At 53.1% G+C, this 61,132-nt stretch overlaps 3 protein-coding genes across 7 annotated transcripts; all 3 read right to left on the bottom strand.

Annotated features, from left to right (window-relative positions):
* Positions 1-681: 681 nt before the first annotated feature.
* Positions 682-4,077, bottom strand: SC5D (sterol-C5-desaturase). Of its 3 annotated transcripts, none has more exons than XM_074851075.1 (5): positions 3,966-4,077; positions 3,110-3,327; positions 2,704-2,836; positions 2,185-2,285; positions 682-1,930 (listed from the first exon to the last, which is right to left on the bottom strand). In XM_074851075.1, the coding sequence occupies exons 2-5, from the start codon at positions 3,317-3,319 to the stop codon at positions 1,505-1,507; spliced, it is 870 nt and encodes a 289-aa protein (XP_074707176.1). In that variant the 5' UTR covers positions 3,320-3,327; positions 3,966-4,077; the 3' UTR covers positions 682-1,504. The 3 variants fall into 3 exon arrangements, with proteins under 3 accessions (XP_074707176.1, XP_074707177.1, XP_074707178.1); XM_074851076.1 differs by having other exon boundaries at positions 3,962-3,982; XM_074851077.1 differs by having other exon boundaries at positions 3,954-3,970.
* A 2,395-nt stretch (positions 4,078-6,472) lies between these two features.
* Positions 6,473-33,131, bottom strand: TECTA (tectorin alpha). Its single transcript, XM_074894769.1, has 23 exons — positions 33,068-33,131; positions 29,961-30,094; positions 28,538-28,825; positions 24,865-25,002; positions 24,162-24,327; positions 21,300-21,712; positions 20,432-21,002; positions 19,265-19,857; positions 18,201-18,774; positions 16,449-17,059; positions 15,565-16,126; positions 14,174-14,373; positions 12,245-12,628; positions 11,294-11,580; positions 10,922-11,202; positions 10,652-10,762; positions 10,100-10,302; positions 9,212-9,375; positions 8,807-9,055; positions 8,512-8,674; positions 8,203-8,290; positions 7,513-7,629; positions 6,473-7,322 (listed from the first exon to the last, which is right to left on the bottom strand). Exons 1-23 carry the CDS (start codon positions 33,129-33,131, stop codon positions 7,222-7,224), a joined length of 6,462 nt encoding a protein of 2,153 aa, XP_074750870.1. The 3' UTR covers positions 6,473-7,221.
* Positions 33,132-37,688: 4,557 nt separating this feature from the next.
* TBCEL (tubulin folding cofactor E like) lies at positions 37,689-60,701 on the bottom strand. Of its 3 annotated transcripts, none has more exons than XM_074894771.1 (8): positions 60,601-60,701; positions 56,617-56,766; positions 54,744-54,883; positions 51,418-51,599; positions 50,096-50,352; positions 47,275-47,401; positions 46,704-46,820; positions 37,689-42,143 (listed from the first exon to the last, which is right to left on the bottom strand). In XM_074894771.1, exons 2-8 carry the CDS (start codon positions 56,747-56,749, stop codon positions 41,825-41,827), a joined length of 1,275 nt encoding a protein of 424 aa, XP_074750872.1. In that variant the 5' UTR covers positions 56,750-56,766; positions 60,601-60,701; the 3' UTR covers positions 37,689-41,824. The 3 variants fall into 3 exon arrangements, with proteins under 3 accessions (XP_074750872.1, XP_074750874.1, XP_074750873.1); XM_074894773.1 differs by lacking the exon at positions 60,601-60,701 and adding an exon at positions 60,197-60,482; XM_074894772.1 differs by lacking the exon at positions 60,601-60,701 and adding an exon at positions 57,482-60,177.
* Between the last annotated feature and the right edge of the window lie 431 nt (positions 60,702-61,132).

The raw sequence follows: 61,132 nt of genomic DNA, 5'->3' as shown, positions 1-61,132 counted from the left end.
GGTCTAAGGGGTTTTGTGTCACTATAAACCCGGAGGGGGCTCACCAGGCGTGGGACCTGGCTGTACCGTACCTGGGAAACACACTATATACCCTGACACTGTCCACGTGTGAACAGCCCCTGGTGAAGCTCCAGCCCATCCTCACAGCTTTGTGGGTCTGGATATATCTGTAGGGGATGAGGAGAGAAGAGGGGGGCGAGGGCCAAGGCTGCTGACGCAGACCAACGGGAATGGCGTGGTGAGTCCCCGGGGCAACGTCGGCACCGCTTACGCGTAAGGAGGTTGGGGGGAGTGGAGGCAGCTCCAGCTACTCTGACCGTGAACAGCGGCACCGAGCGTGTTACCTGCTGTGTGCCACATGGTTCCCCTCTGAGCCACGCAGGGCGGGAAGAGACAGGGGTGTCGGCGGGGCCTCTGAGGGTCTGGGCATCCATACCCCTGTGCATGAAGGGGTTGAGTTCTCGCAGCTGACCCGTGGGAGGAGAAGTCTCAGGGGCTGGCAGTCAGTGATATTTCCCCCGTCCCCTTTGCTGTTTCAGTGAGAGAGGAGGGGGTAATGCGCATATTTGCTGCTGGAACAGTGCAGGGTAAGCCTCTTGTAGGGATTGTAGGGGAGAGAGAGGGCACCCTGTCAGGCTTTGCACAGCATCAGGAGCGAGGGTGAAGGGACCAAACGGCAGCCAAGTTGGCAAGTGAGATTTATTGAACACAGGTCAGACCCAAAGGCAGGGCGACGGGGTTTCAGCAGGAAGCACGCCAGGCGTTAAGGGGGAGAGCCGGCCACGAACCCTCGAGCGAGGAGAAGCCCCTGCCCCTCACCTCTGGGCGCCTGTTCCTCCTCTTCCCCCCCTCAATATTCTCAGGGAGCTCAAGGGACCCACGGGTCTCAAAGTGCATCTTTGTCCTACAGGCCTGCCGTTGTCAGATGTTCCATCAGCACCCCACGGGATGTCCCCAGGTGAGAGGAATGAGGAGAGCGCGTCCAGCGCCAAGGAGTCCCGCCGCATCTCGAGGCTGAGCCCTTGCCGGACCCACACTGTCTCCAAAAGGTAGGCGTTTGCGGCTTTTTTTTTTTCGAAACACAGCTCAGAAAAAAAATGTAATGTCGTCAACATCTCGACTCGATTTGACTCGACTCGTCCGGATGGGCTCCATGGCAGCGAATCAAAGGTGTGCAGCACGGACAGACGGAGACCCTGCCGCGAGCCACATCATTGTTCTATTTGTGCCACGTTATTGTTCATTTTGTAAAGCAGCAGCACGGTATGAAAGCAGCGTAGGGACCACAGCAGAGATCCAAAGGCAGGCGGGAAGGGGAGCGATAGGGGCAGCAGAGCGAGGCTGGAGAATGCTGTTTTGGGAGCAGGGGTGGGCCAGAGCGCTCGCCGAGAACCGCCCCACGTCGGGGGCTCTTTGTCCGTGGGAAAGTAGTCTCAAGAGGCCAGGGAGGAACAGGAAGAGATCCGGCCCAGGAATCTCATCCTGGAGAGGGGCTGGGGGAAGTCTACTCAGTCTTGGCAGCTGGGGGGCCACTGGGCACCCCCAGGCCTTTCTCTCGGAGCTTGCGCAAGTAGTCGTGGGGGCCTTGGCCCTCGAAGGCTGTGGGGCTCTTGTAGGAGCCGCCGATCTTGTCCCAGAGGGTGAAGTACTGCCCATAGTTGTAGTCAAAGTACAAGTGGTGGTCGGTGTGGTGGGCTGAGCCGTTGATGACGTGCCGCAGGAGGCGGGGGACGCGGTAGTCGCCGTCGTGAATGGAGATGGTCCAGACGTTGACGAAGATGTAGAGGCCCAAGTAGGTGACTTTGTGCAGAGGGAAGAGGAAGGGGTAGATGTGGTAGGGCAGGCTCTGCATGAAGCCATCAACAGGGTGGAAGGCATGGCTGGCAAAGGGCGTCGCAATCTTCCAGAGGTGGTGGGGCTTGTGGAAGCGCTGCGGGGAGAGGACGCACCGTCAATTCCCAAGCCAGGGACTGACTTGCCACCCAGAGGCTGAAAGGAAGGAGGGGGACGCGTGCCCTAATGGGCTCTTGGCTCCCACCATGTTGTGGACTGAGGCAAGGCCTCGTTCGACTGGGCTGAGCCCGCTGCTCCTCCCGGACACGTGTTCCTTGGGAGGAACAGCTTGGCCACAACCCCGGCGCGGGGTGAGGGCTTTCACCCCGAGCCCCCCGTCCGGTCTCGTACCTTATAGAGCAGTTTGTGGTGGAGAGCGCGGTGTATCCAGTAGATACCCATGTCGGTGAAGAAGAGGAAGGACAGCATGCTGAGGAAGACACCCGACCAGCCTAGGGGAACAGGGGTGTTAGGGGCAGCACCCGTGGGTGCCGTGGGGGCTAGGGGGGCACGATGGCCTTTGCGTCGGGGTCCGTCCCATCGAGGAGACATGCCGTGAGGGTCGGATGGTCTCCTGTGACTCAGGGAAAGCAAGTTGGGCACCAGTTTGTCAGGAGCTGCGCCCGGGGAGGCGAAGGCCTTCTTTTGTGGAGGGGGCGTACGTTGAGCGGGCCATTGCACCCCGTCCCCAAGCCAGGGCAGGTGGACACCTCATGTCTGCCTAAAGGGAACTTGGGGTTATGACTAATAGATGGGACCAGCTCAAGGCAGGAGGTACCCAGGTGGATTTTTTGGGGCTCGTCAGCGGGAGAAATGGGGGCGCACCGCCTGCCCGGGGGGGGCCGACCCGAGCGGCGGGGAGCGGCTCACCATACGGGGAGTCCTCGATGTTGTCGTAGAGCTTGCTGTAGCCCCGCACCTCGGCGAAGAACAGGGCGACGGTGGGCACGCTGATCCAGGGGAGGGAGCGCAGCGCGTAGGCGATCTCCCGACGCACCTGGTTCTGCGGGATGGAGAGAGGGGTGAGGGGGACGGGGCATACCGGGAGCTGTGGGGCGCGGCGTGCTCGGGACAGGGCTGGGCACTGGGCAAGAGGGACTCGCTTCTGGTCACGGATGACCCAGGGCCCCGCACCGGGAGGTTGAGAGGGGTGGTTGCTGCTGGTGGTTGGGCAGCCGTTGATTTGCAAAAGGCGGGGGTAGGTATGCGGGAGAAAAGCACCCCTGGAGGTGCGAGAGCAGACGGGAGTCAGATAGTGGGGACGCGGCACACCCACCTCTAGGAACTGGGGATGTTTCTTGAGTTCGTGGTCAAAGATGAAGTAGTAGCTGAGAGTGCCGAAGAGCAGGTAGAGGACGAGTGCCCCCAGGTTGGTGATGACGAAGAGGCTGAGGAGCTGGCGGCAGGGCTCGGCCTCGCCCCAGCCGGCCGGGTACACGTAGGGCGTGAGGAGGTGCCGGTCGGCGGCGTCCAGGACTAGATCCATGGTGGCTCCTGCGGGGCAGAGAGAGAGGGTCGACGTGAGGGGCGCTGACGATGTCCCCTGGCCAGCGGCGCAGAACAGCGGGTGGGGCACCCACCGGGGCGCGGGCGGTGGGGTGCTGGCCATCTGTGGGGGTCGCCTCGGTTGGTTGCTGGGTACGAAGCACGGACAAAGGCGCAGAAGCGGGGGGCTGCCCTGCTGCTGGGTCCCCTCGCCGTGGGAGAGGGGGTGTATGACAGGGGCAGGCGGGATGGAGGTTTTGGGGAGCAAAGTCGCCTTTTCGGGCAGTACGGGGGGGGGGGGGGGCGGGTCGGGGACCGCGGCCGTGGCCGTCTCGGCGGTCCATGACCCTCGGGCCCCCCTCCCGGTTTCGGGAGCCGTGGGGCGGTTCCAGCGGCGCTCCTCGGGGGTCCCGGTGCCGGCGCGGAAAGCCCCTCGTCCCCGCCGGGGCTGTGGGGGGGCAGCGCCGGTGCAAGTGGCGGGGTGCGGGGGGTGTCAGCGTGTTTTGGAGACGCAGGCGACCCACCAAGCTCCCCCCCGCGCCGCCGCGGAGGGGCTGGCGGCGGAACCGGGGCGTCTCGCGTGTCCGCGCCCCGCTGACGGCTCCGCGGTGCGCTCCCCCCCCCGCACCCCGTACCCCGGTACCTGCCTGCGGGTCCCGGCGCGGCGGTGGGCGGGGAGGGGCGGGGCCGCCGCCCGGTAGCGCCACGCGACGTCACCGCCGGAGCGTCTCGCGCCACCGGGGGCGGGGACGGGGCGGTGCCGCCTTCGCCGCGCGTGTCGCGGGGGACCGGGGCGTGCGCGGGGCCTGGAGGGGGCGGCCGGGGCTTTGGGCCCCTTCGCCGATGTCCCCTCCGCGGGTGGCCAGCCCCGGTGGCGGGATGTGTGTGTGTGTGTCCCCGGGACAGACGGGCGGTGGGACGCGAGGGCGGCGATGCCGTGAGCGTGGGGCGGGCGGAGGATGGAGCGCGGGTATGCGGGGAGCGCTGCCCGGCGGCTTATTAGGGCAAGTGACTTAATTAATGAGGCTTGTGGGATCGAGGGGGGGGTCAGCAGTCGAGCTCTCCGCAGCCGGGCCAGCGAAGCGTTCCTGAGCCCCTGTCCCTCCTCCTCCCTCGACCTGGCCCTACGTAGTGGGATGGCGCCGGCCCGATAGCCCCTGGCACGTGAGCTTTGGATTAGCCTTGGGGCCAGTAGTGGCCCTTCCTCTCAGTCGTGATATTCGGGGCCGGGAAGAGGGGCTGTGTGCCGAGGGGGATGTCTCTCTGTGAGGGCTGGCATCGGGGCGATCCCTGGGACGAAGGACGAGCAGGTGGTGGAATGGGGGGTACGTGCGGTCAGCGCCTCTTGCAGCAGGACAAGGGCCTGCGGCTGTGGAATGTAGAGCGCACAGAGGTAGGTACGACACACAAACAGGATCACAGAATTGTCTAGGTTGGAAAAGACCTTGAAGATCATCCAGTCCAACCATCAACCCAACATGAACAGTTCCCAACTACACCATGTCCCTCAGCGCTATGTCGACCCTACTCTTTAACCGCTCCAGGGATGGGGACTCCACCACCTCCCTGGGCAGCCCATTCCAACGCCCAACAACCCCTTCTGGAAAGAAATACTTCCTAAGAGCCAGTCTGACCCTGCCCTGGCACAGCTTGAGGCCATTCCCTCTTGTCCAGGCGCTTGTTCCTTGGTTCAAGAGACTCATCCCCAGCTCTCTGCACCCTCCTTTCAGGGAGTTGTAGAGGGCCATGAGGTCTCCCCTCAGCCTCCTCTTCTCCAGACTAAACCCCCCCAGTTCCCTCAGCCGCTCCCCATCAGACCTGTGCTCCAGACCCTGCACCAGCTCCGTTGCCCTTCTCTGGACACGCTCGAGTCATTCAATGGCCTTTTTGGAGTGAGGGGCCCAAAACTGAGCCCAGTCATCAAGGGGTGGCCTCCCCAGTGCCGAGCACAGGGGTAAGATCACTTCCACCATCGGCCAGAGGCCAAGGCTCTGGGAGTGACGTGAAGGAGGCTGCCACAGGGGCAGCAGCCGGTCCCCGGCAGCGTTTCCCAGGGCCTGGCAGTGGGGCCGTGTCTGCGAGGCAGCCATGGGGCGTCTTGGTCGGTCTGTAAGGAAGTGCAGAGCCTGTAAGGAAGACAGCAAGTCAGTCAGAAAGAAAATCAGTAAGCCTGGGGGTGGCAGTGTGGCAGGAGGAGCCACAGAGCCCGTGGAAGGCGGTCGGGCCATCTGGAGGGATCCCCGGTGACAGAGCAGGGTGCTGGGTGACCCCCGGCCATACGGAAGGCACTTCCAGGATGGGGGAAATCTTCATTACCAGCCCTCGCAGTATCATTCCTGATGAGTTGTCCGACTGTGGGACTGGGGTGGAGGGCTGCCCGAATGGCAGGGCCGTGTCTGGGTGCTAGGGGTGCGCCTCGGGGCTCAGTGTAGGGCCAGTGGTGTTTACTGGAGAGCTGGGAAGGGGAGTTGAAGGTTCCTTTTGTATTGACTGTAGTGAGTTAGTAAGTGTGTAAGTAAAGTCAGCTGAGGATCCTGAACAGGGGGGTTGGCGTCGACTCTGTCGAGGGAGCCCAGTAGATGGACAGGGATACAGAATTTCCAAGACCTGCTCATCATGGCAGTATGATATTCCCAGCTGATATCTGGGAAGTTGAAATCTTCCATAAGGACAAGGGCTACTGATCCAGACACTTCTAATTGCCTAATTCTATAGAATAACTCATCAGTGCTTACATCCCAGCTGGACGATCGGTAGTAGATGCCCACTACAACATCTCCTTCGCTTTCCATCCCCCTAATCCTCACCCAGAGGCTCTCAACCACATCCTCACTGTACAATCAAACCTCTCCCTTATCTACAGTGTGGCACCTCCACCTATATACCTGCCCTGCTTATCCCTCCTACACAGCCTGTTTACCTCCATCCCAGTGCTCCAGCCATGGGACTTCTTCCACCAATACCAGTGACAGCATAGCTCTGGCAGCAGAGCAACACTTCCCAGTTCATCCAGAGCTCACGCAGGACCACACCGCTTACGAAGGATTACAACACTTTTTATTCCCACGCAGCCATTTCACAGAGTACAAACACAAGACAAGACACCAACACAGACAGCCCCCCCACACCCACTGGCCCCCCCAAGGCTGCTCTCGACTCTCCCACCTGGCACCCCAACGCTGCCCTGTGCCTGTGGGCCCCAACCTTGCTCTTTCCCTCAAAAAAACTCCCGTATCACAGCACCAAACACAGGAGGGAACTCCATCCCTCACTTCTCTGGCTCCGGCTCCTGCCCACCAGAAAGCACCTCTTTACAAACACTGGGACTGGCTTGTCACCACCGCAGTGCGCTAACAGGCTTCCCAGAACCCCAGGGATGAACTTGGCCATCTGCTGCACGCCTCAACGACCTCTGCTCTGGAGAGCCAGAGGGTGACACGCTCCTGAGGCATCACGACATCTGACGATGATGATGTGCCACTCCAGCCCACGACCCGTGCTGCAACACCTACCTCTGACCGAGTCTGTGCGCTCACAAGACACGGAGAGTGGCTCCCGAGGTCACCTACAGTGCATGCTACAAGGGAAAGCCTGGGAAAAAGCTGCAAAAAAACACCTCAAGTCCCACATCGATGCCAGAAACCTGCAAAAAAACCCTCCCAAGTCCCACACTGATGCCGGCAAACATCCATCTCTGCCTCGCCGTCACTGGTGCTGCACCTGCCTCATGCCACCTTCACATCCAGGTCTGTGTCTGATCTCTCTTCAGGTCAAGTCCCTCTCTTGCCTCCACGCAGCAGGACGGGGCGGCAGCAGCTTGGCCACTGTGGGGGTGCTGTCTCCTACCCTACAAAGACTCAGGCTGACGTGAGAACAGTACTTGGCTGGGCGGCGGAGCCGCGCCTACGAGGTCGGGTCCCGCAGAGCTGAGCGCAGCCACAGCCACAGCTGGGCCACCACCAGAACGGTCGCTTGGGCACGGTGCTCCCCTGAAGAGCTGGAGGCTGCCAACACAACAAGATCCACGTGAGCTGGGGCCCCGGCACACACGCAACGGGCAACTCCCTCCTACCTGCGACATGCCGCACATTCCGGCCCCCTTCCCCACACCGCTCACCTCTACAGCCCCTCGGCTCAGGTGTGGAAACCCCCCACTACGCTCGCCCCGACTCTTGTGCTGCCCCCGGTACTTGCCCCTGCAGCTCTTGCCATCCCCTTGCAGCGTCCCCGTCACGCAGCTGCACAGGGGTCCATCCGCCCGGCTCGTGCAGATCTGCTCGCAGCCCCCGTTGTCCTCACACCAGTCCGATCCTGGGCACAAAGAGCAAAGGAAGACACCTGAGAGATGCTCCCAGACCCAAGCTCCCATCCGTGGCTGCTTAAGACCCACATTCCCACAGTCCCTGCTACAACCCATGAGAGCACACCCATCACCTGCCAGGCATGCCCTCACCTCACATGCAGTGTGGGGACGATGCTAGGACCCAGCTAGACCCCAAAGCAGCACCTAGTCTGATGCTCACAACCCTCCAGGGACCTCTCGGGAGCACCCACAGCACAGGGCCACATGGCCAGAAGCGGAGCGCCCCACGCCACCCCACCATCTCCTATGTGACCACCCACAGAGCCCTAGGAACACACATCCCTGAGCAAGGCAGACCCCCAACGTGGCCCACATGCGCACCCATCCAACTAGCACCCACGCACCCTCTGCCCTCACCTTCCGGCAGCAAAATCCCCCCTGCTTGTCCCGATTCCCACCCAAAGGAACAGCCTCTCCCCACAGGACACACGCACACACACTCCCTCGCCCCAGTGCCCCAGGATCTCACCACACCCAGGCACTGCCCCACGGCAGCCTTCCTTGGGGTTGTACACACTTACGCTTCCTCCGAATAGGCCCCACCGAGATGATCTGCTCCTTGGACTCCGCAGCGAATGCACTGGCCATCCTCGTGTGCTGAGGGCAGTTCTATGTGGGGATAAAAGCCCCCTCTGTCACTCTTGGGCCCCTTCTGCACCCCTCTGTCCAGCCCTGCTCTCCCAGTGCCTAGAGGGACACGCAACCCTCCCGGCCTCGCCCCCGGGGCTACATCTCCAGCCACCTCTCTGCACCAGGTTGACTGGACTTGCCGCGCTCTGTTGGAGCCCTGCAAAGCGAGCAACCTGCCCCTCGGCACTTGCCCCACTTACTATTTTGCAGGAATATTTCTCCGAATCGCAGAGCGAGACAGCACAGTGGAGGTGAACTTCGTCATAATCCCCGATGAACTTGAAGACGGTGACATGGAAGCGACATGTCAGTGACACCCCGTTCTCCTCTATGCCAATGGTGTTGTCCTTCATGTTTTGGCACCTGCACGAAGCATTGATGCTCGCCCCAGTCCTCCCGTGACCAGGACTCGCCCCTGTCCCTGTAAGGCCCCTCGCCCTGGGTCCCACGGCAGCACGCTTCGATCCCGCCGTGCCACATCCCGTGGTCACTCACCCTCCCTCGATGATGAAGTAGCGCAGCTTGTCATTGCTGTCCCGCGAGGGGGTCGCGTAGCACTTGTTCAGCATCAGGATCAAGTGGTTGGAATCAGCCCCAACGACAAAGACCCCCACGTAGAGCACGTCCCGGGTGGTGAGCACCACCTCGCCCTGCCTGTATGGGTGCTTGTAGGACGAGTTCTTGTACAGGGCCATCTTGGTCGTGAAGCTCCCTTCCTGCGTTGGCACCGTCAGGTTAATCACGCTAATGATGACAAAAAAAAATACTGTCTTGGATGGAGGAAAGGCTACAAACCCCCAACATGGCACTTTGCTTTGGACCCTCGCCGCCTTGCCCTCCGCCTGGGCGCTCCCACACCTGTGCAACAGGAGCGGCTGTGCAGCCCACCCCGTCTCCTACCTGAGCATCGGCCGCACGACCGAATCCAGGGAGATCTTGATGTCCAGCTCGTAGGCGCAGGAAAACTCCACGTTGATGGTCCGGTCCCGGGTGATGATGTTGCCCGTGTTGTTCGCGCTCTCGATCCACACTGTGTTCTTGTACACTATGTGCGTGCTGTTCGACTGCAGAAGGAACGCAGGGCGTCGCTCGAGACCAGCCGTCTCCGCTCCCCTGCTCCTAAGGAGCACCTCAGCCCCTGAACAAGCCATGTGACACCGAGGGCCCCGCTGGCCTCTGCCACCTCTGGCCAGAAAAGGTACGGTACAGTGGGGCGAGGAACCACTGGGCAGCATCCTTACTCTGCAGGACCTGCCTCTGTTTTCTCCAACACCCACCCAATAGAAGCGCCTCTGAGCATTGTTCAACTGACACGTGCCCCCACCCCACCACCAGTGTTGAGCTGGGCTGCCACAGATGACTGCCCGTCTGGCGTGAAGCCATGCTGCCTCGATGCCCCCCATGCCACCAAGTTCCTCACATACATAACAGCTCAGAATACAGAGATGCTCTCCTCAGCCTCCCAACTACTCCTCTGTCTCCTCCTGCATCCTCTGGATGAGGACACCAGTCAGTGAGGCGACAGCAACCCTGTGCCAAAAGATTGTGCACTACAAAGTCTGCCCGCAACCTACTTCCCAAGCGCCAGCTGCCCTGATCGACAGTCAGAGCTATGTGTGTGTCCCAGGAACCAGCTGACTCTTGTTTCTCTTTTGCTCCATCAAGCCACCTCCGAAAGGCACGCCCCCCCCGCCTCCTCTGCCCTCACATTCGCACGAATGAGAAGACACCCAAGATGAACTGCCTGGCCTCTGCTCCCAGCCGCGCGTGGTCCGTGCCCTGGCTCACCTGCACCAAGTTGCCACAGTTGCCTTTGGTGTTGTTGATCTGGAAGGAGATGAAGTCCTCCCCTTCGATACCAGGGCAGTGGCGGTCGTTGACCCGCACCCCCTCGCGCTCAAAGCCCAGCTGGAACAGCTTGCACTTTGAAATGGACACTTCCATTTGGGCGGCTTTGCAGGTCACCTCCGCATCAATGATGTCATGGGTGGCTAGAGGAGAAGATGAGGCAACTTCAGATCGCCACAAATGGCACCCAGGGTGCCGGCCCAACCAGCCCTCCTCCCCACCACCAGAAACGGGCTGGGATCATCTCCTGCGGCCCATCCAATGTCCCTGCTGCTCCAAGTGCCCCCAAGCCAGAGATACCCATAACACCTGCTCCAGGAAACCTGCTCCCTGCTCCTGTCCTGGACCACGCATGGTCACAAAACCCCGTCTTGGCAGAGGTCCTGACCCTCAGCACCTCCCTTCCCTTCCTGAAGCCCCAGCGGTACGACAGCCTAACGCGCACCCACGCCACTCGGCGCTGACCCTGTGGCCAGGATGCAGAGGACTCACTGTTCCCGTAGGGCGGGGGCTCGATGCAGCCGCACAGCTCCCCGCCGTTGTCCAGCTCGCAGCTGCGGTTGGGGCAGTCGGCACCCACGCAGGGATCTTCCACCACTCCTGCTAAACAGCACAAGACAGAGCACAAACAAGATCTTTACCCTCGGAGCGCAGGGCAGGCACCTCCGACCGCCGTGGGCCACCCCCACACCAGTAGTCCCTCTCCCCCTCTCCCAGTGGGACACAGCTCCCCTCGACCCAGATGGCCCCCGGCTCTCTTACAGCAATTCTCCTTCTCGATCCACTCAGTGCCCAGGATGCCGAAGGTGCGACAGGCCTCGCCGTAGGCAGCCAGCGAGCCGCACAGCTGGACCTTCTTGTGGTTGTAGCAGCCATCCAGAAAGCAGGACTCGTAAAAGGGCAGGGGGTCCAGGAGGCCGTAGCAGGGCTGGAAGAAGCCTTTCATATCCGTCAGCTTCAGGCAGTAGCTGTCACTCTGCAGGTCCTGGATCTGGACGTTGTCGCAGGAGGCGGCGTACTGCGAGTACTGCAGCTCGTTGCAGCTGTGGGCACCGGACACGTCGCGGGGGCTCCCGTCGCGGCCGGCCCCGCTCCCGCTCCCGCCCGGTGGGGAAGGGCCGTCCGACCGCTCACCTCTTCTGCATGCCGTTGGTCTTCCAGCTCTGCGCCAGCACCACGCTGCTGACCGCCGGCTTCCCCCGCAGCGTCGCGTAGTCGTCCGTCTGGTCACCGTTGAAGTTGCCGCAGAGGCCGCACACCTTGTTCTGCAGCCGCTCCCCGATGACGATTTTGATGACGTTGAAACCGTTGTAGCGGATCTGGATGTCAGGGCTGGAGTCGATGACCAAGAAGCCCTCCTGGCTGAAGATCTTCGTGGAAAGCCCCGTGACGAAGGGGATGCTCACATGGCTGCCGTTCACCTGGCACAGGAGGGGATGCAAGGCTGACGTCCCTCCTGTCCCCTCCGCCTATGGATGTGAGCACGAGCCACCCGCAAACGGCTCCACGTCTGCCTCCCCCTATCCCAGCCATGAAAACCCACCACCTTGTCTTTGGCAGGGGCTGGCATATCCTTCTCCTCCTCCTTCCAGCCTGATGGATGGCTCCGAGCACATGGCCTCCCTTAAATGCCCGCAAAGGGAACCCTACTCACGTGCAGAGGCTCTAGCATGGGACTCGTCGCTCAGCAGGAAGAGCCACAGACGGTGCCCTTCAGAGACCGAGCGACACCGCAGCGATAGCCAGCCCTCCATACCCCTCTGCTCAAAAGGGCAGCTTCGCCCACACCACTGAGAGCTGGATGGATACGTGGCTACAAACTCCTGGGCTGTGGACGGCCCTCCCTCCTGCCAGCCCTCTCCTGCTGGCTGGCATCCCTCCCCAAAGCCTGACGGATGATGGCCACATCCTTCACCCTGCTGCTGCCTTGACCAGGATGCAAAGCCACCAACAGAGCCTTCCGGGGCCCTCGCAGAGACCATCATGCGGCCCCACATGCCATCCTCCTCTGCCTGGGAGCCCGTGTCCTGCCACCCAGCCCATGGTCCCGCTCTGGAGGGGGAGGACACCCCGACAAGACCTTACTTTGACAGTATTCCTGTCGTTGATAAGGATCTGCTCCTCGTTGATGTAGAAGTACACGGGGGAGATGACGGTGAGGTTGGGTGAGGACCACTTGTCAAAGTTGATGATGAGCTGGAAGGAGAAGTCGGGCAGCTTCTGGCAGATGGTGGAGAGGACGAAGGCGCAATTGGCGGGGAAGCGGAGGAAGGCCCCGTCGAAGGTGCGGAAGACGCCGCCACCCGCTGCCAGGCAGAAGGAGCTCCTGGTGCTGAAGCAGCCGCGGACACCGTTGCGCAGGGCACACTCCTCGTCCGACTTGCAGTGCCGCGGGTCACACTGGATGAGGTTGCGCCGGAAGCAGCGGCACCGGCGGGTGCAGTCTCCGTTCCAGAAGAGCTGCTTGGGCTGAAAGAGGGACCCGTCACTGGCCAGCAGGGCCAGGGAACCCTGCCCTACCCTCTGCGGACGCTTGGGCCAAGGTTTATGCCCCTCTGCCACACAGCAAGCGAGAGCGGGCAATGAGGACAGAGGAAAAGGTGCAGAGAACACACTGGCAGCTTGCACCTACCTTGCAACATCTCTGCTACCCACAGGCACAAGGCAACTGCATGTTTCCACTGTCACCACAATCTCCCCCGCCTCTTGTACACACGCAAACAACACGGTGTGCTAAATACCTCCTTGACCTCTTTCTTGTGCCCTGTCAGCCACCAATCCAGCTGCTAGGGTCCCCATATGACAGTGCCCCAATAGTGGTTCCTTATGGGTGCGGAGCTTGCCAAAGACACTTTATGCAGAACAGATTCACCCAGAGAAAATACAGCCCACTATAATACGAGGGATGCCACCATCACAACACCCTGTTGAATCAAACTCCCAAGTAACATCCAGTAGCTACAAATAAGTAAATTCCATGTGAAAGAGTAAATCCGTCTCATGCGGAATATCTAGAACAGCGTGGTCATACAGTACTAGACTTGGGCACTTGTCAAAGCCAGTCTTCCCAGTCGCCACCCTTTCTTTCCTCCCTCTGCCAGTTCCCTCCCATGCCTCCCTGGCACCTGAGTCAGTCACTCTCACCCAAAAAACCACGTGACGATTTTGCCAGACAGAAAGACTTGCTACATAGCACACCGTAGGAGGATGTCCCTCTCCTCTCTACCCCCAGTACCCCCTGGAGCCATGAGAGCCCTGTGCTGCCACTGCATCATCCCTACCCTCACCAACAGCCATGGTTTCCACCACCAGTGTGATCGTGGGCTCTCACCTTGTGGAGTCTTACCAACTCCACTTTTCTAGGAGATATTATTCTCATGGGCTCTCAGATCGAGGTTTCCTTGCTCTATGCCAGCCTTCCTCACACCAGAGCTCCAAAAGAATGGCTGTGAGAGACTCAGGCTGAAAACAAGACTGGTGTGGGAGAGGCAACCTGACCTGAGTGCATGACGGTGGTCAGATCAGAGCTGGACCCCAGCCCCAACACAGGGACTTCTCCAGCAGGAGCGACAGTAACATGCTCTGCAGCTCAGAGGAGGAGCTGGGACACCGCAGGACAGCTTGGCCTCAGCAGACATCCCACAGGCCGTGGCCAGGGTTTCGCTACAGAGCCCGCTTCGCCTCTCTCTGCCTCCGCTTGATGCATGTCTCCCGCTCTGCCCCTTGTTCCCTGCTCACTCTTGCTTGGTGCAAAACCACCAGGCTTCAGAGAAATCCCCAAGCGTGGCCGTGGACCAGCAGACACGCGTGATGCTGATGAAGGAGAGGATCTGTCCCTCCAGGTCCTGCGGAGTGCTCACTCTGACTGAGGCTGTGACCCTGCAAACGGGCCCAGTGCAACACCCGGTACCGGCCCAGCCTGGCCTCCGTCCCCACTCAGGGCACGACACTCTGCCCAGAAATATCAGAAAGAGGGCGGGAGAAAGCCCTGAGAGAAGGACGGGGGTGGTGTACCTCATAGTATTTGCCGTCGGAGTAGCAGCCGCAGTTGTGGGGAAGGATGCAGCTCTTGCCGTTGAGGACGTACCCAGGGTCACACTGGCACCCCTCCACACAGTAGTGGCTGCAGTCGCTCTTCAGCCGGATGGCAGCGCATCGGGGCTGGCACAGGGACACACAGCTCTCATAGTGGCTGTTGGGGGGACAGCTGATGGCTGTGACATTACCAGAGGACAAAACGGATGTAGATTAGCTCCCCAGACAAAACCAACCTGGTGGCCAGCCACACATGGGGCCATAATCCCCACCCCTGGTGTCCCTGGGCAGTTAACTCCCCCGCCAGTGTGGTCCCTGCCATGGACCATGTCACCCAGAGAGGTACCTGGAGCTCCCAGGCACACAACTGAAGGGGAAAGGCAGCCTTCGTCCTATGCCGCTTGCCAACTGCCTAGTCCAAGATGAGCAACACTTCTCCGTTACTCACCCCTCTCTCTGAGCTCCTGCACGCCAGTTTCCCGAGAGCCCTTTCCCCGTGCTCCCTGCTCTCCCACAAACAAGCCTGCTCATTGACACCAGACTAACATCCTCCTGTGGGAGGGATGCCCGTGCTGGCCCTGGGACCTTTCAGGCAGCGTACAGAGCCTCCGTGCTCTCCGTGTGGGGACGTATTTCAGGGGATGTGTTTTTGCTGGGCCGTTGGAGCATGAAGCCTGTGAGGGATGCTGCCCGTGCTCCCCATTTCAGGCCTAGCATTCAGGATGCCGGTCGGTGACCTCGCCGCCCCTGCCCTGCAAGAGCGGTGCCTTCTGAGCCATGAGTTTGCTCGTTAGAAGGGAGAACGACATAAATTTAATTTTCAGTCTTGTTAGCAAAGACAATTACTTCCCATCTGATTCACCAGATAGATCGACTGCCAGAGAGGCTTGCGGCCCCCATCCTTGGGAGCCTAATTGAACATTGCTTTGTAATCTTATTGACAAGAGCATGCGGCTTCATTAGAGCAAACACGTACTCCTGGCTTTGAAGCCGACTAATATAATGCCTGTTTAAACAATGGAGGGATGGGTGATACCTTCTGAACTTGAGGCTTCTCCCTTTCCATCCCTGCTCCCGCTATGCCACATGCAGTTCATAATAACTCCAAGAGAACATAGTGCCCCAGACCTCATCCCACACCTCCCCTTTATCCAGCAGGAAAGGAGGGGATGCCCAGGGCCATCTCTGGGCGCTGACTGTGGGGACTCGGGACGTGTCTGGGTCAATGGCCTGGAGGCAGCAGGTGCCCACTGGTGCTCTGTGTGGTGCTCTGCTACCTCTCTACAGGGTGAGCTCCAGCAAGTGTTACGGTGGACGATCCCAGGAATCGCCTCGAGAGAATAAGGACCCGGAGGTAGGGTGGCACTTACAGCACGAGGTGAAGTTCCTCCAGCCGGTAATGGCAATGCCCTGTGTTTGGCATGTGCTGGCATAATTCTGCAGCCAGCTGCAGGCCGTTTGCATGGCTCCCCCATCAACACAGGTGTCAAAGAGGCAGTTCTTGTAGAAGAAGCTGGGGCTGATCTTGCTGTGGCATTTGGCGAAGACGCCGCTTTGGCTTGGAATGAGGCTGCAGAGCTGCTGGGGTTTCCAGAAGCCTTCCACCTTCCCACAGGCAGGGCAGCGGTCACCGCAGCCCACGCGGCAGAAGGCATCCCGCTTTGCCCAGCTCTGGACGAAGTCAGCGACGCTGGCAGCCGGCGTGCCACCCACAGTCACCAGGTCATCCTCGGGGTTGCCGTTGTAGCGGCCGCAGAGGCCGTAGGTCAGGTTCTGGAAGCTGCGTGGGACCGTGACAGAGAGGAAGGTCTTCCAGTCGTACACCACCTTCAGCCCAAAGTCTGTCTCGACCACGATGTGAAAGCCAAAGGCAAAGATGTTCACTTTGCCCTGGCCCAGCTTCAGGGGCAGGTAGAGACGCTCATCGTTGATCTGCAGGGGAAGAAAACAAGACGCACCGTGAGCGGGAATGATGATCGGAGCTGCCGCAGGAGGACACAAATGAGGGTGGCTCGGCAATCCCGGAGCAAGGTCCCTACTGGCCTCACCTCTACATCCAAAACAAGGCAGCCAAAATGGAAGCCCCCTCCAAAAGTTGTGCATGGCAGCACCCCAGGGATGAGCCCAAGCATACACACGTCCCGACCCTTGGAAAACCTTGCGAGCCATAAGGCCTCATGCCTAGGGAATCGCTCCACGGTTTGGGAGCCATGGCAGGGAGAAATAACCGCGGCCCTCATGGCCCTGCACTCACCAGCACGGTATATTTGTAGGCACGATGAATTACGATGTTGTAATTAAAGACCTCCACTTCAACTTGTTTCACCCACAGGGCCAGAGAGGTGTCCCGGTCCTCATTCTTGGCTGTGACGGTGAATGCTGGGAAAGTGTCCGAGCGCTCTTCCATCGGCCGAGCGATCGTGGTGCACAGGACCAATGCACAGCTGCTCTGAAAGTCGAAAGAGTAGCCGTCAAAAGTCAGGTAGTGTCCGTAGCCGGAGATGATGCAGGAGGCATCAGTGCGGACGTGGCAGTAGTAGAGGCCGTTCTCCTCCAGACAGTACTCATCATCCTTGCAGGAGACGTTCTCGCAGTACACGCTGTTGTCAGAGCCGTTGCAGTAGCAGAGGAAGTGGCAGGAGATGTCCATCCAAAAGGTCTGGTTGGTGGCCAGCTGGCGCCCCTCAAAATTGCAGCCGCACTCACGACGGGGAACACAGCGGGTGCCACGAAGGGCAAAGCCCTCGTCACACTGGCAGCCCTCTGCGCACGTGTCCACGCAGACGGGGCCCGTGGCCAGGGTCTCGCAGGTCTCCACACAGCTCATGCACTCCTCGAAATGGCTGTTCTCCGGGCAGGAGAGAGCTGCAAGGCCAACAAACACAGAGCGTGAGTTCCTAGCTCTGGCAGCCCCAGGGCAGCACAGGGTGGGGGAACAGGCAAAAGGTGGGAACAGGGTAAGCAGCGACTGATTCGAGGGAAAAAAGCAAGAGGGGACACAGTCCCAGCACCGTGCTGGCCACCAGATTTTCCCATCCCCTTTGCAATCCCTTTTCCTCTGGGCCACCACCCTCCTCACATCACAGCTCTGTCCCGCCACGTGCAGAGCGACACCTCCTCCCACTATTTCAGAGGGTACGAGGCCAAGGCTCCCGAACAGATGCATCCCTCAAACCTCTGTGGTGGAGATGGGGGCTGCCTCCCCGGCACGTACTGGGGATTTTTCACATTCGCTTCTGAATTATGAATGTTTTCCCATCAACGGCAAGTTTATAGCGACAGCTAAAAACAAGTGTTATTCAAATTATCCTCTGGTGGTGGTGTACAGCACTGTCAGACACCATCTGCAGCTCTGGAATGCTCCTACACCACATCATAAAACTCCTGATGCCTCCTGAAATGCCACCCTGAAATCACTTCACCGGGGAATCTGTCTCTGCCGGCACGAGCGCCTCTTAGAAACCAAGGCAGTGCCTTACCTTCGGCTCGTGAAACATTGCATTCCTACTGCGATTCCCCTTTCCCTTCCATAAGCTACGCGGGAGAGCACTTCGTATGCACCCGCCCCCCTCATGGCAGAAAGCTCAACGGGGCACAGCTCTTCCGATGGCAAAGCCGATCTGTGGTTGACCAGTAGGGAAGAGAGTAGGAAAATTGCCCCAGGTTGCCAGTGTTTAGGTACCTCTGCCCCTACCCCTTCGTAGGACTTTGGAAATCTAATGCTGCCGTTGGTGCCGTCAGGTCAGGGCCCCCCTCTCAAACGGCTCTTGTGCTGTTGAGTGTCTTCCAGCCCGGCCACAGAGGAGCACCCTGTGGGTAAGGGGAACCCACCAGAGATGAGAGAGGAGGTGGGGCAAAGAGAGCCCATACTTTTTGGTGTCCCCCAAGAAAAGCTGTTCTACCTCTGTACACTGCAAGCTCCTGACAAAAAGACTCTGCCCAAAGTCAGTGGGGTCTTCGAACCCTTCTCCCCATCCTGAGTATTTAAAAGCTTTGGCGGACTCACGGCAAAAACTGTGGCTCCTCCACTGGCCAATGTCCACCTCGGCATTCTTGCAGGCAGTGGCATAGCGTGCCACCGAGTCGCACAGCTCCGACAGGTTGCCCCCGCTCTGGCACAGACGGAAGAGGCATGTCCTGTAGTAGGCCGAGACATTGACCACACTGTGGCATTCCAGGAAGGAGCTGTTGGTGGGGTCGTTGATGATGCCACAGTTGGAGCGGCTCCTGTAGGACTTGAGCAGCTCTGAGTCGTTGTTGCAAGCCTTGAGGAGGTCTCCGCACTCCCCGTTGCAGATCTCGTCAAACGTGGTCCAGCTCTCCAGGAAGAGCTCCAGGTTATCCGTGCACTTGCCCTGGGGCAGGCAGAACTCGTCGCTGGCGTTGCCGTTGAAGAAGCCGCACAGGCCCCCAGTGCAGTTGAAGTAGGCGGTGGAGAGGCGAATCTCCAGGAGGCCTGAATCGTAGTAGCCAATAGCCAGGAGCCCCTCCAACTCCAGCATGGTGCCATTGTCACTACGGTAGATTTCCAGGCGGCCGGAACGGTGGAAATAGGGCAGCTCCGCATCATAACCATTCACCTACAAGTAACAAGCAGATCGAGACACTTCACGGAGGGCAATACCACTTTGCACGGCTGTTCCTGTCTGCACTGCAGAGTATGCTAAACTCTTCCTGACCTGGACCCACCCTTCAAGGCCCAGAACCTTTGAGTGAGGGCGTACAGCTGTTTCCTTGCTTTCTGCCCCGCAAAGGATGTTTTTCCAGGCAAAAAACAAGTTGCGGGAGACAACTGCAAAGTCAGGAAAGTCTCCAGAACTGACTCAGCAAGCAAACGGGAATAACGGTGCTGTGACAACAACTTTGCAGGCACCTAAAGGGCCTCCACACAGTGACTGCCCATGTGGGTTTTCTCCAAGTGCCACCGTGGTGCCTGAGGCCCTGACTTGGGGGAACAGTCCAGGGCCACAGACCCACGAGCCCTTCTCCAAAGGGACAGTGAATCATACCACAAGCCACCGCCTCGCACCCCCATGCTGGAGTGGGCCACCCTGATGGCAGAACATTTACCTTGACCTCCATCAGGCCAATGCCTCCAATCTTCACCTCTTGGCCAACTGCCTGGATCCGCACGACACGTGGCCCATTGGGAGCAGATCCGGGCTTCTTTTGGCTGATGTCCACCTCGATGAAGTCCGGTCTCTCCGGGCAGGTTTTGAGCAGCGTGTAGGAGAGCTCCAGCGGATAGGGGAAGGTGACGCCATCAAACGTCTGCAGCACCTGGTTCTGCCCCACCAAACACAGGGTCTCCCGCTTGGGGTAGCAGCCCCGGTAGCCATTCTCAATGGCACAGACCTCTCCTTTGGGACAGGTGGTGTTAAAGCACTTGGCCTCCCCGCCGTCCTCACACTGGCACTCCACTGTACAGTCTGCTGCTGCCCAGAAAGACTCCCCGATGGCATAGTACCGGCCGTCCACATCGCAGCCACACTTCTGGACAGGGACGCAGCGGTCCGTGCTGAGGACATGGCCCTCGTTGCATTCGCAGCCCTCGGCACAAGGGGAGGCACAGGCCAGTGGGGCCGTGAGGTCTGAACACGTGGCAGGGCAGCTGCTGGCACATACCGAGTAGTGGCTGAGCTCCGGGCACCGCACGGCTGCCGCTGTGGGTGCAGAGGGGAGACAAACAACAGGACCACCACGTTATGGCACGGTTGGGGGCCAATTACTTCTTTCCCATTGACTCACAGCAGAGACAACACAAGTGACCCGGGAGGCCAGCTTGACGGTAGAATTGGCCCCTCCCTTTCCCTCCTGTGCCTCCCCAGCCATTCCTCTCATGCAAGCAATAGCTTCTCCAAAGCAGCTCCAGAGCCATTAAGCTGCCCGCAGCTATTTAATGCCTCAAGCAAGGAGGGTGGGCGAGAAGCATGCCATCAGCCAGCCCCTGTTCTGCTTCAGCCTCCATCTCTTACCACGGCAGCTGACCGTCTGCAGAGCAATGTGGAGCTCCTGCCTTGTGCCCAATTCATGCCGCCCTTTTGCTGGCGCAAGAGTCTGATGCCGTGGAGAGGAGAGACTGATCGGCTCTCACCTGACTCCCTCGGCCCCGGGCAACTCCCTCCCCTGGATTTCTGCCCTCTCATTCCACGCACTGCTTGACACATGGGCAGACCCCTGAAATCACTCCCCTTCTCCAGAGGGGAAGGCTCCCGGCATGAGCACGTAAACGCTTACCGCATCCCGTCTGGGCACGCCACTCTCCCACCGAGATGCCCAGAGCCTGGCACACCGCGGCGTACGCCTGGATGGCTTGGCACAGGCCGGTGCCGTTATCCCGCGTGCTGCAGAGGTCGTAGACGCAGCTGTGGATGAAGGCGGTGGGGTCCATGACGGTGCTGCACTCCCACAGCGGCCCGCCGCTCTTGTTGATGAAGCCGCAGTATTCGGAGGTGAAATAGAGAGACTCAGTGGCAGCGTCACAGAGGCTGCAGTTGTCCAAGCAGCCGGGAGAGCATTTCCTCTCAGGGTGCGGCACGCGCCAGCTCTCGCCCAGGTCTGGCACAGACATGGCCAACCTCCCATCCGAGCGGAGGGTATCGTCCTCGGGGTCTTTATTGTAATTCCCGCACAGACCGCACGTGGCGTTGATGTACGAGCCCGGAACGGAGATGGAGGCATAGTGTTGTCCATCGTAGGTCACTAGCAGGCCAAAGTCAGTCTCCAGGGCTGTGGACAAGCCGCTTTGGTAGACTTTTATTGCACCCAGCTCCAGGGAGACAGGTAGGGACACCACCAAGTCATCCACCTGCAGGAACAACACCAGGACTGAGACGGCACATGAAATAACAGAGCTCTCATACTGAGAAATGGGCAGGAGCCGTACAGCCCCACTGTGGAGCCTTAGGGTTAAGGATATGCACAGAAGGACATCTGTTGGTAAACAACAGGCATTTGCCACCATGCCCGTCACCCGTGCCCGTTCCCCAAGGGATGCACAGCGCCCAGAAGCGCCATCCCATGCTCCCAGGCCTACCATCGTGGTCTCGCTGCCGCTTCAGATGAACCAACCTGGCAAGTTCTCCACTGCCAGCGGGGCTCTTACCTTCGCTTTCCCAAAGCTGTCCTTGGGGAGGACGATCTTGTGTGAGTAGACCTCCACAAAAATATCCCTCAGCCAGGAGACGGAGGAGCCGCCTCGATTCTCGTTCTTGGCCTCCACGTTGAAGTAGGGCAGCTGGGAGCCTGGCCAGCACTGCCTGGCGAGGAGGTAGGAGCAGGAACCCTGGAAGTGAAAGAGGAAGCCGTCGAAGGTGTGGTAATGTGGATCTCCGAACACCACGCAGGTGCTGCTCTCCACCGGCACGCACTGGAAGAACTTGGTCTTCAGCTCGCATGCTTCAAAGGGGCCACAAGCCATCTCCTGGCAGAGGATCTCGTTGTTGAAGTCCAGGCAGCGGCACTTGGTGGTGCAGTTGGCGTTGTCCCAGAAGATCTCCCCTTGACGGAGAAACTGTCCTAGAAAGACATAAACCCACGTTACGTGAGTTCTCTAAACAGAGGAACACGCTCTAACTGCACCGCGTCAGTCCTCAGAGGGAGCCGACAGCCCTTCCATCGAGACTGCCACCAAAGCGTCCTACTGGGCTTCGCAGCTGCTTTCTTTGCGCAGACTCCGGGTAGGAGCCACCCAGCAAAGCGCTGCGATCAGAAGATTCGTTTTCAACGTACGGTGTGTCCCCTCCGAGTCCTCCCGGCGCCACAAGACCATTGGATGGTGTGAGCGCTGTCATGACTCTGGGGTTGGTGCCGCACTGCACAGACTGACTAACTTGAAGGCTATTCCTTCCATTTTGGACACCCACCACCCATATTCTGCTTCAGTATTGCAGGACACAAGAGCCATTTGGCTATTTTCTCAAGGCGAAAGTCCACTGGTAAAGCTCAGGCCTTTTGGAGGCCATTTCCAGCACTGTCACTGTACTTGCACCATCCTTCAGCTTTGCTGCCACCTCCACAATTCCTCCGTTCACATAACTATGCTGGTTGAAGAGTGATTCCACCATCGATGGCCCAGAAGCAATTCACTTCCATTCAGAAAGTGCTCATAGTAGTTATGAAACCAAAGAGCTGTTGATAAGTAATTTCCACACCATACACCAGAGACGATGGGAAATGATGAGTGATTGCACAGCAAGAGACTGAGCAGACTTGTTACACGGCGGTACTATAAAGGGAGGCAGGTTTGTCTGGCGAGAGACGCGAGAGGCAGAGAGAAGACGGGAGAACAAGGGTGGCAAATACCCGTGAGAGTTTCCCTCTCCTCCATATGGCCATCTTTCACACTTCTCAGGCGCGTGGCTTCTGCCATGCACACTGCCTGAATTTACCTCTCCTAAACTTTTTGTTCTCTTCCCTGCCTCCTACAAAAAAAGCTATTTTCCACTTCCCTGCTACAAACATCTCCTCTTAGCAAGCCCCACTTGCAAAGGCTCATGCACTAATGGTCCTTGTGCGGGGGGTTTTGGGCAATCGAGTGCCATTAGGCACTGTGGGCCCCCTCGTCTCCGACGCCTCGTGCTGCATCTCCTCTCATGGAGGGTGACCGGTTGTCCACCGTGAAATGCAAATCCAGTGGCAGGATCTACCCACGCTGCCACCATCCCCTGCAAAGCCGAGACTGGCTTTCAGCCCCTTTGCAAAGTCCAGCCTTTCTTCCTGAGGTCGGCAGCTGGAAGTTGGCTGGAGTGGTTGGACCCAAAACCTCTGCTGGGGCTGCAAGAGCCTCGGAGTCTCATGAGCCTTCTTTGGTACAGCCCTAAACCAGGACATAAAGAAGCCACGTGTCTCAGAGCAGCGACATCTCCAGTGTCCATCGGCAAGTGACAACTCTCTCTTGCTAGAAAGACTCGCGGAGCACAGTGGACGCTCCTGACAGTTTTTATTTATCAAATGGTAAGGCAGTAATCTCTCTGCAGCAGAGTCCCTGTGCAGTCACTGCGTGTGTTTATTAATCCCCTTCTATCCCCACACTGCCGGTGACACATGCACACACACTGTAACTGGTGCAGAGGCATGGCATTTGTCCTGCCCAGAAAACCTGCTATTCCTCCTGCAGAAACAAGGGAAATGGGACCACACCATCAGCTTTCCTACTCTGGGGGCAAGAGGAAATTGCTGTCGCCAGGTCTTTCCCGTTGCCACCGCCAGCATCACAGAAAAGAATCGAGACGACAGCTTGGTGGCATTCTATTCCTGCAAAACACTTGAGCTCCATCCACCCTTGACTTTGGGTTAGGGTTCTGCTTCTGGGCCACAGAAAGTGAGGCTTACAGCAACACCATGCTACTGAAACCCCAGGAAGGAAAAAAACCCAGCACCAATGACAGTTTCACTCACTGGTGGTTGAAAGCAACTTCGAGAGCAGAGAAGACTCCCAAGTATTTCTGGACCCATCTCAGTCTTCTCAGAGCTACAAAGTCAGCCCTCATCCACACTGAGAATCTGCTGCAAACACTCCTTGTAAGCTGGGTCTGGCTGGCTGTGAGCGTGCTGACATCCCCCCAGGAGAGGCAACGCCAACCAGGACAAAGGGCAAACAACGGCTGATGACACTTCTTCGCATACACCGCCGAGGATGCTCTCCCGCTGAACAAGACATGCCCACGCTGACACGAATGACAAAGCTCTCTGTCTGCTCTTCAATGCTTTTACGGCGGGAAGACTGACAATTATTGCTGGAAGTTGGGCGACAACTTTGTGGCTGCGTGCAACAACTTGGAGACCCAAACCCTGCTTGAGTGTTCCTGTCCCCGCAGCTGCAGCTCGAGGGGACGCCTTGGCAAAAACACAAATCGCACAGCAGCCCAGAGCAGTCAGGCACCTCTCCACCAGTGTCCCAACAGTGTTACCTTTTGTTACACTGCACCCCAAAACTTGAGAAAAAGCAATGCTGTTTCCCCCTTACCTCTCAGGCTGCAGCCATTGGCTGGATCTATTTCTCTGCCATCTATTTTGAAAGCCCAGCGCCCGGGGACGTTAACGTTAGTTGATTCTTCGATATTGACTATGTCTGGGGTTCTGGAGCCCGGGATGCTGAAGAAGTTGGTGATATTTCCACCATTGAAGCCGGCCTAAAACAGAGAGAGAGCAAATGTCATCACACGTCTTTGCTACAGGAAAGCGATGCTGCATTTCTGCACTTCTCTGTTCCCCTCAGTAACTCCTGAGTGTATCTTCTTTAGTTTTAAAGTCTCTTTTCAGGGATTTCAGTTTTCAGGTAGTTTGGATGTGAGTGAAAAGCTCAACAGGTACTACAAGCAGTAGGGATGTATATTTACACATTTATGTACTATAGATACGTATGTATGTACATATAGATCTATGGGTGTATGTATTGAGTGGCCGAGATAAAGCGAGGAAGCAAGGGAGGGAGACTCCCCATCTGCGGGGAACCTCACCCCTCTCGGGCAGATGGACTGGCTGCGGCACCACTGCCAGCACCAAATTTTGGAGTGCTCATCCCGCTATACCCAGCAGTGGGCTTGCATGGCCAGTGCTGGGGACGTTGAGGGACCAAGTGGTACGAGCGAGCACGGATACGTTGGGAAAGCTACAGGCAGCCATTCAAGAGCTCAACAGAGATGGGGATATGGGAGCGAGAGCCTCACCTGGGCCATCACCCCACCGAGACCGGTCAGGGGGTCCCCTCCACTGGCTGTCCCCGTGGTCCAACTGATTTCGTGGTAGTTAAATATGGCAAAAGATGACACTCCATCTGTGATCAGGACAGCTTGGAAAGTGTTTACCTGTTGAAAACCATGAGCACATTCACAAGGTGAGACTGCTTTTCTCGCACTGCTTGGCTGCCCTTCTGCCACGTCCACCTCTGGCCCAGGCGAGACGCGGGAGCCTCGCGGCGAAGAGCGGCAGAAGCCGAACGAGACCTGAAATACGCTCGCCCTCGCTGCCACAACTCCACCAGCTCCCATCCCTGCCGTCACCTCCACCTGGGAGGACGACAAGACTTTCTCCGATCCAGCTTAATGCCAATAGATGGCAGCACGAGAATAAGCTCGCAGGGAAAAAGCAATCGGCAGGATTTGGTTTGTTATGACCTGTTATCTTCCATTACCCTATCTTAGCTTTATTCCTCGCTGCGTTATCTTACCCGGTTCCCTTCCGCATTCATATCCTACAATACTGTTAACAGTGGATTACGTCCAAGTCAGCCATGTATATTATGAGCTTTGCTTGGCTGCCAAATCTGCTGCTCATGTTCTTCCTTTCACTTGAAATGACTCTGCATTTCCAGCCCCCCAAACTCCAGATGCATTCAAGCGACTACCAGCTCAGTCCCCAGGCAGGAAGGGAGCGCTCTGCAGCCAGCAAGGGCAGCACAGTCCCGAGCTCTTCCCTTCTACAGTTGTGCAGAAGGACAGAAGAAGCCTCTCCCCTTGAGACATCCCCTCTGTCCATGCAGATCCAGCAGCACAGGTCATCACTGGAACTTACAGTCAATCATTTTTCTCAGCTTTCTGCATTTTCCTGTCCTTCCCCATCCCTGCCCATCCTAGACCACTCTATGCCAGGACCGTGCCGTGATGAACCGCTCCTCCTGCCTCTGAGCGAGCAGGATTTTATCAGGGGACAAATCTTGGGATGCCCCTCTTTTAATTATTCAAGAGCAATACTAAGAGCCCGGCTACCTGGGCACTGCAAACCATGAAGGAAACTGTCAGGTGATACAGGAAAGCACCTTGACTGAACCATCTCACGCTAGGAAGCGATAGGGCTTGCCCTGCCAGCCACCCCGAGAGGGCTGAGCCGCTCCACATTAACAACAGGTCACATCTGCGGCTGAACGGAGAAGGGAAGATGCCAGGGCCGAGGGGTGGGGGTCACTTTGCACCACTTTACATTCCCTTCCAGCAAACCCGCTAGTTTGGTGCTGCGGTGAGCACAAATGCCTGAAGATTGAGGAGGGGGCCCCAGGGCTGCACTTACTACTTGCACGCCACAAGGGATGTCACTTCCAAGGCGCATTAGGCTCCTGCCATGAGAAATGTTGAAAATGGAGGCGAAGCAGCCTGTACAAGCTGTCAGGGAGAGTGAGAGGTGTGGGCAGAGCTGCCTCACGGCGGCTGCAAACAGCACAATTCACACCAGGGCAAGCAGGAGAGCAAGCTAACGGGAAGCCACCGTTTCCACTCCTGCATCCTTTCCCTGGGACTCTGCCTCCTGCGTCTGGTTTCCTCTCCACCGCCTCGGCACACTTGCTCACCTTTGCCAAGTCTTTTCCCACACAACCGTGAGATCAGAAGGCACTAACACCTAAAGGCAATATCACTTTGATAGTGCAACAACGGCTCTTTGATGGAGCAACAAACCCCGCTCTGCTCAGGTGCCTCTTGGAGGGTGATGGGAGCTGACCTGGTACCGGGAGGTTGGAGATGTCAGGCACTCCTTGTTAGGAGCACTTACATCGGGTGTCATCGAGAGACAGTAACCGCAGCGTCCCCGAGGCTGCTTTCACAAAATTGTTTTCTGCAGCTTTTCTGCATTGCGATGAATTTCCTGCTTAAGTTGCATCGTGCTATTCCACATGCCAACCCAGAGCCCTGGCCGCTATTGAGCAGGAAGGCTGCTCTATAACAAAATAAATTGCATTGTGTTGCAAATGTAATTCTTCAGGCAATACACGAATCTCTATATTGCTTGCTGTCTGCAAATATATATATATATATATGTGGGTTTTTTTATTCTGCAAGCGCTGCCAGGACTGGCAAAAAATATGCATTAAATCTCAAGCCTCTCTAACAAATGGAAAAGAGCTGAACTGTTTGTCAGAGCCAGCTCCTCGAGACAGAAGCAGCCAGCTTTTGGCACTGACAGTACACAGGCTAATCTAAAACAACCCTTTCCCCAAACAATAGCAGGGATCCCTTGCTCGCTATCTACGCCTCGAGCTTCTGCACGGGCCCTACCAGCAACGTGTCAGCAGTCTGGCATGGACCTCCCGATGTCAGCTGCGGTCACAGCTCATGTATTAACCAGATATTTAAAAGCTGTTCATGCCCTCAAAAACATCACACCACTGTCCCCATCCTCTAAGATACGACTTGCACGTTTATGGAAATAGAGCTACCACGGTGGAGTTACTAGTGTGAGTCTCTGGTCAGTCTGGATCGGTCTCCCCTTGCAGGCAGGTCAGTTGTCATCACAAAAAAGCTGTCAGTGTTCCCTTTGGTTTTCCCCTTCCTATTTCAATGTCCACACAGGATTTCAGAGCGGCTGTTCAACCCTTTTCTACAAGATGCCCTGGCTGCTCTCTTGGATTAGTGTTGCAGAGAGAGCATTGCAGTCTCTGCCACAGAAAATGCCATCACAATTTGAAACAAAAAGGGGTTTTTGCCAAATAAATACAAATTAAAGCTTCCATTTTCTCTTTCCTGTCTCCAACTCCTTGGAGAGTAGATTACTTCCAAAACTTAATTTACCGCAGATTCCTGAGGTAGAGCCTTTTCTGCCAGAGCAGTCCTCCCTCCTCGCAGAGGCAAGGAGCAAATAACCACCTTAGCTTCATTTCCAAGCTGCCGTGGCCTTGCAAGGCAAGCTCAGGGTGCAAAACCAAGCAGACTTGCATTGAACCCCGGGTAGATGTGAGCGGTGGGGAGGGAAGGGCAAGTTACAAAATCCAGCCTCAAGAGGGTGACCAAGAAGAAGGGAGCACGGAGCAGAGGATTAAGGCTGGCCAGCCAGACAATGAAGGGCTTCCCTCCGCCTCCACAGCCTGCTCTTTCCATCACCCCACTGCCACGAACTCTCTTTCCCCTGTGTTAGGCAGCTCCCTCCCTCTTCCCGAGGCTGAGCGTGGGACCAGTTTAACTTCATCTCCTTTATAAAGGCCTTTCTTCCGAGGTGCCTGCAGCCCCCTGCACCAACAGCTCTGTTTTACCACTGCGGAAGCACAGGCGAAGTGAAGGTCGTGTATCACAGCACAGAGGAAAAATGAAATCTGCATCTAACAAAAAATAACCACACTATGGTCAAGCTGAAAACTCCTAACTGGTGTTGGAGCCTCGTTTAGATGTGCTGCCTACAAACACTGAAGAGGCGATGCTTTCCGTGGAGATCTGAGAGCAGAGAGCGAGGCTCATACGGGCTCCCACGGGAGGGAACGAAAGGACCGTGGTGCTCATCTGCCTGAAGGGGAACTGGGGAGCGGGAACACAAAGAGACTCACTCAATTTTATGCACAAAGGCCAGGACAGTTATATATATACAGACATATACTCAACCATCAAACACCACCCGTCAAGAAGCACAGCTGATCGCTCTTACTGGAGTCGTGCTGCTTCCTCCGTAGAAAGTGACTTCCTCCCAGGTGACGATGAAGATCCAGATGGCAGAGAAAGAAGACATGTCTTTGAAGTGCTTGCGGATGTCTTTGGAGGCTCTCCTCAGCAGCTCGGGGTCTGTGCTCTCCCTGTAGTAGATTTCCCCCCGGATGCCGTTGTGTACATCCGCCCAGAAAGGCGCGATGAAGGCCCGGCCGTCTGTCAGGGGGAAGGCTTCTGGCGTGAACTGGCTGACAAGCGCGTTGAAGGAAATCACGCCGTTGTTGTTGACCTGCACAGAGACCCGCTTTCATTTGAGCAAGCCTTTGTAGGTAGCAGAAAACTGCTGGTTTATCAGAAAACGTGGGGTAAGCTACTTTGAGCAGAAGGTGGCTTATTAGAATGACAGCCTGTGAGACAGCCTGACCGTCTAGGCAGAGATTCATCCTACCGGTAGTGGCCAAAAGCTGAGTGCAGGAAGCTCCAAGTGGGACAAAACCCTGAAAAGTCTGCAAAACAGGGCTCCTATGGGCCAACACAGGAGAGGCACCCATCAGAGTGGGGTGGGACCCAGCTCATCTGGGACCCTGCTTTGGGTCCCGGGTTTACCCAGCCTTTGGGGAGCAGGTCTGTAGCACCAAGAGACCTGGTTGTGTGACACAGGTGGCCGCACAGCACGAGGGCTCCCAGGCAAAAAAGCTAAAGCATCGGGCCTGCTGCCTTTGGCTTTGTCCTCTGTGACAGATCCTGGGGCTCCCCAAAAGCAGCGTGACACAGACAGCCTCCCTGGAGTCTGCTGAAGATGCTCCCCAAAACGACAATTAATTTTACAAAGCGTGGAGAACGAGTGGCCCTGCTGTCCTGGATGCTGAAATCTCCCACCACACAAGGGTTCGAAACCCCGCGGGGTTACAGCTTTCCCAGTACTGCCGTGTACAAATATGAGCTGGCCAGGCAGGGGAACAAAGGAGTCTTTGCCTTAGCCCTGCCGGAGGAGCCGGTGTCCCCTTTGCCAGGCGTTTGCTGTGCCATCACCTGGGAACGGCAGCAGCCTGTCCTTGTCTCAGGCACCTACATACGGGTCCAAACCATTGCCCTTTTTTAATGCCTGCGGGTCTCTGTATGTTCTTGTTTCTTGTCATGTAACAGGAATAATGTTCCTTGTGTCAAGGCCTTAGCTTTGCTGTACCATTTAATCACCTACAAAGAAAATTTATTGCCTTTTATAATCCTTCCCCATGAACATTAGCCCATTAAATATACCTTTGACTTTCTTAATCATAAAACCTATCAGTTCATGAAATCTAAGAACTTGTCAGGTAGGTGCTAATAAATCTTCCAATTCCTGACGACGGGGAGAGCGCGTTTAAAATGCAGCTGCTAATGGCAAGGAAAAGAATAAAGAGAAGCTCTGCTTCTCCACTTACATAAATGCTTCTGTACGGGGCTCCAAAAAAGATGAATGGGACGGAGATCTTGATCTCAGGAGAGCTTCCATCATCAACTTTGGGCGTTTTTGTGTCGTTCTGCCAGAAAGGATACAGACTCGCCATCGTGTGAGCTGGAAGGAGAGGGAGAAGTGAGTCCTTATGGCAATGGCAGGACCAGTCCTGGCTTCAGAGAGGCCACAGCGGGGGCCCCAGGGTTGTCTATCCCCAAATATTGGCCTCCTGTGTGAAATAGCTGCCTTGCCCTCACCTCCTTCCCCGGTGCAGACATGCCAGGGATGCTGAAGGTCTGCTGGCCACCAGCTTGTGCCTCAGCCATGCGAGGCTTCGGGACCGGGCTGAAACTCCACGCTGAGTGCTTGAGGTGGCAGCCTGACAGTGACTAGTCAAACCAGTACTTGGCCACGATGCCACGTTCTGCACTGGGGCCGCTGAGGAGAGCGGCACCAAAACCCAGCATTGCCAGCAGCCAAAAATTGTCTCAAGCCTGGGCAGAGGTGCTTCAGAGAGCATCATCCAAGGGTTATTTAGGGCAGCAGCAAAGTGGCCACAAGATGTGCATAGAACGTGCAGCTGCACATTTTGCTTTCCATGTGACTGTGATCAAGTCATAATGCCTATGTCTTGGCTTCACACCAGGACAAGGACAACAGGTCTGTCCCCCCCTGCTGCAGGATGGGCAGGACTTGCTGTTTCAGATGGTGAAGTGGCTCAGGTGCCTGAGGACCAAACAGCTCCACAACCGATCCCCAGAGCCAGGCTGCTGGCAGCGGCCACCTTCCTCCTTCCAGCACCGCAGAGCAGCCCCGGGTGTCATGGACCTGCCAGAGCCCCACTGCTCCTGGTGCTGAGTTACAGCCCAAAGTGTCATGGCTGCTTCAACATTTCCTGGTAAAATCAGGTTTCCTGCTAAAAGGCACTGCCGGTGAACATAACAGTCTCTCCTAAAAATATTTGAGAAAACAGTTTTGACGTGTTTCAATACAAGCCTGACACTTTCTACCAGGCTAAAATCCATCAGCTCCAGTTGCAGGCCGGCACTTCTGGCCCTAGGGCACGTGTCCTTTCCTGTTCCAGCCCCTGCCAGATCTCTGCTGTCATCTCATGCTCTGTTTCTTCCAGTTACCTACTGGTGTGGCTCCTCACAGAGCAGAGGGGGATTTTGCTGGGTTTTCCTCCCCCTCCTCTCCTCTTTGATGTAGAAAAGCAGCGCCCTGTCCTCGTGACATTCAACTTTGGCCGACATGAGTCACTGGGCTCTGAACAATCCCGGCTCTGTTCGCCTGGATTCAGGACGTGCTTTTATTTCCTAGGCCCTACTCTGCGCTGTTCAGAGGCCTCCAGCTGAGGACGGCTTGTTCTGCGCCCCACCGTTATGGATGCAGGAGGGGCTTTCGCTGCTGCCTGAGCTGGGGGATGCTCTCTCCTAGCCCCCCTGAGGGTGCTCCCTGCTCAGAACTGCCTCGGAGAAGGGAGAGTTGCCATCTGACCTGTCTTCACAGGCTCAACTGGTCCAAATCTCCTTGGGGAAAAGGAGACAAGGAAAAGCCTGGCCAAACCCACTGGCACCCTGACTGCCTAAGACACACGCGTGTGGCCCGAGTGGGAGGCAGCGTGTGACGGTGCCTGAGCCGTGAGCCTGGTTTCACAGATATATCCAAAGGGCCACAGCCTGGTTTCACAGATATATCCTGGCTGCCAGGTAGTAGAACAAGTCGTTTCACAGCTGTTACGCACCTGACAAGTTATTACAGCTGAGGCATAGCTACGAGACACGGACTATACTTCTTTTTTAAACAGGAAACTCAGCAAAAACCTCTCGATGGCAGCTTCTTTAGCACTACTAGTGCGACACTAGCATACCGTTGCATGCATCACCTCGTCCAGCCAAGCAGCCCAGCAGGCCCCGCTGATCGGGATTTTTGCCTCAGTGGCACTTCCCGCGGGTGAACGGGTGGCCTCATGTCCCACAGGAGGAAAAAGAGCCACAGCTTTTGCCTGAGCTGTCCTCAGCCTGATGGCAACTCAGCAGCTGACCAGGGAAACAACTTCCAGATTTCCCAATTCTCCAGCTCTAGGTTCCCTTCCTAGAGGTCCTCAAGCTGGCCACACGTAGTACCAGCCACGCGGTGCACATCTGCCATGTTACCAGGCTACAGAGGCTTTCCCTTCCCATACCAGCTCTGCTTGCCCTTCTTCAAGTTGAAACACGACAAAGATTAATTACTCCACGAGACTAGTGAGCTGCTCCTGTGCTTTTCAACGTCATAAAAAACCCACAGCTTGGAAGGGGTCCCTGAATGCTGGCTGGTCTCACCTCCTGCCCAAATCCAGGCTGACCCCACGGTCAGAGCAGGTTGCTCGAGGCCTCATCCAGCCCAGGTGTGACCACCACCTCTTCATAAAACAAAATGCACCACAAGAAATGGGGTGTAAGCACAGGGAGAGGCTTCCTGCTGCAGGCTGGGCCTTCCTCCCTTGGCGCCCCATGGGAACCTCACCACCCGCAAACCATGAGGTTTTGCTATCGCTCACCCAATTTGCCCTTTACTGGACGGAGGTTGGTCAGCCTGCTCTGCAGTCCTAACATCAGAAATTTGTCAAACTCCTATTTCATAGTGACCGGCCAGACCCTCACCACCTCTGGAACGCCCCATGTGCGCACACACAGCCCTGTAAAGGACCTATGCACACGTATGTAAAACGCTCACCGAGCTCAACACCACCTGTGCCCTGTACATCCTGCCGGCTTTGCCAGCTTCTCATTTAACATAAATCATCGTCATTTCGCTGCTCACAACAAAGTGAGGGCCATTCCGCAGGCCGCCGATCCATCTCCCGCGGCGCGAGCTGTCACTCGAAGGCGCACCCATCTCCCCGCTCAGCGCTCACCCTTAGAATCGGCGGTTCCTCCCTCGCCATGGGAAACACTAAGTTCACCCTGGTTCTTGTCCGTGCTCCAGCCAAGGGGCTGGGCGTGTTTTCCAGGCTCTGCATGTTTCTGGGGTCCCTGGGCACAGCACTGCTCCAAGGTGAACGCTTTCCCAGCACAGCTGACGAGGATGGCTTCCCAGTGAGATACTCACCTCGCTGCCGCGCAGTTATCACCAAAAGGGCCACCCAGGGTCCGAGAAACGATCGCTTGTTCATCCTACAGGAAGGAAAGAAACCCAGACATGCATCACATCGGTAGGAAACCGCATCCTCGAGCAAACCCCGGGTGATACCGAGCGCTGCCGCTTCCCGGAGCCGCCCGAGTGCTGCCGACACGCAGACGTTTCAGAGATGGAGGTCCCTCACCCGCCGCGCAGACCCGAAATGCCTACTCCATTAAGTGGTGTAATAAGACTTCCCTGGTGCAAATCGCCCTGCGGGTATTGTCAGAGTAAGCCCATAGCCACACAGAAGAGCTGCTGCTAATTTCACGCAGCGTTTGGAAGTTGCAAACAGCCCCAGCTCTCCGTGGGCCGTCTATTCTCCTGATAGTCCAAAAGCAATTCCTTCCTGATCTGCTTAGCGCCAGGGTGGACGCTTCTGCCTGACTTCAAGGGGAACAGCTTCACGCTGCTCCGGACGCGAGAGCCGGGGTGGGCTCTCATAGTTAACGGGCTTCAGACACCGCTTCAACTAATCCTTCACGCTGGCTGCTAACACAACCATCACTTCATGTTTTTGACTAGTGTGGAAGAAGCACAAACATTTGCACAGCTGGGCGACTCCTTGCTGTACGGGAATCAGTGACAGGGAGAGAAGGAGATACGGGGCTGGGAAAATGAGAGCAAAATCCTGTGTCAGCTTTAATTCCTTCTGTGCCTAATGCAATTTGTTATTCGTTATTAATCCAATAGAAAATATCACTAAGACACCTGCTTTGATTTCTTCGCCTGTCGCTTCTGTTCATTACACACAGCACAGCTCACCTAGAGCTCCCAGGAAGGTATCGTGGGCTCCCAGCATGCGTGTGCTCGCCAGAAAAGTACGTGACCAGCTTCAGACACAAACTACCTACGCGTTATGCACAGCCTGAGTTTCACTACCAGCCTCTCCACCTTCTCAGCTTTATACATCCCATCACTTCAGTTGCATGGGCACACCGGCTACAAAACCCAACATCTCTTTGTGTTCTCCCTATAGATCTGTGTCTATAGTGGGAAGGGATCAACAGATCCAACTCCTAAGTTTACCCTCATATATATAGCATTTAGAGCGCAGAACTACAGCGGGGAACACGCCATCATCTGTCCCACATTGCTTCCACTTGACTCCCATTACTGAGAGCTCGGAAAGCGTGAAATACAGTGAAAGGAAAGTTCCTCCCTGCCTCACTGCTCCTCAGCGTGCCGGTCACATCAACGCTGGGCACAGCCTGCTTCCAGCAACCGTGTTCTGCGTTGAGAAAAATTCATTCCACCAAGGAAAAGTTTTACCGCATTCCCTGTCTGGAAAGATGAAAGGAGGAGGACAGAATTTTATATAGATTGTAAATCTGAGTCACTGTGGATTCATTAGCAGAGAGCAGGCAGACAATGACGAGCAGAGACTATGACAGTCCAAGAACAAGAGCGAGACCAGCATCGCTTGGGAAACACGAAAGACAATAAAAAATATGTTACTTAACATATCCCGTTCAAAAATACAAATTTTTAGGTATGGAAAAAAAAAATTACCAACCTGTTTTGTAGATTAGAGGAGCAATCAGGTCTGAAATTTTAGACCAGTCTTAGTAGACCAGGGAGAAATCCTATGTCAATGGAGAATGCATGCCGGTCCTCCTTTGCCAATTCTTGCTGATGACTGAAACGATGTCTCAGTCCCCTCTCTCTCGCAATTGAAAAGTCCGTTTTCTTCAATGCTGTTCCAGGGCTGGAGGAGTGTTGAGTTGCAATCGCAACTGTTGCCTCTATTGATAACCACCAAACTAATCTGGAGATCAGATTCTGGCCTGGAGAGGGAGAGAAGCCTCTTTCTTCCCCAAAAGCTCACCCCCTTCAGGTGGATTCAGATGGAAATGACAGCGAGCCGGAGCTGGGCTCATGGCTGTGCTGCTCAGCATCGCTTTTCGCTGAAGGAAGGAAAAAAAAACCCTCAGAAGAATTGAGCCCCTTCCTCCTTTGTGTAAGTGAAAAAAAAAGCCCATCTATATAATGTTACAGGATTAGCATTAAACAGTGCTAGGCTTAAAGCTCCGTTCAAAGGCAGGGCCCCAAAGTTTCAATGGAGTTACTTTTCCATCCAAGTCTTGCTTTTCTGTAACACAACTTACTTTTGGTTTTACAGGTGGAAGAGGAAAAATTTACCCCGTGCAGCGTGCTCTCTCTAACTTCGCTGGAGAGTGTGTCAGTGCTTGTTCCTGCTTCTGCCCTCTCTGGAAGGACTGACGGGCACCTTTACTGAATCTGGTGGGGAGTTTCACTGCTCTGAGCATTATTAGTGTTTTCACTTGTACAACCTGCAGTTTCCACAGGGATTTTCCCTGCCTCTGGTGCCTGGGCTGCACGGCACACCTGCAGGTGCCTGCTTCTGAAGTTCTCTGCTGAAGTCCTCTCTCAGCGTTATCCCCCTTCTCTCGCAGGCGCCCACAGCCCAGGCTTTTCTCTAATTCCATCTCCCCTGCCCTCCGCCTCTAAGGACAGCATCTCTCTGCAAGTCCAGGGGTTTCGCTAGACACACAACTACCTGGAGGGCCAAAACTGTAGGCTGTGGGTGTAGTTGAGGTGAGGACGTGCTGTCCACAAGTGTGTGATTAGATGTTTGGGGGACGGGGATGTAACGGGCTGCGTGGGGATGCCCTGGCCCTCTGTGCCTGTGCCCCGTGGCCACCCGTGCTGAGCAACTACAGAGGATGCTCATTGTTCCTCGGCGCTCGGTGGTGGCTGCTGCTCAGTGAACGTTTCCACCCGTGCCCATGGGCTGGCTCCTGCACGTTCTTGTGGACCTTTGCTAGCCCTGGAGAGCGGTACCTGCCAGAGCTCTGCAGGCTGCAAGCCTCAGACAGCGTTACAGAGACCAAAGCTCTTCATCCGAGCCCGATCTGTAGCCCGAGAACAGATCTTGGCTTTAATTTCATTCACATGTCAGACGAGAGAGGGAGAGGCAGAATAGTGGCCGAGGGGCGAAGGAAGCCACCGGCAGAACCCCGTTAGTGAGCTGACTTTTACAGCCTGCACTAAGGCTCAGTTAAGACAGGCGGTGCTCCAACCCCAGCAGTGCGGCGTGGGAAGATGGCCACGCTCCCACGGACAAAACCGCACAGCCCAACCTTGGCAGAAGGATTTTCCCTTCTGACTTTTTGGGTGGGGGTTTTTTACTACCTACTTTCCCTGCTAGGAGGTAGGTCTTCCTCCTGCGCTCCTCGGGCACCAGCTCCTCGCCCTTCGTCAGGAACGGAGAGGGGACGGGATTGCCAGCAGCCAAACAAGAACCACCTAAAAGCCCAGACTTTTTTTCCAGGACCCTGGGCTCTCCTAGAAGTGTGTTGAGTAAGTTCCGCCCCTCGAAGTGCTATATCTTACCTCAGCAGTTTCTTTTCGTCCATCAGGGCACCGGGCAGTACACCACCTCCACAACAAATCCCAGAGTTGGCTTTCTCTTTATCCCCCAAGCACGGCCTTGCTAGCAGGGAGCTTGCGCTTTTTTTTTTTGTTTAATTTATTTTTTCCTTTTTCTAAACCAATAACTACTTTAGGGGGCAGGGGGATTATAAAGCACTGACTGATATTCCAGGGGTGGATTACTTCCAGCCTGCCACTCCGTGGACCCTGGCTCTTCCTTTCCTTCCCATAGAAATTTTAAACATTACCAGCCACAGGAAAATGAATTGACTCTTCTCATCCTGTTTTGTAAGACAGAGAAAACTGGTGAAAATAGGTTTCCCTCCGCTCCTTTGTCAGTTTAATATTCTGGTCCTGTTTGTCCTGGGCAAGTCTACACTGATGAAGTTCGATTAGGTTTCACTGTCTCTTTGGGGAAGACTTTGTCTTCTAGGCTGTTTTCTTTTGGCAGGGGATGCTCCCGTCATGCAGTGCTGAGCACATCGGAGCTGAACAAACAAGCACTTTCTTTTTTTTTTCTTCTAGCAGAAAACTTCCTTCCCATACCCGACCTCAAGAAAACCCAAGCATTAAAAGAGGAGACAAAGGGTTCTCTGGCTGCTTGACCTCAGCAGGCAGCGCCTTGTCGCATTCCTGTTTCAAGGGACCCGGCCCAGCCCAGGGAAGAGCCCAGGTGAGGGGTTTACGTCCTGTGGCTCTCCCCAGGGTCATTCAGTGCTGGCCACCATGGGCTAAGCCCCTGACTACTGCTGTAGTGGGCCATACTGCCCTCCCCACCAGCAACTACAAGCCTTTCCTCAAGGCTGAAACTCGTTTTAACCCTAAGGTCAGTCTCACCGAGGACACGGAGCAGGTAACAGCGAGCTCAAGCCTCGTTCCTCACCTGGAAGTGGAGATGAGTCACCGCCATGGAGAAGCACAGTCCAGAAGAGGACTAGGTTCTTCCAGCACCGTGAATCCTCCTTTTGCCAAGTGGCATCTCGCACAAGTGAGGTGGCTGTGCCCGAGCTCACCGGGCAGGCAGCTGGCACGAACACTCAGCAGAACAAATAATCCCGGGAGCTTTTACTCTCCCGAAGGTGCGTGTTCAGTGTGTGGGTGAGACGGAGGGAAATGTTTTGCATCAGGGAACACAGAAGTGCAAAACTCGAGACACTTTTTTTGTGTAAAAACTTACATAAGTTTATTGAACTGATCCAAACCAATTACCTATTTGGCCTGAATTCCACCGCTAAGTCTGCGAGCAAACCAAAGGCAAACTGTGGGAGCGGGAAGTATATTCCCCATGAGAGACACCAGAATAAAAAACAAGATGGACTTACAGTTCTTCCTTTTTCTTCAAAATTTCATATGGATGCATCATCAATAGGGAGCAAGAATAGACCTTCATGTTTAAATTATATCTGAAGTTTCCAGTAACTGCAGAAAAGCAATCACAGAGGCAAAGGCGCGAGATGGCTAAAGCCCCTCTAACGTTGCTCTGGGGAAGGCGTCTCTCTACCGCCTACAAAAGTGCCACATTGAAATGAGGGAGGCCCAGCTGCCAGGAATACATATTTTAGCCTCTGGGCTGCTTTCAGCACCTCGTTTGCATTTTCAAATCTGCACACGAACAGAACCTACAGAATCTCATTTACAAGCAAAAACGGCAACCGAGGGAGGCAGAGCCGCCGCGTCGCCTTCTGCGGGTAAGAGACCCCAGCGGGTGAGGGCAAAGCGAGAGCCTCTCCCCAGCAGCAACAGGCACCCCCGTGGGCTGCACCATCATCTGCCACCCAGTAAAGGGGGTGACAAACCCCACCGAGGGGCAGAGGACAGTCGCCACGCCATGCTTACTCGTAACATCGCCGCTGAGGCGATCCACCCGAAACATCTGGTCAAAACATGGATATTCAATAGGAATGTATCCAAAAACACAATGGCACAGCATCTAATCTCGACACGCCGAGCCGTGCGACACTTTGGTATATAGCTGTCACCTAATTCCTCCCGAACCAGGTGCTTTGCCCACTGCGTAGACTGCCCGCGGCAGACTTTTATGCATGAACTAGCATGAACAACAAGACAGTTCTTGACAAAAGTAGCCCTCGGATAGAAGGACACAAAAGCTAGAGAAGCTTGCAACTCTTATTTTGTTTTCTCAAAGGAATGCGATAGAACCGGGGACCTTTTGCTAAAGCAGGTTTATACTGACAACACCGGGACACAGCCCCTCGTGACATCGCATCGATTTAAATCAAAGCTCCCGCTGTCTCAGGTCCCTCCCGGATTCTCGGCACCCACCATCAGCCCCAAACCCCCTCTCTCGCTCAGAGCCCTCCCCTCTCTCCTCAAGACATGATCCCCTGTTAAGCAGTAACACGGCACACACGCAAGACCCTTTCCCAAAAGATTTTACAAAAGGAAAGCGAGCCCACTTGGGATATTTTGCCACATTGGTTGCGCACCATTTGGCCCTACGTTTCAAAGTCAGTCCTCTGGACACACAAATTGTCCCCGGGTTTTGGACGTGGCTCTTTCTCCTTGAGAAGCCAGCCAAGATCTGCCTCTTTCTCCTTGAGAAGCCAGCCAAGATCTGTGGTTTCCCACGGGAGCTCTGCTAGCTGCGCAGAAGGCGAGTGGCTTGAGAACATCGTCCAGAAACAACCTTCCCCCGATGAAGTGACACGGTGGCGATGTTCACACGGTGACTTTTGCTGACCCGAACAGACCAGGGGAGCCCAAATATTAGCACCAAATCCCCGGCAGCTACATTGTCGACCTCGGATGCCAGTAGGAGTTCTCTTTTTCCATCTTCCAGTTCCCACCAGGTCCGCCATAAATAAAAGCAGGATTCACTGACAGTCCTGAGCTGGCGCAGTGACAGCACCGTTCCCTCTGTGGACAGGCCACCCTTTTGTGGGCGAGCCAACTTAAAAGCACATACTTGGGTCTTCTTTAACATCCCATTCAATTCTTTAATGGTCTTTGTTTATTTCCTTCTCTGAAACCGAGACATTTAATTGTGCTGAGGAAGTTGGTCAATAGTTACAGCATCTCATTAATACCAGTTACAATGCCATAAATGTACCCACATAGGCAATTACTGCTCTATAGAATTAGGTCAGAGATACTTTTGCATCCCTGTCGGTCGCTTACCTCTGGCACTGCAGCGACTGAGGAATAACCTACTTAAACTGGACGTCAAGGGGAGAAATAGGCTTCTAATATTAAACAACCATATCTTCATAAAACTTTGTTTTATAACAAAATATCTTATTAAACACAACTTCTCCTATGCGATTGTATGTATATATCATACAGAAGTGTTGGCTTAAGAGTTCTGCTATAAGGCAGCAAACGCCTTTCTCTGCCCAAATGGAAAATACATCTTCAGTAAAGCTCTAGCTTATAAAAGCATCATCTTATGTTACACTGCCACCATCTCCCTGCTCTTTTGTTTTACGGGTACCACGGCTCCGCAGCTACGTGCCGCGGCCTCTACGCCACCTACGGTGAGTCTTGCTCCGTTTCCTATTGCTCATCTCAACGAGGCCGGGAGACTGACATTTTTGGCAGGGGGATGAGGCACAAATTCTTAACTTGTCTTAAATCCTTCCACTTTTAATTGTTACTCTGGATGCGGACCTACTCCCCTCCCAACGGTCCCCACATCCTGAACCTGAAGACTACGAGATAATACTTTGTCCCACCCCCATCCTAACCCACCCCACGATCTAAGTAAAATATGAAGAGAAATACACAACTCCAAGAATATAAAAGGAGCTCGGTGATGTGGACAAAAGCATCATGGGAAAGAAAGTGCACGTGGGGATAAGGGAGCATTTCAAAATTAAGGTCAGAAGTTCATGTGTAACTAGAGCCCTCACTGCACAGCTTCAAAAACTTCTGTGCAGCTGCTTATAACTAGGTAATTTGAAAAGTCTTCAACTTGTCGGGGGAACAGAGGAACAAGGGAGGACACAGGAAAGCGAAACAAGGGTTATAAAGGAAGGAGGGTTTCATTGCACAAGAAAGGGGATCTGCTCTGCAGTAGAAAACGGGGGCTAATTTAAACAGCAGCACACAATGCCTACGAGGTGCGTGTGGGGGGAAGCCAATACAGATAGTGAAAACCTGCTTTACAACAAACGTGAGCCTAGATGCTTTGTTACTCACCTTCTAGAAACTGATCCGAGCCAACACATTCTCCTAGTTCGGACCCTAAGCAGGGACCCCACAGCCAGGGGCCCCCGGGGAAAGTGCTAGGTTTCATTTCTGGTGCAACAGCAACAAACACAAACTACAACTTTACTCTTACTCTCTCCCAGGAGAGCAATGTTAGCCATTCCACTTTCAGTACAAACTGGTACAAGGTTAAGTGCATACTGGAGGATCTCTTCAGCATCGCGGGGAAGAATCACGGCCAACGGGGGGACCTGCTCTTCAACCCCTTTTTGACCTGTTACTCTAAGAGTCCTTCCAACGCAACGCCCATCCACCACCTTCCGAAATTCCCTTTGCAACACACACAGCGAGGGTCCCTTTGCCTCCAGACTGCCAGGGCTACAGGTCGCAGACACTGTGTGAGATGAGTATAGAAATCAAAACTTTCTTTTTTTCCCCAAAATCAGAATAGCAGTGTGGCTGTAGAGCGTGCGTTTTGAAAATAAGTTGTTTCTTTCTAATAAGGTCTCTTTCTTTCCCCCGCTTTGTGCACTCGTACAAACCAAACCAGTGGAGTTAAGTGGATGCACTAAGTACCTGAGCTCTGAATCAAGCGGAATACTGTTTTAGGTCTTTTCCGTGAACTCGAGCGCAACAAAAAGTTGAGATAGCACCCAGCTGCAAAAAAATACTTCAGCAAGCTCGAGTCACAGTCAGATAGCTAGGCCAAAGGGCGCTCTGGTGGAGCCAAAATTCCCAAAATTTAGGAAAAGAAAAAAACAGGTCAAATTCTGCACCGAGCTATCTTCTCCCTTACGGACCCTAGCATTCTTTAGCTTGAACAACTGACCATTCATGCCAAATCACGAGTATACCGGAGCATCGAAGAAAACATCAAGGTATTGCACACACTGAAACACACGCACTGAAGTCAATTGTCACCTCAAGGTCACCTGCAGTGGGTGGCGGGCATGGTTCTCAGATCAGGGCACTTCCTCCGGGCTAAGAAATCACCTGCTACAGAAACGCAACCAAACCTCAACCAACCGACCGAAATAAAAACCTTGCAAAAACTCCTTAATGCATGTGTGTGGGTGTGTGGGGGCATGTGTGTGCACGGGCGTGCACTCACAAGGTCAAAAGAGGCTATTTCATTCTGGGCTCCACGTAAATTTTATCTCCATCCCGAATGCCGTAAGAATGCAGTGCTCGTGAGCTGTATTTCATCTCCTCGGGACCAAAAGGAGCTTCCTGGTCCAAGTAGAAGAGCAGCATGTTGCTTGTTGACAACTGCACTACAGTTTTTAAGTGCTTCTTCAACTCTGCCACAGTCTGATCGAGACGGATCGACATCTCTTCCACCTTATCCTGGAAGTGAACCTCCACCTTCACGCTGCTCTGTGGCCGAAGATCCACGACTGCCAAGGGCTCCAGCTTCCCATACTTCGTGACCAGCTCGTGATACCTGAAAAATTAAACCAAGTGCAAAGTTACGCTACAGTTGCTCCTACGGCCAGTGCACGTTTCACAACTCAGATGCTGTTTCACATGATGATGCCACCCCACTTTAGCTGCAATCATCCAGGGACGCCACTAGGTTGCAAAGTACAAACCGACATCTGCACCGAAAATTCAGTGACCGGATGACAAGAGGGTAAGCGCAGACTCCAAGGAGTGATTCATCTAAAGCCCAGAACTCTTTGAGGAGAGCTAAAACCAGAACCTAGACAGCGATGAGCTGTCCTCAGCCTCCACGTCAGTGACAAGCTGGCATATGGCTCTTCCGAAACATCTCGCAGTTTAACCGGCACTTTGCTCAAGGTGGGAAGGATAGATGAGGCTCTCACAAGTGAAGAGTATTGCCGAGCTAGCATTCAAAGCCCGTAAGTGCATGCCTCTCTCTCCATACAAGCCTCCCGCCCAGCAGCAACTAAAGGAAAAACCCCAGATTTCTTCTTCATTTGCCACCAAATCTCTCACACTTTGTGGAGCTGACTGTTCCTCGCATGTGGCAACGTTCCCTCCGATTCAAGTCTGATGACCTGAAAAGACATCCATAAATCTGGATGGCATGAGTAGTGTTTTCTCCCCTGCCAGCACGACACTTCACAGAGCACAGAGCGTTTCTCAGGCAAGATGCTGAAAAGGAGAAAATAAAACCCAGAAAGCCCATCCACTCCAGTCACCTTGTCTCCACTGAGCACAGGATCTCTAAGATCACCAAATCAAGGTGAGCTGCCGCACGGTTTGGAAGCTAACAACAAACAGGGGACTTCTTGCCAACTGATCCTTCACACCTACTCTAAAACAACATGGGAGTTATTACTAGCAGAGCCACACGCTTCACCGTCACTCTCTCCTTGGAGCCAAGTCCTCTGACTGCCCTTCACACGGTCCGTCCGGGGAGCCATCCCCTGCGATGGAAAGCCTGGCTCACCCTCCCGCCGCCTTCAGCGGGTATTGCTGCGATCGGGCAAGGCTGCATATCCCCTGCCTGGCTGGGAGAGAGGAGAAACGGCAACACAAAACACAGTGTGATTGAAATGACAAAGACCGAGAGCTGCCGAGGAAAGGTAACATTTCAGAGGCCCTCCACTATGCGCCGTACAGAAAGCGCTTTTTGTTCCCCACCCGAGTCTGAGCTGAATGCGATCGGTGCTGTGTCACGGCGCCTGTCGAGAGATGATGGGACCTGGCAGGCCGGGTGACCCCAGGGAGTCCTGCTGAAGGCAGGAATGTTCCTGGAGAACAGCAGAGCCTCTGTCTGCCGGGAAATGAGGTAAGGGCCACAACTCACTAGGACTTCCCCAGTCTCACGGACAAAATGAGCCCTCCCCAGGGCAGAGCGTCCAAAGGCAGGCTGGTGCCCTGCTCCCACAGTCATCTGGGTGATAGGATCAGGCCTATTTATTTGGAAAAGCCATTAGTGCTGAGGGGAGACTATTTTACCACCCGCAGTAAGAGCCAGCGCTAACCAACGTGCCGCCGACGGGGAGAATTTCTTTGCGGCACAGTTCCGCTGCAGACCAGCAATAATTTCTCACGCGCCGACCAGAAGTACTGCCACGATTCATGCGCTAAGGGAAACTGCAGCGAACAGGGCTGATGGTGGGCAGAGGATAAAGAGGGGGACAAATTTCAAGCAAGCTGAGAGAGAGAATCACCATGAGTGGGCTAAAATTACCCAAATACGTGCTGTAAAAATACGGAGGGTCAGGCAATGTTGTCTGAAATTTTCTCATGTTGAGGACAGGCAGAACGAGCTTCACAGCCTTCTCCTTGTATGCTAGCTGCAGCCTGCAAAGGCAGTTCGGAGTCTGAATGACTGGCTTCCCTCAAATCAATAAGGACAAAGGCACACGGCTCATATCGTTCTTTTGTACCCCGATAATAGGCACCCTGGAGACTTTTATAATCGCCCCTTGCAGCCTGGCAGACGCTGGCTGCCAGAGCAGAGGACGCTGAAGAACTGAGCCTGGCTAGAAGTGTCTCTGATACTCTGCAGATAAACAGTGGACCAGACAAGCAGAGGACTCATTAAAAACCCACAGACACAAAGACGTCACTCAAGAAGACAGCAATATTGGATTGTACACTCGGCGCTCCATTCTAACCCACGACAGCCAGAGAGAGAAATTATTCTTCCCATTTCCCTCCTTTTCCAATTCCTTCCAGCTGCAGCCCGTGAAGGCATGCAATGCAAGCGGGGGGTCTGCCGTGAGAGAGCGTGCTGCTCACTTATTGCACGCTACCCCCCAACAGTCTGGAGGGGGGCTGCTTACACTCTGAAGTTTTCCATGCCCAAGTGTGTCTTCTTCCTCTGCTTGAGGCAGCACTGCAATGCAGATGCCATACCCCCAGCAACAACAAGCGTGTGTCCTGATTAGATTTTAATTACAAACCACCTTTGGAGAGACCACACCAGATTTGGGAGCAAAGAAGAGGAAGCTTTAACAACAAACACACACAAAATCCCTCTGCAAAGAATGCCAGGCTTCCCTTCCAACAAGGGTGGCTGCGTTCGGGTCCAGGAACTGAAACCCGGCCCTCAGCGCTAGGGACGCTCTCAGCCATCTGCAGCCTCGTTAGAAAATAGTCTGTAGTGGCACACAACTCCTCCAGAAGAGAACAACCCTCTTTAGTAGCTGCACAAGTCTCTTGGAAACGCTGCACAGATGAAGGGATTCAGACAAAGAGCCCATTGACCACGAAAAGGACAGTAACAGTGTTTAAAGGTTAAGAAATCAGAGGGGGAGGTAATTCTCCTGTATCTTACCACAACAGCAAAAAGCTAGCATGCTGGTCAAGATCAGCCCAGCTTTTCTGAATGGGTGAGATATTAGTAATTTCTTACAGGAGTTCCTACCTGGAAACCGACCCCAGTTGTGTGTGGTACAGTGTAACGACATGGGTGCACACAGCCTGTTCCCAAAGTCCACGTCCTAACAGTAGCATCACGCGTGTCTCAAGCTACCCCCCGCCCCGTGTCCTTCTCACCAATATATGGGTCCTGGACATGTGAGACACCTGCCACCACAATATCAGGAGGTGCAAATCCAGCAGGAAAAGATTCAGAGCCTGCCAGGTAATATTTACCTTCCCTCTCACGCACAAACCCTTCCTCCTGAGCTCAGGGCAGCACACTCATTCTACCAGGATCAAAGGGCTACTCACACCTTAGTTCCCCTCCCCTCGCTGTTGGGCTCAGCTGCCCTGCTGTTGTCCCCTTCTAGAGCCACGAACACAGAGACATGAAACAATTTTCTCAGAAATAAAATGTTACAGAAAATAATCCACTGTGGGAGCAGCACCACGAGCTCGCAGTCCCTGTCTCCCCTTCCTCTCTCCTGCATTCTCCACCTCTTTTGCTATCCCTTCCAATATTTCAATTTTTCCCCTTCAAGGGCTTCTAAAATTAGAAGCCAGGACTTGTCCTCAGAAAAAGGCACAAGAGGGATCAGCAGCTGTCTTGTCTCCCTGATTACATTAGTACCCTTTGCCTCTGAACTGACCCCAGTACAGCTTTAACAAATGCTATAATGACCGGACCTATTAGTATTCATACAAAACGCCATGCCCTCATTCCCCATTCCAGCCTTCCCGTGCCCTGTACTGGCAGGTCACATACACAGCGCTTCCAAAAAACAAGAGACGTTTTACCTAAGAGTTAAGCTGGGGGAAACGCTGACCAGCCAATGGAAACACCGACCAGATTCCATTTGCACCTTTGTCATCTGTACTGGGCCATACTTTTGACCTTCTCTACCTCTGTCTTTCCCCCCAGACACGCACACACGCTCTTGTCCTACCCCCTTTCTGTAAAGAACGGGCTATGAAGCTTTGTTGTCTGAAAAGTGCATGAGGGTTCTAGGGCAAAAGGCACGTAAATGCAGTGGCTTGATGCTCCATGATCCTTCCTCAGCCCATTAAGAAGCAGTAAGTAGATGCTGGCACAGAGGAGATACCGACTGAACAGCATCTGTCAAAGTTCATTAGTTTACCAAGATTAACAGATCATTGGGCATACTTTTTTGGCAAAGAAAAACCATCAGACTTGCGATTTGCGGGCCTGAAAGTGAAGGGACAGCTTCCCATCACCAGTCACATTCCACACACCAGATGGTCAAGAGAATTGGATGCCACGGCCTGGCACCAGAGAGCACGCTCTGTACTGGCTTTCGGGGACTCCCAAACACAGGTGGATTATGAAGCTAGCCATCGGGGAGGCCAGGAAGCAATGAAGATCATGAACTGAACAGTCATGTTGTTTAATGGCACTTGACGCGGACACTTTAAGACCAATTTTGACTCAGAAGTGATTCTACAAGTCATCAGACAACACTCTAATATAACGACGTTAACTAAAACAGATTGAGGAAGGCAAGACAGAAGGAAGGCGAGGGATGGTATTTTCATGGAACAGCTAGCCCAGATTTCCCCTGTACCATCATCTGTTCAGTCACCTTTCCTTTTGCCTCGCCGCCCTTCTGCTCCTGCTCTCCATTCCACGACAAAGAACTCATACCTGAACGGGACCTCTTCCTCCGGGAACTCCATGTAGTATCGGATGAAGAATCGCTCCGAGTCCTCTCGCTCGCCATCGGCAACGATGCTTCCATTGAGCTTGACGATAGATGGCAACCTGCATGCAGACACCAAGAAATACAGTCAGCAAGAAGAGAAACCCAGACAGGGTGTCCTGCAAGACAGTCACCACTGAAAGCTACGTGCCACAACATTAACACCAGGAGAATCACGCCAGGTAGCTCACGCCTCAGTCCCCGAGAGAGAGAGAGAGAGAAGGTAAGTCCCATGCAGCTTCTCCAAGCACAATTCAAAACCAAGCATTTTCATTTCACCTCACGTGTGCACAGGCCTGTATGAGACTCAAAAAATTCTCCGAGAAGTAGAGAAGTTAGACTTAACATTTCCATTACTCTCACTTTCCCACACAACAAAAAAAAACCCTCAAATCTTTCCGAGTGGTGAATTCACACAAAACTCCATCTCCTAGGAGTCTCTTCCTCCAATTACCCGCTCCCAGCCATTCACTGCCATGTAACGCTTCTGCTGAGCAGAAGAAACAAGCAACAGACCTGGCTATTAGCAGTTTCCTGCGTTCCTCAGTGGTGTAGGACTGCAGCAAAGGGATTCCTAGCAATTTCACTTCCTCGAGCTTGGGAAAAGAATTTAACTTGTCAATGTCTTCCCAGCAATGCAGACCTGCTCGGAAGAAAAGACTTGCTTAAACAAACACAGATAATACATCATGTATCCAAGATAATCAGACACAGCCAAAGAACATAAGTGACAGCCGAGCGTCAGCTGCTGTTTCTTTGAGAAGTCTGCTTTCTGCTCATGAGGGACTGCAAAAAACCTTCATTTGCTTACAAGACAGCGTAGTTTAAATTCTCTCATGCTGTTTTGTAAGTCTAGAAGGATGATCTCCACGGCTGACTAGGGAGCTTAAGTTTTTTATGGACCATTCAGTCTTTGGCCTCACTGCCGAGGACTGCCTAGCATCAGTTATGATGGCTGCACCTATAAAGGGATGCTGCCTTAAGTAGTATTAAAGTCATCAGGACTTCTGTCATTCTAGGCATCACTAAACAGCCATCAAATGGCTTTACCTCGCATCCATGACCGCCTTGGGTCCCATTTCCGCTCATGACCCAATGGTAAAACAGTCCCAGAAGCCATCCAGCCATTTAATGAAAAAGGCTTTAACTCAGTTCCAGCCCCCTCAAGACCTGACATTTGGGACAACAAAGCAAGCAAAGGTAAAACGAAAAACTGAGGATCGAGCAACAGTACAGCCCTGATTATGTGGCGAGATCAACACTACTCATCTTCGCTTCCTTGTGCTGCGACTGCGGAAACATTTACCGTGATGCTTTCCCGATGACTGTTCCAGAAGCTTACACTGGCAGCGTGAGTTAGAAAGCTGGTTTCTCCAAACAACATTCAACAGCTTCACCCACACAGTACAGAAAATGTGAAAAAACAGAAAAATTATCGGTTCAAACAAAATTGGGGGGTCTCATTTGAGCTAAGCCCGTCAGGAAATGCCAAATTCAAGCCCAAACCATGTGTCACAACCACAGCTCAGAAGAAGGGGCTCTTTCCCTTCCCCATAGCACTTGAAACACCTCTGCCAAGGTCACCTATGCCTAAAGCCATCCTCTGGGTATCAGTAACAGCCACATTCACAGACAAATTGAGTTGAAGTTTGTGACAGGAGAACTCTTCCACCTGATCTCTGGGGCGCAGCATCACCAGAGAGTGCCCGGTACCTCTCTGAATCATGCTGCTCTGGAAGGGCCAAAAAGCTCTCGGAGCTGGGAGAAAGCTAGTGCAGAGAGACAGACAGCCACCTCTGAAGGAGAAACTGCTGTCAGCCATGGCATCCGCCTCGGCAGGAAAATCTGTTCATCCCTTCGTGACCCTGTCGCGCTATAACTTCACTAAAAACCATTATCTTTAGCTCATCCCTGATCTCCACTAAACTAAAAGAGCCCGCAAAAAAGAGGTGCCAGTTTAGAGTCTTCACATGACAGAATTTTGGAGTGCAGCAGCTTTCCCTAAAAAAAATAAAAAAATGTTTAACATCTTCCTTGGGATTTCTACTTGACTTTCAGCTCCCAGAACATCAAATACAATACAGAATCCAGAGTTCTTAAATACCTGGCATCAACATTACAAAACTACTTACCACAAGAGCACTTGCTCCTCAGTGAGACAGTGCTTTCAAATCCAGCTTAACAGGCTTTTCTTCCTCTAGTTAGCTTTAAGCTTTTATTATAGGGATTCCTTGATGCTTACATTGCAGAGCATGTTAATAAAGTACCTTCCACCTTGGCTAACACTTAACTATCACTTGCACAGCATATAAAGCTCTCAAGAACAAAAGATGATGATGCATTAAGTACTCCTGCAGAAGAATTCCTGGCGTACGTGTTGTCTCACAGACATGTCCCAGCCCTCACGAGCTGCCCTGCAGCTCCCTCTCGCTGAGCGCGAGGTGCCCTTCCTGATATGCCAAATGCTTATTCTCTTCCTGGAGCGTTGGCTGAAAATTCTCTGGGGCTGAAGTGTGAAAGCAGCCTCGAGCATAACTTGTGGTGAGCTTCTAATAACTGAGCACAGATGACAGACAGCTTTTGCTGGTGAACGCTCGGTCCTTACATGCCACATACCTACACATACGCTCATTTTACCCAAGATAAAACAGGGAATAAAAGACAAATGGGATTCTTTCATCCCCTCCACTGTCAGGCATTTATTTACCCTTCTCCAGCCAGGAGCACCTGAGGCAGGGACAGGAAACAGAGGGAAACTACCAACATAAAAAACCTTTGCCAGCTCATTTCTAATAACTGCCAGTCCACGCTGCTCTGACTCATCTTTTCAGATAATGACTAACTACCAAAACCAGCAGGCAAAGCCCCCAGAGATGGGCATGTTGATTTCTTGCCTGTTTTCCTCTCCTAATGCTACATTCTTCAGGTGAGTGCACTTCAGTACATCTGCTCATGCGGCCCTGCATTAGCACCATTAGCAAACTGGACTTCAACATGAGAGCTCTGTTGGGACTACATTTATCAACAGCTTTGCAATTCTGCTGAGAAGCCAGAATAGATTGAGACAAAGGTCACTGAGCATTTTCATCTCTGCGACAGCAACAGAACTATCCCAAAGGTTTAGGCTCCTGCTCAGCGCTTCTGCCTTCACTTGCCCCCTCTCATACTTTGCAGGAAGCAATGCTGACTGCAGGCTACTTACTGCTAACACGGGCCTAAGAGGCAACCAGCCCAAGGACAAAGTTTCAAAGAGCACAAAGCAAGTGTGTTTTTCACCTCCTCGGGAGGAGAGACTCTTATGCTGAGAAGAAAAAGCATGCTGCTTCCAGGCTCTCACCTGACTTGTGCAAATTGATGGATCGCAGGTTGGGGAACAGCCTTGCTAGGGAATCTTCTGACTCTTCAATGGTTGTGAGGTTGTTGTTAGCCAGAATAAGTGTGTCCAGTGATGGAAACATAATTCCCAATTTTCGAATTTCAGTCCAGTCTTGAAGATTATTGTCAGTTATGTGGAGTAACTTGAGAGACTGACAGCAAACCGGAGAACAAGACACTGTTTCATAGTCGTTAAGGCACAGGAAGAGCTCCTCCAAGCTGCACAGGGGGAGAAAGATCGTATCATCATCTCAACATATGTTGACAAACAGCTACCTTCTCGGGTACAGGGGCACGCTTGTGCGATTTTAACACGACTTGCTGCAACAGCTCTTATGTGATTTGAAACCTTGGTGTAGAGAAGACCTTTGAGCACTCCAAACGGAGTGTTTCGACTGTGTCTCCGCTCCCATCCATAAACTTCCTCCACAGATGAAAAACACCTCTAAGTGTTCCCCTCGCCTCCCAGTATTAATTGTGTAACAGATTGCTCAGGGTGGTGTTCCACATTTGTGCCCAACAAGCCACCAACCCAACTCCAATGGTGATTGGTACCTGCTTTCAACACTCATCGCTTAATTAAAAAAGGTGTTTTTATACAACACAGATGACACTTTTTTCCCCACATCACTGGTTCTGCCAAAGGTTCCCATTAAAGAAAGAACAGGTCCCACTAAGTTTTCAGACAACTAAACTAGCTTTCCTAATCCCAGGGAAGCGTACGTTGGCCACGCAGGATATACTGCTGTCATCATCTCTGCTTACAAAGCCATACAAAGAGGAATCTGTTACCAAAATGAAGCCACCAAGGACATTTCGCGGAAGCAGAATGCCACTGCCAAGGTGGACCGTGGCCAAGCCACAGAAATCAACACTTCTGCACAGAAAAGCACGATGAAATATTACTTGATGAGTGGCCAGACCCTCGGAATTACATCCCATTCAAAAGCTATTAGTACAGGTACGCACTGCACCATTCATTCTGCAGTGACTCAGAGGAAAGCGTGTCACCTCCCACATTGTCGGGGTGATTATCCATCTCTGGTATTTAGATTTGGATGAGAAGCTCCAGGCTTTGCAGCGCCATGCAAGTTCAGTTTTCAAGACAAGGTAAAGCATTCACCTGGCCAGTTCCCAAGCTCCCAAAGATAAAAATTCCCTTTTTCTCTACCGATCATGTTTGCATCCTCACACCCCTCTCATCCCTCACCATGTGGTTTGATAAGGCAGCCTTGACCTGCGTGCAGCAAGCACCCCTTTCTACGCCCAACTCCCCATGCTTACTCTGGTAATTCCTGCAGGATTGTGTGGACTGTTTCCCAGGAAGCTTTGCTGTTGTTGAGCACAAGTTTGCGAACACCAGCGAAAGACCCAGCACACCTCCTCTCTAAAACGGACAAACTGAGAGGGTTGGAACTCAAGTTTAGAAACTCCAAGTGGGGAACGTTGGACACAATTTTACTGACCTAAGTGGGGAGGGAAAAAAAAAAAAGAGAAAGAAAGAAATGCGTATCAGGCAGTAATCGGACCTTATGCAATAATATCCCGTCTCCTAAAAGGGGGCCCTTCGGAATCACCACAAGCCAAAGAAATGATATGGGGGAAAAAATAAGGTTTCTGGATAAGTACCTGTAATTCATACTCCAACTATTCACTGATCTAGATTGATTGGTTAATTGCTCATTCACTTCAACAGTTCATTTAATTACGCTCGCCGAGCAGCTTGATAAGAGAAAGCCAGTCTCTTGGGAGAGGTCATAAAATCCACCTCGACACCAAGCTTAAGCAGCAGCACGTTACAGGAGCCAGCGTGCCATACCCCCCTTTTAGCAGGGAGGCAACGGGCACGTCTCTTTGAGTTTCTGGCCAACACTGATCACTTGCTCAGCTTTCCACTGCTCCCCACTAGCCACAGACCTCGGTGTTTTGCCCAACGTAAAAGACAGACAGAAGTTCACTGTACACAAACGATTAATTTCTGATTTGATTCTATTACTCTGAAAACATCAGCTTTCTTACAATCAATCCAAATGTTCAGGTAAGTCTGCTTGGGGCTACTTTCTCTTTTTGTGTGTACAGATGCGCACTTGAGGGCAAAGTGGCAGAGAGGTAAGGAAGAAAGACCAAGAAAGAGAAAGAAAAGTCAGAGAAGATGACTGTACAGGCCTGGAGTGTGGGACACACAACGGATCGTGCAACCTGGGTAGGTGCTGACCTAGATACTGCTAATACACAGAAAGATATGGCAACTGGTTATTTAGATGATCAATTTGTAGTCCTCTAATAACGATTAAGTGAACAGAACAGCCAGGCAGCAGCAATTTGTAAAGAACACACCACGTCGATCTAGTTTTCCTCTTCGACTGGGTACCTGATCCAGTGGGAAGTAGCATAAGGGGATGACAGCTTCTGATGTCATCCGCACACCAGTCGCACAGGCAAACTGGGGACTTCCAGCACCCAGGCCAGCACTGCAAGTTAAGAGTTCAGTACAAAACTAGCAGACATGCTGAGGGAGTGTTCTAGCAGAATACCGCTCGTGTTTGCAGTGACCAGAATAATTGAACGCTATGTGTTTTAATTTGCAGGTGATACTAAGGTGGGAAAGGCTGTCATCACATTGCAGTACAAGACTAGAGGCCAAAGTGAAGCCATCTGAAACCCGTAAGATGGACGTTCAGTTCAAGGATAGTCAAAGTAGTAACATTTGGGAAAAAGGACATTCATCCAGAAAATAATTACAAGTCAGAGAACACCTGGCTAGAGAGCTCCACTCCACAAAGCAATTGGGATGGGAGGAGATGGGGCAGACCCTGATGTACACAGGCCAATAACAAGGCCTGGTTGCTAGCAAAGGACAATTGGCTCATGGGGAGGCTGAATTCAAGTGTTGCATACGTGAGGCGGGAGGTAATCGGTCTGCCTCGCTTCACACCTCATCTTAGGTGATGTCATGTTTGGGCACTATGTCTTAGGAATGAAGTGGACAAACTGGAATGACATCAGCGCAACAAAAACACACAGGATTTTAAGAAAATGGCCTACAATGAACAATTGGAAGAACTGGATTTTTTCAGTATTATACTAAAATAGGAAAAGGAGACATGAAAGTTCTTCTTCGGGGGTATAAAAGGCTGTCGTGTAAGGAACAGCGATGAATGCTCCTCCGTGCTTGCTGAGAACAGGGCAGGGAGCAATTGGCTTAAATTGCAGCATGGGAGACTTAAGTTACATAGTTTAGACTGTGAGGTTATTAGCTAAGCATGGGAACAAGCTACCCAGGGATCTGGAATCCCCATCACTGGCAGTTTTTAAGATTGGGTAGCTATTTATCTGTTGCGGATGGGCTATGAAAACTTAATTCTGTCTCGGAGGAAGGGACCAAAGTACACAGAAAGCCTTCCAGATCCAGCTTTAATGCGGCTCATGCAGAAGCTGACAAACTGTGCCATCCAGGGTAGCCTAAAGAGACTGAAAAAATAGCAGCACACAGCTGTGAGTGACAAATGTATGTGCAGCTCTCCCCGCTGCCTACCAGAGGCGAGGTCAGCCCCACTGAGAGTAACAGGCAGAACAGGGAGCAGAGGCAGCACCTCGTTACGGTGGGAGAGGGCCTTTTGGGGTCAGAATAAAACAAATCAGGAGACACCATCCCAGTTCTTAGCAGATACGCCCTCAGCACAAAATCATCTTCCCTGGCTCTGATCTCAACAGACAAGCCTAAGATCTCTCTCCCACCCGCTGAGCTAATATCTTCTAGGCTAACAAGGAAATAACAGGGAAACCCATCCCACTTCTGACTTTGTGACCCCCATGTCAGAGCTGGGACCTTTCTGCAAACACTGCGTTCACTACCCGTTTAAAGACACAGGAGTTTGATGCATCAGAAACATGTGATAATTTTTATGTTGCACATCCTGTTCTTTTCCACGTATTGTCACCAATAAACACTAACATAAAAGCAGAGCATAAGCCAGTGAGGAACTGCTAATGACACTTGAACAGATTGCAATTGTTTTACATTGCATTTATCTAGCATATTTCATCCAAGTGCTTCAGAGGATTTTACATTAGCATTTATCATTAATTAACAAGACCTCAGAAATATCCTTTGATGTAAACGTTATTAAACCTGTTTTGCAGATACGGATGGAAACAAAAGCGGAGAGAGAATAAATACCTTGCCCGGCATCACAGGATCAGTGGCAAAGCTGGGAATCAACTCCCATTACTCGGACCTCCTCAGTTCTTACTCTGTTATAAAACTGCACTGCTCATTAACCTCTTGCCATTAGAAATGCCAGTTCCAGTGCTTCGCACGATTAAAAAAAAAATAAAATACATAGCCGTATACTTGTCACCCACAGGCCTAGATCGTAAGTCACAAGGTAAATGGAGTGAAGTGCCCAAATGCATTAAATTCATCACGTTTATTGCTCAGCTGTTGTCGAAGTAAATAAGCATCAGCTTCAAAGATGAGAAAAAAGCCACAAAAAATGGAAATCTTTCTCCTTTAAATGAATGAAGAACTCATATAACCTGCAATGCATTTGCAGTCATAGTAATAACCATCAAAGCTACTCAGAAAGACGCACATGTAACCATTTTACCTCATGCCAGTCTTCCAGTTTATTGTCAGAAAGATCTAGCTCAGACACATGAGCACAGAAGGCAGCGATTTCATTCTCATCCCCTGCACAGGTTATGCCACAGCTGTTCAGTACTAGCACGCTCGGAAGGTTGAGGCGATCTGAAACAGGGAAAAAGAGAAGATGCCCTCTGGTCAGCACTGCATTGCTTAGCTGCAGAAAGTAACAACAAGCATGAACAAACATGACATTCAGCAAAAGAAAAGATCTACCAGTAATTCCGCAATTTACACATGTTAAGGATCTCAGGATAAACATGGATTGTACGACAAGTGACTGACATCAATCAAGAAGTCTTCTTGTGTCTAAACACAAAGTACCACTCAGTTATCAGTGCTCTTCAGTTACTACACGCATTTCTGTCCACATCGCAGCGAGGACGGGCCAGTCCTTTGTAGTTTATAGTATGTCTCATATCAGTTCTTGTCAGAACTTCTGCTCTTCCCCAGGCATCTGCTACTGCAGATAGGACACAGGAGTAGGTGGACCATAAGTTGCACAGGGTTAGACTCCCTTATCTCCTTGTACTTAGTCCACTTGGGGTTAGTAACAGCAAGGATGTATTTAAGTGTTTCTTTTCTAAGCTTTCCCTTTCCAACAACGTAGAACATTTAGTATTCTTACATCCTGGAAAAACTTAGGTCTCTACTCTGCCTTTTACATTTCTGCTTTGGTTTTGCTCTAGTTCTTCCTCATGCAGGTAAACGTTCTCGCAGCTATTTCACAGACAAGGACTCGGATCTCAATCACAGCCTGATTTGCTAAGGCCAAAACATGACAAAGTTAAAAGCTGTGGATTTGTAACAGGAAACCATTTCAACACAAGAAATCCACATTTAGGCAAGGCAAGCCATCAGTCTTACACTCTTTCACATACAATACAGCTCTCCCACCTCTGTTGAGTATCAAACTGTTAAAATTTAACAACCAGCTTTTTCCTAAAAAGGTGGCCATTTTTCTCTCTGCTTAATACTTGACAGCTACACAACTAGAAGGGGATTCTAGCAGCAGACAATTATCTGGCGTGATCTAAGTTTCCTGGCTCGTTAGCATTCAGCTTTGTTGAAGGGTAGTGTTGTACTTCGGGAATTAGTCATGACGTACTTGTAAGTCATGTCTCGGTCACATTTTAAGACTTACACACGTGCCCTCTTTTCAGCATCCAAACAGCTCAGGTAAGCGGGTGTTCACACAGAGGAGAGAGAGCACTGACTGAACAGCCCATCAGGCCAATTTTCTGTTGGTGTTAATTTTGAGTGACACGCGGTATGTTTTATCCTCAACCGAACTCAGGCCCTTTTTCCTCCTCTGTCAAACTCAGTTACTGTGAACTTCATCCAGCTGACTTTTGTGGCTGTTTTCTCCTTTGGGGCTGGTTATGATACAAATTGACCCGACGGAAATTTAAATTACTCTCACAGATCAAAATGGGCAAGAGGTTACACAAAGAAGGGGCAGTTCTGGTGGGATAAATGTCAATCTCGGACGCATCTGTACAACCTGAGAACCAAACGCTAACGTCAGAGCGTGAGGGAAGACTAAAACTCAGCACTGTACAGGGCCTCATTTCCATCTTTCACTGGCAGGATTCTGATCCTGTTACGCTGTAGGAAAACTTACTTGTTTTTTTACAGCAACCGGTTCAGTCACTAGATCAACTTCCTTTGTTAGATTCCAGTCTCTCAGCTCTTCAGTAAGAAACACATTATAATACATCGTGATGTTTCTTTTTCCGGTCAATTCAGGGTGATTCTTCTTTCAACTTAAGCAAGAGTAACCCAGAAACTGATCCCCCCCCAGAACCCCCAGCTGCTCAGAAAGACCAGAAGCCTACCTTTCATAGGCGAGCCCTGTGGAGTTGCTGGGACATGCACCCCCATACCAGGTCCACGACGATACGGGAAGTTCTCGGGGCTGTATTTCTCACACAGAACTTGCATGAAACTCCTCCCGCTGGGCTGGTCCATGCTCCCTTCTTGGACTTCTAGTTAATGCAGAAAAAAACCAGACCATATAAACACTCAGCAACTAATAATCATCTCCAGTAGCGGTCGTTGGGAACACAGTACAAAATGAACAGACGGGTCATGGGTTTTACTTCTGAATTGCAGATGAGTCTAACTGGTCATACTTCAAATTCAAGTAAAACATTACCTGAAAAGAAACCAAAACTGAACAGAGGGCCCAAGCTACACAAACATGCTTTCAATCATACCATTACAGGCCAAGTGCAAGACCTCCTTGCCCCACACGCTCTTACAGGACAGTTCCCAGTATGCCCCTGGCTGCAAAAGGTGACTTCTGTACCTCACAAAAGGACTGAGAGATATTCACAGATATTCTCAAACACATTTCCAGGGCAGCAAGGAGGAGAAAGAGCAGACAGATGTTTATGAGATTGCTCAAACAGGTGCTTCCATCCTGTAATTTCCCTTTTCTCTAACTCAGGACTTTCAGTCAAGATCAGCTTTTTGGATGAGGAAGAAAGAAAAGGAAAAAGGATCCACAGCTCCCTAACTGTTTAGAAAGAAACTCTATGCAAAGCAGGTTATGGTTTGTTTTTGTAAAATCAGGCCAATGCTGTAAACAGCCCAGAGCTCAAGGGCCTCTGCTAGCAAGACTTCCATCTGGCCCACAGGGTGTCATGGAAAGACTCGAGTTTGTTAGTAAGCTCACCCAGGATATCTCAGGGCTCTCACCTTCACTGACAGCAGCAGCTCCTTCAAAGCAAGCTTTGGCCTCAGAAGGATCATCATCATTTCTCCTCTGACATCTGCAAAGAACTAAGTTTCTTCCATCCTGCTTGCAAACCTGGGCTTCTAATTAGAACACAACTGCTGTGTCACGAACCGCTCTCAAGCACATATGAGCACATCATTTGGCCAGTCCAAAAAGAAGTTTTGCCAATTCAATTTTGCAGCTGCTTAATGTATCTGGACGATAAACGTGCCCTTCGTATCTATAAATGTCACAGAAGGGAACAGCACAGGAAAAAGGACTCACCACATCGCGGGCTGCTGACCTGCCTAGAAAGATATCGAGTGTCAGCTGGAAGTATACTTGGCACAAAGATACGGCGCTGGTCGGCGTTCTGCCGTACCCTAGGTGGAACTAAGCTTATCTGTCCTACTTTTCTGCACATACTCTGAACTTGGTATTTTATGGTTTCCTGGATAACAAAGGAGTCAAGCTTGATACATGCACAAAAGAAGGGAACCGCATTGTTCCCAGGTTTCACAGAGGTCTCGTACTCCAAAGCAGAGCCTGCTACCCGTCACGGACACAGAGGAGAGACCCACATCCACTCGCTCGAACAACGCAAGGCACGAACTTGCAGGAATCAACTGCAGACTTCCTACAGTGTACAATTAGTCATGGAGCAGCGTTTTCACCAAGTATTGCGTATTTACCTTTCTAGTAGACTAGCAAAACCCAGCTCAGGCAGATATGTACGTTCTGCACATGAACCTGCACCTCCAGGACTCCTGGACCTCCAGAACTTCTGAGTTCATGGTGGGGCCACACATGCTGAAAGTGATGCTGCTGACCAATGCTGAATTAAAGTTTCTGCCTGCTGCCATAAACTTTCCTTCAGATTTATTACAGGCAAGGATAGATATAAAATCCTGAACAAAAGTGATTTTAACTAAGGTTTGGGTTCCCTTTGTCAAGAATCACCTGTTTAACAAGCTCTACTTTTACTTCTTCCCGAACAGACTACCTAAAAAACCTCTATCTCAAAGAACTTCAGTATAATAAGAAGCAAGCTGACTGAAACCTGTTACAATTTTTATATTATATATCAAGTTTATGTGTCACAAAAGGGACTAAAAGCACTGGTCTGTCTTAAAAAAAAAAAATCAAAAACCGAACACACCTTTTCTAGCCTTCAATATCTTGGTTGATTCCTATCTCAAACCTAATCCTCAAACCCAAGTATGCATTAGGAACAAGGCATTTCATTTTATGCTAAAACATTCCACATGCTACAGGAACAATTTGCATTGAGAGCCAAGGCTTTAGGCTGAAAGGCCTCACTCCAGAGTGATTTGGGAGCTCACTACGCTCCTTTCTAAATGCACATTCAGACCTCCTGGTCTGGAAATTCTGGACCTCCCCCATGCATAAAGCTTTCTGTCCTTCATGTTGCTTTTTTATCAACTCCATTCCTCGTTATCTGCTGAGCAAACATCAGCGGGAAATTCAACAGGAGAAAGTCACCTTTACATCACACTAGAGGCAAAAAACTGTGTTTCCAGATACAGCATGAGAGTAATCCAGAACTGAAAAAACCCCTAGTGACATTTAAATTCAACAAATTTGAATCACAAACATTTTCTTTCCTTTAGTTTTGCACACCAATGCCGCTGCCAGGTGACAAAAATGTCAGGGAGTGGGCAGTCACCTTTTCCCACTTCCCTTCTCAGTAGATTCCACGTTCACTATAATCATCTGTCATGCACGTGGCTTCTCTGAATCACTACAACTGCCTGAGAGCAAGGATTAACAGAAAAGGCAAAGCAAGCATGACACATTTCAGGTGAATGCTGCGGGTGCAAGGGCAGGACAGGATCATTTGCAAGGTGTGCATTTCTGAGTGTTTTCCTACTGACGGCACAAGCATTCATATCCTAAAATAACTTTGGGTTTTCTAAATGACAGCATAGATTGCAAAAGACGTGCTCAGTCTCTGAGAGATGTCAACAAATAATCTTTGTTGTCTATATTTAAACACTCTGCTGGCAGGCTGTGGCCCCAGCAGCGTATGGCATGGCAAGTGTCTGCAAAGAAGAGCACGACCCTGACCTGAGACGCAAGGGAAACCCAGTGGGCTATTGCAGCTGATGAGTGAAGTGAAAAGAAAACACTAGAAATGATGTGAAAAATATTTCTATCCCTGTGCTATATGCCTACAAGGAGAACAAGTGACTGCTCAAGAGAATTACATCATTAATAACATTCTAATGAGTTCCAGTGCCACTCGAACGCCTTCAGAGCTGGTCCTAACCAGTCACATGCCAAACACATTTTGACGTGTTTGTATACATGAAAAACAAAGCACAAGGAATGGACGCAACAGAACAAACATCTGTCTAAAAGAAGCCGGTATGTCCTTCTGTCCTTCCTAAGACATGATTCAGGGAAATAATTTTTGAAGCGATCTTGAGAGACAGATGAACGAATACTATCAGGGCAGACAGACTGACCCTGTGAGCCACCCGGGCAAGCTCCCCAAGCACGCGAAACACCGGCAGGGGCTTCACCAAAGCAAGCGTAACTGTCACCTCACCCACCACAGTCCCACGCTTCTGGAAGTGGCCAATGGTAGTGGCAGGGACTGTGGCGAGGGGATCGCGAACTGCACAAGACACGCCAGGCATGTCACTTGACCCGCTTCTGGCCTAGACTCTGACATTGTGCTACTGAACCAGCGATCTCCTCAGGGGCTGCTGGAAAAACCAACTCCGCCGCAGAAGCCGGCGGGGAGCCCGTCTGTCGGTCCTTGTCTGTGCTGCTGGGCCTCACTGCGGGGTTCGCGACGTGGGTTCCGCGGCACCCCGGCAGGTCGGGGTCGCCAGCCCCGAAGCCCCAGCGGCCTCGCCCCGAGCGCTGCAGCCTCCGCCGGCCCAGCCGCCTCCAACACAAGCGTTAAACTGTCCCTGAATGCCCTCACACGGCCCTGCCGGGCCCGACCCCGAGTCGCCCCCGGGTGACAGCGGCCTCCCCCGCTGCGGCACCGCGATACCGCCGCCCAGCCCCGCCGGTGACGGCCGGTGGCAGCCGCGGGCCCGCCCGTCCCCCCCCCGGCCCCGCTCACCCAGGCCCGGCGGCCGCGTCCCGCATTGACCCGGAAGCAGCTCCGCGGCAGCCAAACATCACGTGACCGACCTCGGTCACGTGGAGGGGGCCTGGCCGGCGGAGGTGCCCCCGGTTGCCATGGAGACGACGCCGCCCCCGGCGCCCTGTTCTTCCCGCGGCCCGGCATGCACCGCGCCACCCCCCCCCACTCCGCGGGGCCGCGGCCTCTGACGTCACCTGAACTCCTCCGTGACGTCAGAGAGGGGCAGAGACAGATGACGCCAAGATCCCCGGGGCCGAGCCCTGGGGCCCCCCAGCCCCGGTCCCTCTGGAGAGCCAAGAGGGGAAGTAAAAAAAAAATTGCAAATCGGTGACTGTTGGGTGTTCTTGGCCTGTAATGCCGGTGCCACACGTCCTGCATCGAGGCGCCCAGCAGCTCTGCCCCTTCGCTGGCAGCGCGCGGCCGTGCTTCACCAGTTTGCCTGCTTTGATCCTGCTCAGTGGTGGCACCATCTTTTCTGCAGGGGCTGGTCGTGACCTCAGAAGGAAGG

The sequence above is a fragment of the Strix uralensis genome, chromosome 26 (genome assembly GCF_047716275.1).
Source record: "Strix uralensis isolate ZFMK-TIS-50842 chromosome 26, bStrUra1, whole genome shotgun sequence".
NCBI classification, from domain to species: Eukaryota; Metazoa; Chordata; class Aves; order Strigiformes; family Strigidae; genus Strix; species Strix uralensis.
This window is presented reverse-complemented; position numbering and strand designations above follow the sequence as displayed.

What these genes read in the sequence shown, in the direction of transcription:
- SC5D (XM_074851075.1), bottom strand. Translation starts at nt 3,319, where the DNA reads ATGGATCTAGTCCTGGACGCCGCCGACCGGCACCTCCTCACGCCCTAC. An exon ending in AACATCCCCAGTTCCTAGAG is followed by an intron (nt 2,837 to 3,109) that starts GTGGGTGTGCCG and finishes TCCATCCCGCAG; the next exon opens with AACCAGGTGCGTCGGGAGAT. An exon ending in ACCACAAACTGCTCTATAAG is followed by an intron (nt 1,931 to 2,184) that starts GTACGAGACCGG and finishes CTCTCCCCGCAG; the next exon opens with CGCTTCCACAAGCCCCACCA.
- TECTA (XM_074894769.1), bottom strand. Translation starts at nt 33,131, where the DNA reads ATGAACAAGCGATCGTTTCTCGGACCCTGGGTGGCCCTTTTGGTGATA. An exon ending in GATAACTGCGCGGCAGCGAG is followed by an intron (nt 30,095 to 33,067) that starts GTGAGTATCTCA and finishes CTCTCCTTCCAG; the next exon opens with CTCACACGATGGCGAGTCTG. An exon ending in TACTTCATCATCGAGGGAGG is followed by an intron (nt 8,675 to 8,806) that starts GTGAGTGACCAC and finishes TGCTTCGTGCAG; the next exon opens with GTGCCAAAACATGAAGGACA.
- TBCEL (XM_074894771.1), bottom strand. Translation starts at nt 56,749, where the DNA reads ATGGACCAGCCCAGCGGGAGGAGTTTCATGCAAGTTCTGTGTGAGAAA. An exon ending in ATCCTGCAGGAATTACCAGA is followed by an intron (nt 50,353 to 51,417) that starts GTAAGCATGGGG and finishes CCCCCTGTGCAG; the next exon opens with CTTGGAGGAGCTCTTCCTGT. An exon ending in CATCAATTTGCACAAGTCAG is followed by an intron (nt 47,402 to 50,095) that starts GTGAGAGCCTGG and finishes TCTTCCGAGCAG; the next exon opens with GTCTGCATTGCTGGGAAGAC.